Source organism: Salarias fasciatus, chromosome 23, assembly GCF_902148845.1.
Source record: "Salarias fasciatus chromosome 23, fSalaFa1.1, whole genome shotgun sequence".
Lineage (NCBI taxonomy): Eukaryota > Metazoa > Chordata > Actinopteri > Blenniiformes > Blenniidae > Salarias > Salarias fasciatus.
Genome location: NC_043766.1, coordinates 14,757,964 through 14,809,892, shown reverse-complemented (window position 1 = coordinate 14,809,892; position 51,929 = coordinate 14,757,964). Strand labels below are relative to the sequence as shown.

The window sequence follows — 51,929 nt, the reverse complement described above, 5'->3', positions numbered from 1 at the left end:
TGGCGTTTGCCTTCAGACGTCTGGGACCACCTGTGTTATAATACCCAGTTCCAGTTAAATAACAGAACAACTGTTTGGTCTGTTATTTGTTTATTCGACAGGAACACTAATGAACATTATTGTATGCTGAGTTGAAAAAAGTTAAGTTGGATTGATAGTCTGCTGGTCGAAAGTTGTCCTAAAAATAGAATACAAAGACCAAAATTTAAATTATAAATTGCAAATGCCACATATTTTTCCTCAGGAAAACATAACTTTAAACATGCAATACATTGACTTGGGATACATAAAATGAAAAGATAATGAATACAGTGGGATCTTATGGAGGGAAATGCAGGCTGAAAAAAATGAAGTTGAGCTGCATTGTTGGACCCTGAAAATACAAAAATAGACTCAGCATGTAAAATAAATGGTAACATTAGCAGTAAAATCACAATAAGACATGAATGCTGGTATGACAGACTAGATAGTTGTAGAAAAAGGTAACAGGCAGCAGGATCCTGTATAATTAATCTTTATAGTTATGCCTTTATTTATTAAATAATGTGTTTTTCTTTATTATTGTGCTACTTGTTTATGTTTTCCAATAGTTTTTTTTTTTTTTTACTTGAATACTATGTATCCAGCAGTATATATTGAACAAAATCTTCTTCTCGGTCAGGATTCCTCTGCTTTTTTGACATTGTTGTGTCGAGTCTAACAGAAATCTGGGTGAAAGGTTGCTCCCGTGCGCAGCTTCATGTGTTGATGTCATGGGGATTTCATTAGCAGCTGTTATTTACAACCCAAAGGTTGATTCTCCCTTCATTCACTTTCATCACCGACCTTTTACCCAAATCCACACCCCTCCACCCTCCTCTCGCAGCATCTTTATCCTGACGGCCCCCCTCGCTTCGGGACCTTTTTTTTTTCCTTTTTTCTTTTTAACAATCTCTAGTTTGCACTTTAGCCTAGAAAGAAGTGTTGTTTCCTGGAGGCGTTGTTCCTCTGATCAAAGAGAACAACACAGGCGCGGGCATGTGAGCTAAAGTATGACTTTGTGTTGACTGTCTGAGGCTTTTCATGCTTTTATGACAGCGTTAATTAAACTTAATGGCTCCTGTAAAACTCTGTGTGTTTACATTGATATTCAAAATATTAGAAAATTGAACTTTGAGGATCATCTAGTTGGGTGAAAAGTTGAAAGATATAGTGAAGCAATTTATTAAATAAATAAACTATCTGCATCACCTTTTTTTGTTGTTATTTTTGTGATGATGATTAAGGTTAAAATCGTCTCTACTTCCACATGCTGAGTTTTAATCAAACCTCATTCATGCTTGCAAAAAAAGAATCCTACTGACTTGAGTGATTAATTAATTTCCTAAGAAACAGCAACAACAACAACAAGTGGTGAATGATTTATTTGAGTCAGTCAACTTTTTCTTCGCGTATCATGGTCGATGTACAATGATCAACCCTGCTGAGCCAAGAGCCAAAGGAACAATTGTCAGTCAGAGAGGGAATAGACTCGGTCAAGCTGTTACTCATTATTTGTTCAGTTCACCCCCAAAAAATTTAAGACAAAGCTGTAATCAAACTGCTTGTTGAGATGAAACCGATTTGTCCAACATGTAACACTGTATGCTTTGACATCTTAACGATATTGGTGATTTGACTGGTTAAGTCCTGTTTGGTTGACATTTGACAGCTTTTTCCCCCCACCCCTTAAAATCAAATATTTACTTTTTTCTTTGCGCTGACCTCAATCCCACATTTTCTTGGATGAAATCCTGCAGTGGTTCACTCCTTCTCCATGTTGTCCTTTAAAGACAGACTTTGTCTTTCTAGTCAAACATTTGATCACTTTCTTCTTTTCGTTTGTTAACTGTAGACATCAGAGATGGAGCTACCTGTTAGCACAAAAATAATAAAATGACAGCCCCAATGGTGAGGGAGCTGGAAACATTTGTTTACTTTTAAACTGAGAAACACGGACATGAGGTGAGACTAGAGGTGAATTATATAACATTATATAAAAAAAAAAATGACTGAAATTGCACTGACTCACTTTGCATTTTTCTTTCATTCCATTATTTTTTGTTAACTGCAGCTCATTTTGTTGAGTAATCAATGTTGCTCAAGCTCTGACTTGGAAACTCAACAACCTTATAAAAGTCCAGTACAAGTTTCATGTTATTTTTACAATTCAAAATGAGCAGGAGGCCACAGTCGGCCTGCCGACCATAGGTTTGTACACCTCTGATCCAGGGGGCAACTATCTCAGGAAGGCAAAAGGCAGGAAGGAGCATCGAGTTGTTACAAGAGCTAGAATCTTATGCCTCTGTGAGGAATTTGCATTGCAGTCCTCACGCAGGGTATTTGCAATGGAAATTCTGATATTTCCTGAGACGTGTTTTGGCAGGTGAGGCCTTTATCTTTCAACATATGGTGTCAGGACAAGTTTTGCATTGGTAGAATCATGTCTATGTGTAGCGTCAGCTAGTTTGATTTGGTTTTACATTTCTTTGTCGTATCTGACAAGAGCACAGTTTTTCTTTCCGATTCGAGTTAATGTAATTTGTCTACCTAAAACTTGGTGGAGTGGGGCGCACTGAGTGAGGCCCTCCGAGAGCACTTTCACTCATTTATCTGTGCCTGATATTGATGATGAATTACATTTTTCACATGTCTTACCGGTGGTTCACCTTTCAGCTTTAAGTTCAAGTCCATGTGAAAACATTTGAGTTCAGCCAAACTTAGCTTTCCAGGACCTTCGACTGTGATCTTTGAGCACCACGTCTCTAAACCAATAATAGACTTTCATTTTTACTAGAACAGGGATCCGCCACCCAGCGCTCTGGAGCCACATGTGACTCAATGCTAATCTCACAAAATCATGCGTAAATAAATATCTTATCATTGCTTTGTTCCTCAGAAGACAAGCTCGGAAAGAGACTCCCTGCTTCACGTAACATCTGAGTTGCTTAACGCATTTTCTACTTAAGATCTGCCTCACCTGATCACTTCCTTCCACCGTAGGTGAGAAATACTGAGTTTTCAGCCACAACACAACCAAAAGCTTGGGGGAAAAAAAATGCCTGAGCAGGAAAATAAAAGGTTTTATTCAACATGGAAAGTCCGATTTGCTTTTACTATCAGAAGCAGGTGAAATCTGTAAAATTGTTTAAACAGCTTGAAATGGTTCCATAGTGTCAAACCACTAAAATGACTAAAACTGGCAAAAGAGTTAAAAACTGAAATAAAATAGGCTTAATTAACTCAATTTTCTGTGAAATGTGTTTTCAAATTGGTAGTGTGCAGGACTGTTCTCAGTTAAAAGGTTTATAGACACCTGACTAAGAGGGATAATTCCACTATGTCCTATGACTGTCTGATAGCCATTTTCAACGTTAATCTTCATAAACAAAGTTCTACATTCACTTGAAATTTGCCAGTTCTCAGTGCTTTAATGCAGACATACAAATATGTCCTCAACCTCTGCTCTATTTCTTAAAATAAAACTTGGATGACCTTTTTTTGTCCCTGCATTAGCCAGATATTAACCTCGGTTTCAGAACAGACGTGTATTTACTCATTGGTTCATTGCACTGTTCATCTCATTACTTAACGCTCTGCTTGGCCGTGACCCGCTCTGAAACAGGTCACGCTGCTCTTTTGCACGGCTCACCTTTCACCCAGAAACCAGCCGGAGCGCCTGAGGTTTGTCCAAACGAAGAGGAAATGCTCACATGTTCCTTGCAAATTACTCTGCTGTCAGCCACGATTACTTTACAGATCCGTTTATCACAGATTAATGTCATTTTATGTCATCAAAGTGACAAGCTTCTCTTGGCACTTTAAATGCTTAGGTACTTTTTTTTTTTTACTGTTTGAGAATCAGCCAGCGGTATTTCCTTAACGAAACGTAAATCTCCTGGTGCCTCTGGAAACGTGACTGGCACATCTTAAGGTGTCATATGTCGTCTCTCTAATCATGAACATCTGTGAAGAAAAAAACTAACCTTCGGACAAACACCTTTCTTGGCTTTTACTCAGAGCATGGCTGAACAACATCCGATTGTTCTAACTGTTCAAATTCTGAGATTTGTAATGTCTCTGTTTTATGCCAATATTAAAGCACACTTTTTTTTAATGTCCTCATATGCAGTGTTGTGTGTGTAACTCTAGTTTCCTCCCCTAATGCAAAACATGCATTTTTTTTTTCTTGTAAATTGGTGACTAAACTTGCCCTCTAGACAGGAATGTGAGTGTGTTTGCACTGTGATAGACAGTTCAGGGTGTATCCAGCCTTCACTACAGCTGAGTTCAGCCCCGGAGCTTACCGTCCTGAATAGCATGAAGCAGTATAAAGGATCGATAGATGAATGGATGAATGGATGGATATGCAGTTTGTGACAACTATTGAAAGCTACTAAATGATTTCTAACAAACTAGTGTTACTTAATACAGCAAACCATTCGGTGACTTATTGTGCTCCTGTATTGATTTGACTCGTCTCAGATTCACTTCACTTCTTTTTGATAATGATGTTGCAGCACACTTGGTTAAATGGATCATCTTCCAATCCAGAGTGTGGTGGTTTGATGCCCCATCTTGACACTTCAATACAGGGCCGCTGCAAGTCATTTGGGGGCCCCAAGCACAACTGCTGCTGGGGCCACCTTACAAAGCAGGAACCCTGTGTCAGTTTGATTAGTTTAGTCACGGCTGTTTTCTTGCTGTTTTTCTTGCTTTTAGTATGTCATACCAAACACACCTTGAAAAAAACAAAAATCTAATAGCTATTATAAACCATATGCATTCTGTGACGTTAGAGTTTCAGTTCCTGGATGAATGCTAAAATGACTGATTTTTACTGTTCTACTGCAGTTTTTATCCACAGTAGTGTTCACATTTCTACTTTCATACATAGCCTATTCAAGCAAGCATCAGCTATTTTCGTGCAAATCGTTTTTCTATAAATAACCATAAAAAAAATATATACTGTATATTTTTTAAATAATAGTTGATTCATTCAAGGGAACATGAGAGCTGTAAAGAGATCATTATATCTTGTCAATCTATATGACAAACATCCTGCAATGCACAGCAGCACAATAAACACACTTTATCTTTACAAGGCTCTCTTCATTGTTCTCTTGCCTGAGAAATCTTTGTGATGTCCATTTTTCTGAGGATGAGCATCAGACAGGTGATTAAATCTGTTTTGGATCTCACTTTAATTTGCAGAAGTCCAAGTTTTGAGACTGAGGCTCCCCACTGGCATACAGTAAAGTCAAATAGAGTCTCAATGTGAGGTCAACTTCTGGTAACACCGACTGTAGTGTGAGTCCTTATTCAGCAGTGACCCTGCTGAAGTGTTCTCTCTCATGAATTCTCTGAATTGTCCAATTTCATCCACTAAATCTTCACCTTTGAAAATGAGACCCTGGGTCTCAATGGGGCCCACCTAGTAATAATAATAATAATAATAATAATAATGATAATAATAATAATAATAATAAAAATAATAATTTTAAAAACATTCAGCTATAATTTTGTTCATTGCAATATGGAGCATTATCATATATAAATTATGTTTTCTCTTACAATGCACTTGGTGGTTTGGCAACATGCCAGTGTGTGGCTCAGGTCCATTCCTCAGACTCACTTAAAAGAGAGAAAGTGTGCTGGTGGCCATCAGCCGCACCGTTACTTTTTCTGGAGCTGGAGCTAAATACTGCTAGCGGCTAGCTTGCTCATATTCCGCCTCCACTGACGGTAATGAATGTAAACAAATAACAAATACACGTGACCACGAGAGCACCTGTTGATTGGACAAAAGTGACTAATCAAAACCAATCAGAGGGCCCCTCCACATGTTTTTTTTTTTTTTTTTTTTTGGGGGGGGGGGGGGGGGGGGGGGGGCAAGGTCAGGTGATGCATACATCGGCTGCATATGGATCTGTGATTTTGACTCTGTGTGGGTGGATGTAAAGCTGCGTTCACACCGCCAAATGCTTTCTGCGATTTTCTAAATACAATTGAAAACAAATGGAAATGCGTGTTCCAACGGCAACGAGACATGACACGTCGGACGAGGCACGTGTCAAGGCCTTTGTATGCTTCTCCGTCGCAGCGATGTAGAACCTACGCCATCTACGCAGTGCCCTACGCAGCCCCTACGCTAGGGGTTGACGCGCACCTCCCAAAAAGCCACGACGCGTGGCGATGTGTGGTGACGTGAACGTCGAGGGCTGTGATTGGTCCGCTTTCACGTTATTTATAGAATGAAGTAGAACAACATACTCACCCCCCAAATACTTTTCTGATCCGAACAGTGCTTCGGGAGAAATTTAGATCCAAAATCGACGGCTAGCAGACGGGGCATGGATAATGATGCCGCTCCTAAAACTGCTTTAATCATCCAAAAACTCATTAGTTTCACCAATATTTCACCATGGTCCGCTCACGCCACGCCTCCATGACAGCCCGGTGTCGCGAGATATGTCATATATGCAGATATATGTTCGGTAAGTGCACGCGTGTCTAGATATCTATGTCTATAGATCTATGTCTAGGTAAGCTGGAGCTACGGAAGCCGCCTTGTTGTTGTGACTGCCGACTGCGAAACAAAGACACCGCCACGCCTGCCTAGTGGCTTGGCGGTGAAATTACAAAGGAGGGCGTTCCCTTGACGCAGAAGCAAGATATACTCAGTGACGGCGTAGGGACGCTTCGGGGCGTTGACGCGTCGGCGGTGCGATTTTGCGACGCATCGCGATTTTGCGTCCGATGCTGAAGTTGGGAAATCTGAACTTTCGATGCGTCGCAATTTTGTGGCAAACCAATCAGAGAGCGTGTCTATGGTGATGTAAGTCAGGGAGCGGGGACCGGTGAAAGCGACACTCATCCTGGCGCAGCTCCTGGAGCTAACGGTGAAACTCACCAAACTCCGACCGTCTGTGAATATTATCGTGTACCCAGGCACTGTATACTGTCCGCTGACGGCGTCGTTGTCTGGCTTTATTAAGCAAATAAAGTCAAACCACTCACTCAACAGGGTTAGCCATGATGCTAAGCTAACACAGTAAAAGGCCGGAAGTCCCGCGTTCCCACCACAGGCGCGTCGCATCAAAACGTTCAGCGTCGGACCTCAAAAATTGATGCGCGTTCAACTTCTCGCGTTGACGAGATTTTCGACGCAAAGTCGCGTTCGGTGTGAGCGCGGCTTGACGCAATAAAAATTATGTTTACAAGTAGATAGTGTACTATCAGGAGTGTTTGTGTGAATGATCGATGATTATAAAAGTTCAGCTGAAGCCACGTTAGTTAGTTAGTTAGTTAGTTAGTAAGAAAAAGATCTATCGTCTTGAATTTTTGAACTTAACTCTAAACATGCAAAGAACACCGAACAAATCGTTTAAACCTGAGCTGACATTTTGAAGGATAATGCTGATGAAAGATATTGTGGATACAGACTGATATTAATGTTACTTCATAAACACTGCATAAAAAAACAAAACAAGAAAGCTTTGGTGACAACCATAATTTACAACACAAACCACAGGCTGTAAAGCATGCAACCCTGCACCGCAAGTATCCTGTTTCTGTCCTTGAATACCTTACGGCTAATGCAAATGTGTTTACGACTACATCCTGGTGGCCCCATGTGGACTCTCCTTGAGGGCCACAGTAAAGAAAACATGTTTTGCTGCCAACGTGTTTGGACTTTGATGCATGCTCTAAGCTGATGGACAAGTATCCTCCCATCTCCATCCTGTCAGAACCATTTGCTGCTTGGAGAGGAAACGATTGTGCAAGTTATTGTTCTGATAAAGAGTGCCTAGTGTTTGGCTGGTGGCTTTGTTTTTCCCCTCTGGGGGCAGTTAATGACTACAAAGATTATGTGAAACATTGCCCCCTTAGAAGTCTCTTTAAATCGTGCAACATAAGTGAGCTGAGATAACATATCAAAGACACAACAACAATAGGTGCAAATTTCACCTGTGAGCAGATAACAGCTGGGCAGTCAAACCTGGTCAACATGCAGTGTTCAGCTTTTGATCTGAAGTAGACACTAAAAATTGTATTTATTGTTATTGAATAACCCTAACATAATTTTTTTGAACTGTGCTAGAAAATGTGAGGAATTCAGTGCAGTTGAATTAAAACCCTAAAATGAACAACTGCAAGTTCATACGTTTTGATGATTACATGTTGATTTTTTTAGACCTGCAGCAGGTTGTTTTGTTATGCTTTCGAAATAACTAATCATAAACAAATTGCACTTGTTTTTTCTGTCCATCCATTGAGAATAATATCTTGACACTTTGATGCAAACGTAGACATTTAGCAATATGATTTACTCCTTCATGTGGGATAAACCCTGAACCCTTTATTTATTTATCTGTTTGACTTGTGTTGTGGTTACCGCTCTTGTCTCAAAAAAAATGGTTCAGTTTAAAGCTTTGAACTTTGTGGCTGTCAGACAGTTTGCATGTTCTCTTATGTGCTTGTTTGTGTTTATTCTAGTTTCATCCTGCAATCCGAAGATTACCATCCAGTGCAAATGAACTTATAGACTGATCTCAGTTTTTTATGGAATTTGAGGAAAAGTGATAGTGATAGTTAATAATGACTGAAATAATTTAATTCAATTCAATTCAGTTCAATTCAGCTTCTTGACACTTTCACAGAGAAAGCCCAACAGATCCACACGAGCAAACATAAGTGACCGTGGAAAGATAGAAATGATCATAGCCACACATAAATCACCTTGAAATGTGTACATTTAAATATTTAATGTATTTCACCATTACTTATGTCCCCTCAGACTACACTAATGTGATCTCTCTTTCTACAAAGCATCATGAAGTTGATCACAAATCTCTTTTTGAAAGTGTTTCAGAGTGAATCATTCTTATATTTCTCATTAGTGCTCATGTAAGATCTTTGGTAATGTAACGCCATAGCGGCATTATAGCCAGAGACTATTTGCACGTCTCATCCCAATGATCTTTTCTGGAGGTGCATAATTCTGGTTTCTTGTACATTACCATAGAATGAGTACTATCAGTTGTGTAATAATTCTCATTGCTACTACAATTTAAACAAAAGATACTTCAATGGCAAAAAAAATAAATAAATAAATAAAAATGTTCAGTTGATGCTACCAAGGAGAGGGAGCTCCTTTTCTTTGAGGTGGGAGTTAGAGGATGAGGGAGTTTGTGCCTGTTGGGTCTGACGGTTCGAAGTGAGTCTGACCTGTAGGGTCAGAGTTGGGGCCGACCAGAAGAAAATAGAAGAAGCTGTAAAATGCTCTTTCTTCTGCCAAACAACAGCAGACTTTCTGTATCTGTATGGGTCATCAGACTCTGCAGCTCCTCTGGCTTTACAGGTGGAGGCATCAGTGGGAGACAGACAGTCTGATCACTGTGATCAGTTTGTTCCTACATTTCCAAACAAAGAACTTTCTAAAATGTCCTCATTTTTTCAATCTATTTCTACCTCTGTTTATAGTCCACCTTGTTTCATGGTTTGTTGCAGTGACTTCTAAAGTATAGCAGGGGGCGCCATTTAGCGGATGCACTTATTAAAACAGGAACAACTAGAGAATCAGATTAGCAAAGGTGAGACAAGAAGTTCACACAGTTTTCTGAAATTCTGTTCCCCAAAGAAAATTAATTATTAAAGCATAAAATTGAAATTATGTCTTTGCAATGTTCAACTGTGTTACAACATGAGGATGCTTAACATCATCACACACAGTAAGTCCAGTAATGGATACAACCCCCCAAAAAGAAAAAGAAAATCAAGTTGGAAAGTTCTTTTTTCCAAGCTACTATAGATGGAAGTCACCATCATCATAGGTCATCAAAACTAACCATTTCTAAAAATGACATGGTTGCATTAAACAGTATATAAGCACCACTTAAAGATTTGAAGTTCTAATGGCCCATATTCCATATACATACACGCAAAGCAGCAGTTCAACTTAAATGTCATGCAGATCTTAATCTGCTGGGTGGTGCAGTTTGACCTCTGAAAGGTTTAAACTGCTCTTCCTGTCAGGCCTGTGCCTGTCAGTGACGTTTACTCAGTGTCATGTTGCTCGTTAGTTCATTTACGCAGTCTCCTGTTGTTCATGCCGGGTCGCCATGACCTGTTTGTATTGTTCTCTGTGGTCACCGGAGGGTGCAGCCTTCCTGTCTGATGCTCGGCAGGGAGCATCTGGGAAGTCATTTGTGCTCACGTGGACAAACCAAGACTCACAGATGTTTCCTTTTTTTTCTGTTAATTAAAGGGAAGAAAAGGTGAGTCATTTCAAGTAACAAGGAATCTTGACAAGGATCTCTCATTATCTTTAAATCACAGGCCGTATCATAACAGGTGGAATTACGCCACAGTGGCATGAACATATGCTTCAGGTGATCAGATCACATGTGGCGATCCCTGACACACACTGTTTACACTTATCTTTAGGACTTTCCACATGTGATCAGGTCACCCAGAATGCATGTGAATGCAACTTGTGAATGGACCCGAAAGGCAATTCAAGTCATAAGGCTGAATGGCTACTTTAATGGGATCCGGCAATCAACCAAGTTAAATCTACCAATCAATCAGTCAATCAATCAATCAATCAGACTTCATTTGTATAGCACTTTTCAGATTACAGAGGAAACACAAAGTGCTAATATCATTTAAAAGATAAAAAATACAAAAATTCAATTTTATAAAAGTAAAAGATAAGATAAAAAGTCTAATGCAAGATAAGTAAAAAAAAATTGAGGCATTAGAAGAGAAAAATACATAATGAAATTGATATGATATAATGCCTAAAATCGTGAAATAGATTAAATTGTGTAACATTAACAAAATCTAAAGAACAGTAAAATAAACAGCAACAACATAAAATGGAAAGAATTTTAAAGGCCAATTAAGAGCCTGATTAAAAAGGTATTGTAGCCCCCCAGGTTCCCTGATCTGGTGTTTTTAGTTGCCGCATTGCATGCTGGGAGTTCATGAAAAACATAATCCAGCATGGAGCTGCTGAATTTATGCCACACTTCATGGGCTTTAACCAACATGCTTGACATATTTTTATGTCAAGCATGTTTTCTAACGCTTAATCCATATCATCCCAACCCAAATCTAAAGGAGTCCAATTGTAAATGTTTGATGTATATGTGGTAACAATCAGAAAATAAATCAATGAAAAGTTTTGTTACACTGTGAATAACAGCTTCTGGTCTGGAGTAAAATGTTTTGCTGGGAAGCAGATTGTTGCAGGGTATTGAGTTTATTTCAGGTATCACAGTCCAGCAATACAATCTGAAATGCAATGGTGCCCTCAGCTGCTGTATGAAGAGCAATACAGCTGATCTGTGTTCGTTTCTCTGGGATTAGTGCACAATTTCTAAAAACTTTCTTAGTAACCTCTTGCAAAAAAGAAAGAAAAGAAAAGGAAAACAGAAAAGATTAAAGACAAAAATAAACAGGTTAACAAACAGAAGAACAAACAAAAAAAAAACTAAATGACTTCGATTACATACATTTTTTTTCAGATATAGCATATTCATAATTGAACAAACCATAAATATATGGTACATGATGTAATGTTACATGTTAGTGGTATTTTCAAACAAATATATTTAAGTTCCACTCTCATTATTCATGATCACGGGACATTTCCATCACTTTGGCGCCATTTGACCATACCAGCCCACCAGCCCCAGCCCGTGACGCGACTGACGTCATGGCTGAAGGTCTGCTCTCTGATTGGAGGACAGAGCTGTCAATTACTGGCTGCACGCTCAGTACGTCGTCAAGCTGCCGTAGTTAAGCAGAGTACGCTCCAAACTGCCTTCTCTCACAAGTAACAGTCGTGTCTGGTGCAATTTGAACACTATTTTGTTTATATTCTACAGATGCATATATCATTTCATATTCATTTATTCTGCAACAAAAGTATATTGCCAACAATCCCTGTTTTTGTAAGCAGCATAAAGTAAATAGCACAAGCAGGTTTTGGATTTTAACCAAAGATTATCTTTAGATTATGAAGCTTCACAAATACTGCAACAAGATAGGATGAAATAAATTAAAATAATAATAATAATTGCTTGGACACCACACTGTGTGAAGTGTTTAATCATTAATGCATCAGGAAGACATAAAAGTGTATGCTTTTGACCTTTATGATGTCAAGTATATCCATCTGTTTTTTTTTTGTTTTTTTTTTTGACAAAATATGAATTAAAACCATCCCTCACCTTCTTCATCACTCCTACTGGCATTTATGCCATAAATATCAGAGTTTAAAAAGTGAATGGTATTTCAAACCAGAAAAAAAAAGTCATCAAAATTGTTAAAAAGTTCATCTGCCAACTGAACAAGAACAACATGTATACACAACAATTATACACCAGCATCAAAACAAGCAGACAAGATAGATTTGGAAAGAAAACAAAGGGGTCGTACATCCTGCTGCTGTACATTTGAAATGTTGGAAATCTGCTCAGTCACTTGAGGGTCTGGGTCGTTGGGGCTAAAGTTTATCTCAGCTGGCACAGCGTCAAGGCAGAGGTCAGCCTGGATCGCTCATTCAGAAGACTAACACACACACACTATTACATTTCATATAGTGACCAATCAGATAAGTAAAAACGTACATGAATGAATGAATGAATGAATGAATGAATACATAATGTGGTGGAAAAGTGCTTAGTGCTCTCACCTCACAGCGAGATGTTGTGGGTTCAAATAACAGCCAACCTTTCTGAGTGGAGTTTGCATGTTCTCCCTCAGTGTGCATGGGTTTCATCTGAGTACCCAAATTTCCATCCACAATCCAGAGACATGCAACTAAGATTAAATGGAGCTCTTAAGTTACCCCTAGGCATGAATGTGAGTTTGTGTAGTTGTGTGTCCCTGTGCTTGTCCTGTGACCTGGTGACCTGTCCAGGGTGGGTCCTGAACTCACAATAGTCAGCCGAGATTGCTCCAGCTTCCCGAGAGAACCATTTATTGGCACAAAGGATGATTTTCAATCACATCCGGTGCTTATTGATTCTTAGTCCAACACACTGCAAATGTAACCCCGAAATCCGTAGAACAAATAGTCTGACTATAGTGTATATTCAAATGCAACCTCTAAAGATTAGGTCCAGTTCTGATGGAGAGGTTGAGATATGCCTGCAGAGAGTTTATAAAGTACCTGTGGTACAAAACAGACCACATCTCATATTCTTCTGTCTTGAAACAATCCTAATCACACTTTATGATGAGATAAAACCTCTATGTCAATCAGGACTCCATGCCCTAAGATGGTGACTATACCCTATTTTATTTTTCTGATAATGCCCAAGTTCAGATAGCGTTATTATCAGGGAAGGAAAAAAAAAACTTTTACTGGGCTCAAATTAACTCCAACGTGGCATTTTTATTTTGAAACTTCTCGGCGGAAACACGTTTCCAATTTTCTGGTAGTCTCAGTGAGCTGCTGGAGACTGAGGGGCTGGAGGGAGAGAGTTTTCTTCTCCTCCCAAACTTTTCTTAACCAGCTGCGAAAGTAATGAAGATTCTCAGTGTGACTGGACGGAGAGAAGCCACAAGGTAAGAGGGCTGCGCCCCGGGTGGGTCGATACACACCGGGTGTCTGAGGATCAGCCAGACTCACAACTAACCTGGAGCCGTTTTATCAGAGCAGCCTCTCGCTGTCACGGTCTCTTATTGATCATGGGCTGATTATTTCTGCAGAAGGTCTTTAATTCGCTGTTGGCTGCAGCAAAAACAGGAGTACATCATTTCACAAACTTTTAGTGTCCTGCAGAAGTTAAAGGGAGTTGTCATTGTGTTTCAATGATGCAACCTATTCCAAATAATCAAATCTTATAGTACTTTTGGATCTTTTTGCAGACTGTGGTGTCTACAGGTTTATTTTATGCGATTGGGCCAGTCTGACTTTTAAACGTTTTTATTCTACTTTCTTAAAGTAGAATTTTCTCTTTCCCACATGCAACATGAAGAGAAATAACTTTATGTTTTTTTAAATTAAAATGTTGCTGGACAGATTTAACGCTGGTGTTTTGCTGTATGCCTGCTGGGTTGGCAGCTTTAATCAGGCTAAGTGATGCTTTTTAACCCTGACAGCTGATGCAGATGCTGCTGTGCTCTCCTGTGATTCTTGGAGTTTTTTTCTTCCATATCCATACCGTCAAAAACATATAGTTTAACCCTCATCTCCAAAAGTTTAGTTTTAAACGTATTGCTTTTCTGTTGTGTATATACGTATAATTTTCTTGATTTATTTAATTTTGTCAATGCTGCATGTCTTCTTGGACTGTGGTAATATTGTAAAAGTTCCTCTTAGGTATACAGGCACTTTGTGGTAAATTTAGATGGAGAAGGATAATCTCTTCGACTTACATTGTTGTGAGCGAAATTATTTCAGTCAATGGAAATCCCCTACTTCTATTGTCAGATGTGTAAAGCCCTCCGCCTCCCTCCGGGTTCCTAACTCCTTTTTATTCAACACACACTTTTAAAGCTAATTGCTTATAAAATCTAGTGACATGTTGATTAGCATTTTTAACAGCTGTGCTCAAAAATTTCCTTTTAATAAAAAAGTAGAAATGGACTCATGACCTGCTCACCGCATGAGGAAATAAAGCAGATCTCACTGGATCGTTTCTTACTTTACCTTCCAGGACACTTGTGAAATTCATGTCCCATAGCACCCTGACTGTGTGACAAGGATGAGGCTGCTTAATTGTTATCATGAGTTTGAGCTCCCCTTACTGTTTTGCTTCACATTTAAATACTTGAAAACCTTTTGCATGTGAGTGTGAGAGAGAGAGAGAGTGTCTGCTTTCAGTTTTATTGGCTTCATCAGTGTGAATCATTTGCATGGCCTGTGGCCACAGCTGCTGATGTTTGGCCCAAGCAGAGCGCTGCCCTGGTTTGTGTGAGCATGCTTTAATAAATACCGGTGAGATGATGAAACATTTCTTGGGAAGGTCTGTTTGTATTTATTCTCCCACTCAAATGTTTCTTGGCGGGAACCCTCTGCAGCAGTTTGATTGTTAGACAGTGAGATGATTGTCTGTCCTTTGAAGAGAATTGCTCGACAATCCGTCCATACCCTCCTAAACCAGACACTGGAGACGTGGGGCTAGAACAGCCAAACCGACTGGTCAAAGGATTTCAGGTTGCTCTGTGTTATGCTGTGGGTCAGTTGGTGGAGTCGATTGTATTCAAATTCCATTGTGAGCAGTCTGATCCCCATTTCGCCCTGCCATAGTGTCCCTGTTCCCGACAGGCAACTCCAAAGTTTCCTCTCGTGATGTGTGAGCAGTTTACAAGGCATCTGCTGTCATTTCTATGTGAAAGAATGTGACTGGAAATGCACTCTTTCATGCCACAAGTGCTTTTTTGACTCTGTTGAACTGACTGTGTTTCAGAAACTTACAGAATAGAATGGAAATATTTATTAATTTTATTAATCTAATCGGGGAAATCTTGAAATGAACTTTTTTTTGTTGTAATATGAAAGAGATGGTTGTTCGTTTATTATTTATACTACAACAGCCGTACCGCTCAGATCCATGGTTTTATATGAGAGCCTGCTTTATGTCTTTAATTCATCGTTACATTTATCTTAAAACCGTCTGATTTATTCAAAATAGCCTCTCTTCTACCCTGCATTAAGAACTTATTTACCATGGTGGTATGAAGAATTGCAGGAAAGCACGGCGGGTAGTCCGTTTCTCTTCTAAATGTAATTTTTACGCGCACGTTTATTTAATGTTTCCTCACCTGTAGTTTACTTTGCAGTGAGCTTACTTCACACATTGAGTTGCTGGTTAATGGTTAGTTAATGGAGATCCACATGGCAATGAAGTCTGCCCCTCTTAGTACAGGCTGATGTTGAAGTCGAGTCAGTGTTGGCTGTTCTGCCACTGAAGTAGTTCAAGATGTGCTGTGTAAGGAAAGTCCTTCTACCATTTGATATATGGCAGAGAATGTTCTGTCAGATTAACGTTGCTGATAACATTTCCATGCCATGTTGTTGTCTGTTAGTAAAGAAATGAACAGATAGTTTTGTTCTGGTGGCACTCCTGTTGAAGCTCACTCAGTAGAGATTTAGCTTCTTCCTGGTTTTGGTATTTGAGCAACTTTTTGGCCTAAGGGATATTGTTTGAAAGTGTCATATTCTAGGAAAGGAATTCATCTTGTAGCAGGTCCTGATTTAATATATAAATACTGTAACAGACTGTAGTCACATGTTGGCTCCACGCAGATTGTAAATAAGGTGTTTGAACTTGAAGTTCTTATGAAACATTTGTCCATTCACAGCTTGATGCAATGTGCTGTCCTGTGTGTGGGAAAGAAAAGGTCAATGCACACAAGTCACTTATGAAAAAGTGAACTAATCACAAGGAAGAGTTTCTCACAGCTATTATCTAATAAATGGTGACTGAACATTTGCTCATATGTTATGTGTTTCAGTGCTTCAGAAGTTTCAATGTGCTTTACGTGATCAGCTACTCTCACCAAATCCTGCACACAATCATATAAATTCAGATGGCTTCTTCAAAATAAAGGTGACTTGGAAACGGACACAAAGCCTCTTCATCAGCATATCGGTTCTACTTACTAAATGTCACTAAAAGTTATTTTTATTAACTTTCTTTCTTATTTTGATTAGTGTTTATTTCCATTAAACATTATTGGGATTGATTTTCACTGTTATCAGTCAGCTGTGACACATTGACACTCGCCAATAACAACCATCCACCAGACTGAACAGAATCCGTGCAGTGAGTTGTACTTTCTCTTTGGTGCCCTGAAAAGTCGAAATTAAAAATAGAAAACAGAGACGGAGAAAAAAAAATGCTTTGCAAATGGACTTTCTGACATGTCAGCATTTCTATCAGGATGCCTTGGATTGTGAGGTCCTCACACTGTGCTACACACAGCAGAAAATGATGAAGGATTCGGTTGAAATGTGAGGAGTGAAGCTCTTGTCAGTCATTGTTTCAATCGTAACTGTATGTTGGACATTTAAAATACAGAAACAAACACAACACTATTCCTCCTATATTTTAATATAGCCCTTGTACTTTTGATTCATGAAGCATTTTGACATTTTGCCAAACATTATAGTAAGGTGACTTTTTTTAACTCTAAGAAATGCCTTGATCAGTATGATGAACCATGAGATAAAATACTGCAGTGATTGTGAATCACAATCGACCATAAAATGCTTAAAAGGTTTTTTTCTTCTCCTTTAATGATCGGATACTCAATAACCACAGCAAGATAGATTCTAATATATCATGTTTCTGCTGCGATCTGTTTGCATCGTATAGAAACACTTTCTTTTTTCTTTTTTTTTTTTTTTCTTTTAACTTTTAGCTGCGTTTAATTTGCAGGGGTTGGAAATGTGTTAGCTTGGTTGGATTGTTAGGGGTATAATTGTGGGAACAAAGCAGGATAAACAGTGAGGATATAAGCTGAAGAAAAAGAGGAAATGTTTGAGGAATATCAGGATACGGTGGCCTGTGTGTTGACCTTCCTGTGAATCCTGACGTTAAACATGTAGTCAGCTGGTCTGTGTTGGTCTTTCCAGAGGTTACGTGCCAATGCTTCAAAAACAAAAAAAGAAATTCAATCATGTATTGAGGAGGTGAACAATGAGCTGGAAAAGAACTGACACAGTTGATGATCAGGAACTTCAGTGGAGAATTCTTCCTCGAATTGGTGTTAAGCTCTTAACCACCCTGAGCTCTCTCCGGGGAACCTGTGTTTCTGCAACTCAACCCTGGGGTTTGACTTACTGCCGCTACCTCAAAAATAGCTTGTCTGTAAGTTTAGTTAAAGGCATTAATGGGGTCACTGCAACAGCCTGATTCTCACCCAGAGGTTAGTCTTTATTATTAAACCTCACCTCCTCTGTTTATGCATTCAAGCACCTTGGAGCAGACGCAGAACAGCTGATTAAATTGGAACTGGATTGGTGTCCATGCCGCTGCTTGATAAAACACATGCCGTCATATTTTTAGCTTTATTACAAGTGCCTTTAATTTTAGCATGCGTGTGAGTTACTTGGTCCACTGAGGTGACATGATGCAGCAGGGGAAGAGACGGCCGGGCTTAACAGCGTCAGGACAGAAGTGAAAAATGAATCTATCGAGGCTGAAGAGGGTTTGCAAAAGAAGGTATGTACTTGGTCGTAACCGCACATGATAAATCACTTTGTCACTCCTGCGTCTCTACCTCTAGTGGCAAAGTTGTGGTTGTGATATTCTGAGTTGTAAAGATAGTTCAGATCAACATGTAAAAACCTTGCATTGCCTTCATTGATTATTTTTAAGATCCTGTCAAGCATTAGTTGTTAACTACTGATTGCATCAATAATAATGATTCCAGAGGTCAAATTAGAGATTCATATTATTGACATTTAAGACTGATGAAACTGTAAATATTATTCAGTTGAGTGTTATTTTACTTTTCCAGATGATATTAGAAAAATTACCTTGTTGCTTCACCAAAACCAAGCGGTTGATTGTCATATTTTAGTGTATTATCACACTGCATCCTGCAACATTGCTCGACGGAGCAGTAAGTGAGCCTGATGATGAGGGGAGCAAGCTTGAAACTGTAAACTCGCTGGTTCAAAACCTGCTGCTGATGTTTTGTTGAACAAAGTCCATAAAGTTGATTTGTGTCGTGAAGCGCACCAGAAAAGCACCACCAGACATCGTGTAACATCGCTGCGCGTTGGTAATAATGATTTATGATGCCAGAATGTGGAACGGTAAATAAAACATTTATAGCACATTTGTACCATTTGCAGCAGTCTGAACACTCACACACCTTTGGTGGCAGCTGCCATGCAGCCAATTCAGTTCAATTCAGCTTTATTTATTTATAAAGCTCCAAATACAGCAGTACACCTGATGACCGGCACTGGGTAAGATCAGGGATCAAACCACCAACACTGCTACTGGAAGTCAACGACCTGCTCTCCCGCCTTGGCCACAGTGACGGGTTTATTTTGACAAACACAACCAACTCACAAGATGTAATGAGAAAAATTTGATGAATTACCATTTTCTGTTTTTGTGCGTGACACCTGAAATTATAATATAATGTGTCAAAATGAATCATAGAGACTGATTTCCTTATTGTTTAAAAAAAAAAAAAGATAGAAAATATTCAGATAATGCAGAGGGTATATGTAAGTGGTAACTCACTAACTCTTCAGAGTGGAGTGCCAGCTTGTTTTTCTTTACTGTGAAGCAACAATTAGCTTAAAGTGCCGGCTTGAGTGGAACCTGATAGCAGGAGGCTTTCTACACAATTAGCGGGCGTCCAACCTTTAGAAGTGAAAATTAATACGTTGAGTTTTGTGCTACACTGAAGAGGAAGCGTTCGAAAGAAGTTTGGTTTTCCACACGTCGCTGTCTGATCTGTGTCCTCTGGATTGACAGGAAGCAAAGCCTTTAAAATTCACAGAAAGAGTTCAACAGAAGTGTATATAAATCCCCATGATAGTAAAACAGCAACCTTTTTAAAGTGAGAACATTATGTGTCTGTGTTTTTGAACCTTTGTAGATATTTACTGCAACCATGAGCTGTCCTGTTGCTCATGATCTTATTTGTCTCACTCAATTCATGATCATGAGTTATTTACTGGTGACTCTGGGACCAACCATGCACATGATATGTTAGAATTATATAATTGTTTTTAAGGAATTGGATTGTTTTGGAAACTCCTCAATGCAACTTTTTCTGCCTAATTCAGTCACGTCAAAAATTTATTTTTCAGCGGCGTCCAGTTTGACTCAAATTAACCCTGAACTCATTCTGGCATCATGTAAAGCCGCTGGGTGAACAAACACTCGGAGTCATGAGAAAGTCACATTTGATTTCAAACTCAATTATCCCGGAAGACGCATCATGAGGAGAAAAGATTTGATACATTTAATACAGCTTGTAATAACAACACCATGATGCAAGCATATTGGAAAACAGCGATTCTTTAAGACGATTAGATCACTATTGATAAAAGATTGATAATGAGTTGTCAAAGTTGCCTTCAAAGTTGTGCCTTTGGACGAGTCCGATGTCCCCGCCATTGTCCTTTATTTTTTAAAAGTCTCAGAGAAAATCAAAGAAAATTTCCTTTGTTGCACGCTCTATCTGAGTGCTTTGATATTTTTATCTTTGAGTTAGTAACTTGTGAAATTATATTTGTTGCAAACTCTGCTACATGCAAAAAGCATCAGCAATAAATGTTGCTTCTATCAGAGACTGTTTTCAGCTGCAGACATTTCACTGGAGATCGTACACTGCGTCTCCCGTTTCCAATTCCTCCACTGGCACAAAGTGAAATGGTCTCAAACGATAAGCACATTTTTCCTGTATTGACTCGTTGACTGCATAGATAAAGAGCGAAAGTAAGCCAGGTGGCAAAAGATCGTGTTTCAACAGTTAGCTAAATATGATCTATGAGAAGAGAGCTGAAAGTACTAATGAATCAATTGAACACTGCTGAAGTGTGGCGTAATGCAGTACTAGCCAGGTTTTATCGGGGAGCTTCCACATGTGAAAGTACACCGTGCAGCATCGGACCAGAAGCAGTGCATCTCTAGTACTTATTCAAAATCTAGTTAACATATTTCAGACATGCAGACTGACTCAAATTTTACTGAAACCTTACCATAAAAAGCTTTTGGAGGCACTAGAATGGTTAGAAATTGGCACTCTGTTAGTAAATGTAGTTGTAGTGAGGTCCTCCACTGTGTACAGGGCTGTAGAGTTAATTTGATTTTTACAAAATAACCAGATGTCAAATGTTCATGGTGGTAAAACCTCACTCATTAGATTCTGTTACTTGCAAAGTCAACAGGACAATGTATGAACTTCATAGTATTTCATGCTCACAAGGTGTTTTGTTGCGATCCTTTGAGGCACTTACCCTCTTATCTCTGCTCATTCAGATATCCTGCGTGAAAACCTACCAAAAATACTCCCATCAGCTGGAGTACGGGCCAGACAGGGTTGGGAAGCCCACCCCTCAGACTCTGTCATTTTATATAAACACCAAACAAACCGTAGACAACAAGAATACGACTGTATCCGGTAAAAGCATTGTGTTCAGAGGGAATCATTCAGGGCTTTTCAGTTGGTGAACTCTGTGGTGGAAGAAGTGTCAAAAAGATTCAGATTATCTACCAGAGACAAAATATTGACTGCTTTACGCTAACTTCTGTGATGCCACCACAAACTCCAGACCCTGCGTGCGTTCCCGGGATCCAACAATGAAGTTTTGTCCGGCAAAAAAACTGAGGGGGAATTGGGAGCGATCAATTCCGTTTCAGACTCCATACAGGAGCCTGGTTTCTTAAGTGTGGCAGCACAGAGGTCACCATTGTTAACAAGGTCTTAATGGAACGAATGCTGTGCTTCACACAGAGGTGTGTGTGGAAATGCACCCCTGCCCTGTGAAGTCACAAAACCCTATAAAAACTCCTAACAAGACTCTGAGGCTGCATGTTCTGTTTCCACTGCTACTACAGAGAATAAAGCAAACCTTTATACGCTATTCTAATCCTTTTAACATTCAACACTTCTCTGATATGTTTATTTGTCCTGATACGTTATTAAGCCTCATCTTTGCTGTATATATTGCATGGTCATTTATGGTTGTATTTATTTGTTTTTCCAGAATGATGCTTTATAAAGTAAAATATTGGAATTCAGTGGTGTTTCTCTTTCACCAGGTCCTCATTATAAATAGATTTTTGAGTTCATAGCTAATTCCTATTGCAAATATTATAGCAGGAGTGACTATAATGAACATACACAATCTGAATTACTAAAAAAAAAAATAAACCCAGCAACCTGTAGTACAGCTAGAAGAATCATTAATGAAGTATTTACAACACTCCCATGAATACATCCTCTTCAGTGTTGTCTTTAACTGTGTATTCCAGAGCAGAACTGTAATTTATGCTTTATAAAGTGAGACCTCTCCTTGCAGTTCTGTCAACTGGAAAATAGTCAGTTGGCGGTGTTGACATGCTCGCCTAAATTTCGTTATGCCAGGACACTTAAAATTGCCATTTAGTGTGGCTACAGGAGTGATGGAGGGGCCAAATCTGCGGCTATAACTGAATCACAGCATTATGAGAAACTGAATTAGAGCCCACAAACATGTATTTTCCCCAAGAGCAGCACCTCTGAGATGAAGGTGCATTTCTCAGGGGCTCCAGGAGACATTTCAAAGGCCTACGCACAACTTCTGCCTTGTCATTACCCCGACCCTCGCCATCAAAGAGATGCAAGACTAGTATAATTTAAACCAGTGAAGGAAATAACATGATAATGGACACACATTTCGGTTGTTTCTGGGCATGAAACAGCAGAGGCTGACATCTGGTCTTGTTCTGTAGTTACGAGAATTAAACATCTGGAGGCCGAAGCAGCTACTGCAGTGCAAGAGACAAATCAGGTCACAGTCTCCTCTAAAATACAAATCTGTGGACCAGATATCTGGGTCAGCTCGAAAAGACGCAAGAGATGCTATAAGCTTTTGTTTTCATTGTTTACTCAAAAACAAAACATACCAAAGTATTACATAAAAATGAAATGAGACAAACCTGAGTGGTTTTAAAGGAAATAAAATGGCTGATTATATTTGTGTCATTGACAAACTTCTGCAAAGCTTCAGATTTTCAAACTTGGGAGGCGAGCTCAGAGGAAATGGTAAATGGAATGTGTTGGAGTTGGAAATGGCTAAATGGGGAAAACTTAATTTATGAACGTTGCTTTGTTGCAGGGAGGGGCGCTCGGCAGTCTGCATGCACGTCGCTGCTGGGATACAAGCTGAATGCAATTCGGGACGCTTTGTGAGACGCATTCCTCATTATTCATCATTGTTAATGCAAATGTTTGTTTAGAAAAGTACATTTTCAGATTCTAATATTGCTAATTTCTTATTCCTTCTTTCCTTAAATACCTTGATGTGAACAAAAGCAGATTGTTTTAATCTGCATATCAGACTTTGGTAAAACTAGTGAACACGTATACCAGCTTTCTGAAGTGAAGATGTCCTGATATGGTGAGCGAGAAATGTAACCAAAAGCATTCAAGCGTGCATATCCGTGAAGTGGTGAATTAATCAGTCTGTACTTATTCCGGTACAGTGAGATGTTCTTGCTGGGGGGAACCTGTAGAGGCGAGACTCTGTGGTGTCATGTGTTTCATCATGACCAACTTCCACAGTGTGTTGAGCTTCACACTGAGGGCAGTTTGACAGGACAGTCACCAGCGTGAGATTTCTCTCACATGTCAAAACTCCCCACGTGTCGGACTTTGCCCCACGACTTTATTGAATTCACTTGATGACATTTTGAACGTGGACACAGTGTGGAGAAAACAGGGCGTCTGAGGAGGTTGATGGGACCGCTACGGAGAAAACAACGAGGCCTCTCAAAACTTCTCGAGAACAGCGTCACCACCAAACAGGCATAATGCCTCATTGTGGAGCCTGAATGTGGCTGATTGTGTTTGCTGGAGGTTCTGGAAGGAAGAGGGAGGGGCGGCAGGACGCATGTGATTTTTGAAGTCAACATGATTAGGATAAAATACTTTTTTGTGTGTATGTGTGTTTATGGCAAGATGCGAGCAATGAGACTTCAGTACGTGATTTACAGTGAGGGAAGGGACGACAGGAAATATGGCATCTGGTGGCGAAATCCTGTATGTGGAGGTGACAGCATGTCACACAAACACTTAAACTCTTGAGCACCCGCCAAATGTGCTAACACGTTAACTCAGTGTGATGCATCATGTGATGCGGTGTTGTTGTTGGCTTGTGTGTGTGTGTGTGTGTGTGTGTGTGTGTGTGTGTGTGTGTGTGTGTGTGTGTGTGTGTGTGTGTGCGTGTGTGCGTGTGTGCGTGTGTGCGTGTGTGTGTTCTGTTCCCAGTTTTTGCTTGTCTTTTGCTCGGGTGTTTTCCTACTGCCTACAGGAAGCAGCTTTCAGGACGGCTCGATGGGTTTCCTGGCAGGACCCTCCTCCCCTCTCAGTTCCTATTGGGAGACAATGGGAGGTCTCCTGCAGGGGCATGGAGAGAGGTGTGTGTATGTAGTGTGTGTGTGTGTGTGTGGTGTGTGTGTTGATAGAGGGAGGATTTATTAGGGGAGTAGTGGGCTTCCCTTCAGGAAACTGTAGATTTATCCCAGCAGCACAGAGGCCCTTGCGTGTGTTTGTGTGTGCGCAGCCCCAATGTCCTCACGAGAATAAAGACATGACAGAAAATTTCCTGCCTTTAAAAGGCAGATTAGCATGTGGTTTTAGATTGTGTATAAATGTGAGAATTGTAATTTGTGATGAGAAATTTTACTTGAGAAAAGACACTTGGAAACAACGGTCACCTCCTCTGGTTTCAGCAGCTCTTCTGTGGGTTTGAGATTCGTCACATAAACCTAATCTGCAGATAGATTTATTCAGGTTTTTACTGAGTTATAGATATTTAAATTACATTTTTCTTTGAGAACATTGATTTGTTCTTGTTGTCGACTTAAACAGTTCACTTCAGAGGCAGGACAGAAAACCTCAAGCAGTCACCTCAGAGTCAGTAGGGTCTTTGCTCTTTGACTGGTAATGAAGATCACATAGTGTGATAGAAAAAAAAACTCCTATTTTAACCAATTTACAGGACAGTGATAAAATTGTAAACACCTTTGTCAATGTTTACCAATTCAATGTTTTATGATTGTCTTCTTCCAACCTCTGCCAGCACCATTTATGATGTGCTCAAATGCTTGTTATCTACTGTTTATACTGTGCTCATCAAAAAACAGTTCTCATCAAATGATTTGATTGAAAACTTTTAGAGGTTCATTCACAGATAAATTCCTGACATTCTTTAAACCATTTTTAATGAAAGTGCCTGCTGGAAAGAGAACTGATTCTTGAATTGCTTTAAAATGTATTCATGGAAGTCTATATGCCAGTAATAACTGAAACAACTTTGAGTTAGTAACTGTTCAAGGGACTGGAAATGCACTGGGACTGGATGCAAGTGTGTGTGTGCATGTGCGCATTTAAACTTCTGAATGGGTTTTCTCATGCAAAACAGTGAGATTGTAGAAGTTGCTGTCAGAGAGAGGATGTAGGCTTTCAGTGCCTCCCCTCCTTGTCAGTTGGATCCCCTCTCTCCCTCTCCCTCTCCCTCTCTCTGTCTCTGTCTCTCTCTCTCTACTCGGGAAAAGGGTGGCGTTGGGGATGAGGTCACTGTTTTAAACATGGCCCTGAGCCTCCAACCAGCACAACATTTCCTCTGAACGCAGGACAAACCAGTGCTCTCTCCGTCGGGTCTGTGGGTCTGCACTGGGACGACAGGGCACTCCTTCACTCGTCGTCACATGTTCCTACTTGGTCAGAGGAGGAAACAAATGCATCATTAGATTGCTTTAGGTTTAGCATTTTTGGGGGAGACAATTTTGCTTTCAAAATGTTATTTTCATAGTTACATCAGTGCTCTGAGATCAGTTTGCTGTAAAATAACAACCATCCAACCATCCATCATGCACCATGTTGTCCTGTTCAGAGCCACGTGGTGAAAGAGGGGTAAACCCTGGACGGGTGGCCAGTCCTTCACTGGGAAAACACAGCAGCAGTACACTGACATTCACACCTACCGGCGAGTTAAAGCAACCAGTTACTCCACAGGCACTGTTTGGAGCTGAAAACAAAGCAGAGTGGACCCATTAGTCTCCACCATTGAAATGATTGATCTGGAGGTTAAGGAAACAAATATATATGGCCAGAGAGAACCACACTGAAATAAACAGCTTGGTTGACAGTGATAGCTATTTTGATGTTTAGTAAACTGGGTAAGTATGGCCTCAGTGTATTCACTGAGACTCATAGCACGATTGCTGTGTTTATATGAGATGAGATGAGATGAGTGCATGAACTCGTACAAATGAAGTATGTCTTTGAGTTTATGTTTATCGTGTTGATTATTATTGTTATTATTGTGGGATGCTTGAGGCATTTTAAATTTGGGGTGCCACAATCAGAACATTTCAGAGGAAGATTATCTCCCAAATGATCGCAATCATCTGCATAATTACATTTTTTTCATGATTGAATGCGACTAATAGTGCGCAGTTATGGTGCGTACTCAACCATCCGCTTGCAAGGCTCCTCTTTTCTCGTCAGCCCAAAAAACCAAAACGTATCGTCAGTGATGCTGTGGTATTTGGCTTTCTTACTTAATCATGACGTTACTGTCTGTAGATGGTCATCGAAATGTGGCCAGCTGAGTATTTGAAGATAGAATTCAAGATAAAAGCAGAGATGACATTAATTCTACATTCATGTGCCATGAAGTGACAGCAAAATACTGAGTGGGAGAATTCAATAGAGCACAAACATTTAAATTCACCCTGAACACAGTTACAGAAATCTGATATCTGTTTCATTCATCCAGTGGTGTTTATATACAATAATGAAAACCAGTTCTACTGATCTTAAAATCTGTCATCTGACAACACTGTTCATTTTATCTGTTATTACAACATTGAAGTGCGAAGATGTGGTCTGAGGAAACTGAAACAGAACAAATAGTTTTATTCTCTTTATTCATATTTATCCACACGGGAGCCTTTCTCGTCAGACTTTATTCGGCGCTGAACATAAGTGAAGGTACAAAAAGTCTTTATCGCAGACAGTCACAGAAACAGTGATTTAGTCAAAGATTCACATGAGTGTGTATTGAGATTGTGGGTGGAAGCCCGATTACAAAAAAAAAAACAAAAACAAAAAACAGTTAGGCTGAAGAGGAACATGTAATCTCTATAGAGAGGGATCCTCGTCCAGATGAAACAGTTCTACCACGCACCGCCAGTGCTACCACGCACCGCCAGTGCTACAGACCGCTTAACTTTCATGGCGTCTCTGGTTTCTCTTTTCAGGTTAACCAACTTCAAATGTGTCTTGACTGTAACTGATGGCACTGACACGTGCACATTTCTGTAGCTGCACGGGATCAGTCTGTGGTTGTTGTATTAGCGTGTGTGTGCGTGCGTGCACAGAAGTGGCTCTCAGCTGGTCAGGCGAGATGAAGAGAAAAGGAATGTAGCTTCTTCCTGCAGTCTGTAATTTGCTGTCATCAAATCAGTGAGAAAAACAGCAACGCTCAAGAGTAGCTGAAGTGTGTGCGTGTCTGCGTGTCTGCGTGTGTGCGTGCGTGGGTGTAAGGGGGACTTCAGTAAGGATGCAGTCATGTGAATTAAGTTGACAGAAAACAAAAAGAGGTGAGAAAAAACTAAGGGAGCTGATGTTGCTGGAGGACGTAAAAGAGGAAGGAATGGAGAAAATGAGAAGACAAACATGAAGTGATTAGGAGGAGAGGTCAAAAGTTCAGTTACGTTATGAAAATTACAGTTACTAAAGTAATCTAATTACTTATGACACTTTCTGAAGATCGGTGTCACCGTTGCTCTAAGTGTACCTGGTTCTGTTATCCAGTAGTGTCAAGCAAAATACACTGTTCCTGTGGACGGACATGGGAGAAAGCTTGCCGATAAAATCTTGAAAATGTGTAAACTGTCAGGTTGTGGACAAAATCAAGACTCAGGAATCTAACAGAAAAGAAGGAACTCTTTACCAATTTTTGATTTTATTTAGTATTGCTGCTGCACTAAGTATTTTATTCATGTCTACACAGAATAAGTTCTGATACTGATACAGTGTTGTTCGAGTTTAGTTTTGGACATAAACTTGAAACGAAGTCCCGTAATCTGCATCACATTTTTTTTTCTTCAACAGGTCATAGAGCCATTATTTCATATCAAATTTTAATCATTCCATTTTTAGTATCTTCACTTTATCATAGAGTCTTTCTGATGAATAAATGGGCTTCCAGCATGCAATTAAAAAAAAAAACCTTCATACACCTTTATATAGAATTTTCTTGAGAGCATTGTTGATTTTCTCTGAAACTGTGACGCTGACCAGAACTGCGACTTCTTACTTGATGCATGCACTGAAACTGTTGTGCTTTTGTGCAGCTCAATGAGCTGACAAGTAAAACATGTTTAAACCTGAAAGATGACACAACGATGGCACACCAAATTTGATTTTATTGTTGCTAAAACTTTGCTGAAATACAGTATTCTAGCATTGGAACAGCTGTCATCAACAACTTTGGACATGGTGAATTTTGTATCTGGAAAATAGATATGTGTTGGCAGCAGCACCTCGCCTGCCTGTCACTGAACATTTGATTGTCATGATGAAAGCATGGCACCTATGAACGCGTACATCTAAATCCATGTCAAATCAGAACTGCCACAAAACTTAAGTGCTCGTTTTGTGTGTCAGGGCGAATACTGTGCTGCAACTGAAAAGGCATGCAAGTAACAAGAAAACAAATGGGGAAAAAAGTAAAATATCACCAAAATGTAAGTGAATTTCAAATGAACACGAGAACCCAGCAATAGCAGGAAAGACTAAGATTTTTCCAAACTCTAGACAGGGGCGCAGAGCAATAACAGAAACTTTAATCTCAGCCAGGATTACATGTTACTAAGTTTGTCCAATAAACAAAATGGCAGAGAATCCCGAGACGTGTTTATAAGCCCTGTTTGTTTCAAAGCAAACACTGAAGTACTTATTTTAGGTTTGGAGGAGACCACATCTTTGAGAGGCTTTTGCATAGCTGGTGTCTGACAGGTCGGCTGAGCTGCAGCGTCACATTTACTGCGATCTGACCTTAGAGCAGAAGCCGGCTCGAAACATTGACGAGAAACAGTGCTGTGGCTGATAAAGAAGACACTGAGCAGAAACTGTTACCAGTCCGAGGAGAAGCTTTTCGCCTCCCCTTTCCCCCTGAAGTCATCATATATTCTAATTCATAAAATCATCCACAACAGTTCAGTCTCATTGGTGATAATTGCTCGTCTGTCTGGTTTATGTTGGGGGGTTTCTCTGCGACAGTAAAGTGTGTCTTCTGTAGTCTAACCTGACAGGTGATATGTGTGTATTATTGTGTGTGTGCGCGCACGCGTGTGTATGTTTATACGGTATCAGCAGCCAGTCAGTCGGCAGGACGACTGGCGTGTTTCAACAGCATGTGTGAGGAATGTGCTTTAGGCTGCTGAAAAGCACATGTGTGTTGTGAGAGTGTGTATGTTTGAAGCAAAATTAATGACTACAGGTAAGGTGTTTTTTGTAATTCAGAGAGCATATTTGACATATTGTGGTGCAGTGCACGCAGCTTTCAACACCACACCAAACCTATCTTTACATCAGAAACACTGCGGTAGACACACACCTCATTATCAACACTGGTGGTGTCGTATAAGAACTTTGTTTACATTTTCAGACTGGCTGCATTCACGCTTGCAACTTCTTCTCTTATCAGGTGATCTTATCCTGTAGATGTGACACCCTGGAGTATTTGTGATAAAATACTGTATGCCATATATTGATCTCTTGACCACAATATTTGAGACAAGAACAGGAAATAATTATGCAGTGTTTCAAAATGAATCTTACTTTGTTATGAAACGTATTTTAATAGAGTGAGAGCAAGTCTACTTGACAGGCGAGGGAAGGGTACAACCTGGACAGGTCACCAGTGAAACAGAACTAATTACTTATAAAATTTATGTTTATTTATCTGGAAAGTCAAGTGTTAGAGTAGATTGTGCTTTTAATGTGCATTACTTACTATGACCTCAATCAACTGGAATCAAGGTTGAGAAAAGTGCACTTATAGTGAAAGTAGTTTGGCGTACCGCATTGAATAACATGCTAAAGACTTGTGAATCTTTAGACTCACAAGACTTGTGACTCATGCTGAACAGGGTGTTTAAGAAATTAATAGAAAAAGAAAATAAAAAGAAAAACCACACAGAAGTGGCTTAAATTGGATAAAAAATGTGTTCTAATGATTCAACTTTCTCAGGCAGATCAGTGTTCTGCTCTTAAAAACAGACTCTGCTGGGGGTATAAACTCCAGCTTCACTGAAATTATTTTCTTCGTTATGGCTTTGTGATGTTTACAGGCTGTTCAACATCATTCTCACCTACATCAAACCATTCCAGGCTGGAACTGGATGTACCTTCATATGGTGTTTTTTCCTGTAACAGTGGACAGTGTGCCTCTGTACTGTGACGGTGGCTGTTTTTTGTAATCGTGTTTTCACTGCCTGATCGTCCTGGTGTTGCTCCTTCACAGGGCTGTGTGGAGCAGAGAGGAGGAAACCAGCCCGACGTCCCGCTGCATGAATTGCTCCCTGTGCTGCAGAGAGGTAAACATCTATTGGATGCTGTTTCAGAGTTACAGTCTGTCATGTTTAGGTTAATGTTTCCTTTTTTTCTGTGTTCTTGCTTTCTTGTCCCAGTAAACTACTCCACTTGCTGTGAAGAGTTCCTCCTAGCTGGTAGCTATTCCTGCAGCACAGGAAGCACTTTATATTTCCTGAAGAAGCACCCTGGTGGTTAGTCTCTTACTTTGTTTTACATGTAAATAAATTCATGTTCCACCTTAGGACACACACATCTGACTGCAATGGCAGCAAGTCTTTTTGTGTGCAGTATTTACTCTTTTTGTTTGTTTGTTTTTGTAGAATTGAATGAAGTGTCTTTAAAGGCGCAGCTGTTCTCTTCATTTGATTGTTGCTGACTTTGTTCTGAGGTGTTTTCCAATGACTTCACCGCACAACTGTGAATCATGTCAGTCCACACATCCTTCAACACCTCTGAGGAGAAGAAGAAAAACATGACATGCATGTAACCAAACCTCTATCTGTGGCTGTTGGGGATTCATCCTCTTTTGAATTCAGTCACAGGCGTCCGGGTCACATGTGTTGATGGGTCTTTCCTGGGGCCTCTCTGCTCTTGGAGAGCAACTTCAAGAAAGAAGCATTTATGTGTGCCACTAACATGAGAGCAGGGAGACCTTTGGGCAACTTCAGTGTTATCAAAAGCCATTTGTTGTTGTGAAAAGCTGTCTCCTGTTGAAAATATGCTCTTCTTCATGAAAGATCCTGACATTTGATGCTCAGACAAGCACCAGTTGGTGAAAACTGCCACACACAGCCTGCCGTTCACCACGTTAGTAATTATAGAATCGGTGTGTTTTTGTAGAGTGCTGTACAGTGTTGTTTTCCCCATTGGTCAAATAACATCCCTGACAAATGTATTTGTGTCTCTTTTTGTTTTCCTCAGCCAGGTGTTCATTTGTAGCCGTGTGAGTACGGAAACATTTGAAAAATGACTCAGTCCGTGCAAGTTAACCCGAAGCTGCCAGGTAAGAAACTTGAGAGAGACGTCACTTTTGTTCATTGACATTGTACTTTCTGCATGCATATTTGCAACGTGTAATTATTAGCCTCATAAATAGTGCCAGAAATTTACATTTGTTTGTCATTGGGAGGAGAGGTGATGATTAGCAGAAACGTTTATCAAGACCAGTTTTTGTGTTCTTAGTACAAAGCGACATCCAGATAGTCTAATACCTTGGATAATCCCAACATCTGTATTATTTGTTTCCACAAGTGTTTTCAGTAGTACAGTTTAAAATCATATAGTTTCCTCATATAACATAATTGTAGAGGACAATTCTCTCTTTTTTTTTTTTTTTTTTTCATCCGATGGGGGGTGTACACACACACTACCCTGTGATTACCACCTCTGGTCATAAATCTTGCACTTGGTTTCAACATGCAAGTAGTAGGGTTGTTGTGTTTATCTCACTGTGACATTTAGATGGTCCCAGGATATTTTTATACCAGGATGTTTTTGTTGCTTACTCTGTTAATGTGACAGAGATTTAAATTGGTGTCAACACATCATGCCTTTTTTCAACTATTTATTTGAATTAATATGCATCTCAGTGCTGAACAGTGATATGTTATTTGCAAACTGAGGGTTTTTTCTATCTGTTTACCTGAGAAACACGTTGCTCAATGTCCTGTCTTCTTTCCATCAGACCTCGGCTCTCCATTTCTTTACTCCAGCCAGGAGGAGGCCGAACAACCAGGCTCCTATTCAGTCCAGACCCCATACGGCTTCCAGCTAGATCTGGATTTTCTCAAATATGTGGAAGAGATAGAGAGTGGACACAACCTCCGCCGGGCTCCTGTTAGCTCGCGGCGTTCTGCGCGGGGGCTTAAACTCTCCCAGAGGAGCGCTGGTGGACGTACCAGTGGTTGGACTTCCACTGAGTCACTTGCATCACCAGCTAGTGAAGATGGCAGAGCTCCTCCGCCGCCTCCGCCACGAAACCGCCTTGGGTCAGCACCCTGTGAGGTACTTTCTCTTTCCCCTGTGACACTTGTCAACGTCCCTCCGCTTTCTGCAGGGGCAAAAGTTCCACCCCCTCCACCATTACGCAATCCAAGAGTTGAGCGGACCCTTCTGGAAACGAGCCGCCGGCTTCAGCAGGAGCAAACCCATCAGCATCAGAATGGAGGACGCTTTCAGCTTGCAGACCCTCCCAAACAGCACTTACTCTCTCCATCCACACAGGCTTTACCCAGTAGTTGGAGTAAACCCAGTCCCCAGACCTCTGGGCGCAGTACTCCAGCTGCCGGCACCGCAGTAACCCCAATCCCACCCAGCCAGCTGCAGACAGTTAGAGAGCAGATGGCCACGGCCTTGAAGCAGCTCAAAGAGATGGAGGAGAGAGTAAAGGGTGTTCCTGCACTCGAGAAAGAGGTGGCAAAGCTTCGAGCAGAGAAAGACATGCTTCTGTTGGCCCTGCAGGAAAAGAAAGTAGCCCTGGAGTTCGCACAGCAGAAGCAACAATCCACAGAGTCGTCTACTCAAACCACAGAGACCCAAACGGACCCGAGTCGACTGCCTTCGCCATCCTCTTCTAGCTACAAGGGCCTTGGAGAATCCGTTGAGCTGAAAAGGGTGACAAAGAAATCCGACGGAAAGGAAGAGAAAGCTCCAGATCAGTCCGCTGAAGTTACAGCAAACGCTCCGGATAAAGTCAGTGTTCCGAGGAAGTCGGTGGCTGTTGGCGACAATGTGCCCATGAACTCTGTTGTTTTCTATCACAGCCAAGGTGTTAAAGACGCCTCTGAGGGAACAGAGGTGACTGTTGGTGAAAAATGCATAGGAACAGATGGCCCACTGGTTCAAGAGGAGGGAGTACAAGCGACGGTTGAGACAGATGAAGCAGAGGTTTGGGTGATGGAGTCTCTGCTTGGGTTGACTACTGAAGCCCAGAGGGAGATAGACACCTTACAGGACACCATCAAATTCCAGCAGGAGTCTATTGCAGCTCTTGAGGATCGATTGAGTACTGCTGACAAAGACCTGGGAGTCCTTAAAGTCCAGGTGAAGGAGAAAACGTCTAAAGTCACGTTCGAACAGGGGGTCCTTGCCAAACCAGAAATGGCAAATGCTCAAATAGATGCAACGACGTCCTCATCGAAGCATGCTGCAGTAATGTGTTGTCCTGAGGTGATTCATGCATGTGTAGGTGGCGACCTGTCAGCAGATCAGGTTGATCAAAGCACCCAAACTGAGGCTGAAGCAGCGCCGACTCGGGCTGCTCCTGTTACAATGGTTTCCACTGGGTGCCAGTGTGAGAACGTGTGTGATGAAAAAACTGAGGAGCAGAAAGTGAGTGGGCCAAAGAGGAGGCAGCTGACCATCGCCGAGTACAAAGTTTCACCAGACGAAGAGGTGATCGGCACGGTTGAGAAACAAGATGCAGACCAAAGAGATGCGACTGCGGTCAGCAGCTCCAGGACAGGTGTGTACTGCGGGACTTCACGCCAGATTCTATTGATCTTTGGTCACATCTTCTATTGTATTTTCAAACAAACAATTTTTTTCCCCAAAGAAATTGCATTTCGTTTTTGTGAATTGAGGTCATATATAGGGGAATTCATGGTTAAAAATAGGTTGCATAAAATTGGAATTTTTTTTTTTTCATTGCTTCATAGTTCATTGGTAGAACAATCTCATCAGGAACAAAATCCACTTGTTTAACTGGAGCCATTTCTGCTCAGCTCCCTGTGCGCTGCACACGGAAGTCCACTGCTCCTAGTATGTGTAGCGTTTAACTCTGAATAGCATTGGTTAAATGCAAAAAAAAAAAAATTCCCCAACAAGATGAATAAAGCATTTATTTCAATTATACTCATAAAGCCACCAACTTTTCATTTACCTGAATTACATAAATATTTCCACTATAATGAATTTGCACCAGATGACCTAACATCGTTGCCATCATGTCCTGTGTGTGTGGTATGTGGCTTCGCTCTGTACTTTGACCTGTTTATCTGGCTACAGGTATGCTGAAATCAATCATGAAGCGGAAGGATGCGAGTAACTCTGGTGAGAACCGCACCTCTGGCAAGAAGAGCCTGCAGTTTGTTGGTATCCTAAATGGAGGGTGAGTAATGGTAACATGAAGCTTCATTTTATTTTTTACCTCGGTAAAGGCGACAGATAGTCTGGAGATTGCTGTTCACTCTTTGCCCTGGTCAGTGTTTGGGAAATAAGGAGCAAAAACTTCCTTCTGCCAGAGTCAACTGTGTAAAACTTTACTGGCGTTTCAGTCAATATTGGTTTCCTCCAGATATGAATCTACATCAAGTGAAGAAGAAGAGGAAGGAGACGAGGAGGAGGAGGAAGAAGAGGGGAGCTCATCGGGAGAAAGTGGGGATGGCGAGTGCTTGGACAGCACAGAGGAGGATGAAGCCGCTTTAGACGAAGAAACATCGGAGGAAGAACGAAACGTCAACCTGGATGAAAGTGACACAGATGAGGAAACGCTGAGAGACACAAATTTCTCGTCTGATGCTGTAAAAGAAAAGTAGGTTTTATTTTGTTTTGTTTTGATTGTTAAATGTTCTGGTAGCTCAAGGCTACAGAAATGAATCTATACTAGTTTTCTCTTTCCACTGTAGGCCTACAAAAGTTTTAAGTTTATGCTCAACCGCTAAATGAATTTCATCTTCTGTGTTTGGGTTTGTTGCAGGTTTGAGCTGAGCTCAAAAATGCGAGAAGCTTGCCTTATTTTGAAGAACCACCTGAACGACGACATCCAAACGCTGAAAAGTAAAGAAGTGGTAAGTTTTCACATTCATCCTTAAATCATTGTATCATTTTGTATCATTATTGAACTTGACCAGTTTATTGCAATGATGCAAAGTTCATTCCACGTAGGTCCAAAGGTCATTCCACGTAATTAGGATTATCTGTCTCCAAACAGATGAAAGTTTTCGGACTGTATTTCATACAGGAATATAATCGGGATTTTTTTTGGCCCCAGCAAATAGTGACTTGCAAACAATATTGATTAAAACCCAAGAATAAAAGAGGAAAAATACAATGGAAAGCCACTTTAAGCAAGCTTTCAATCTAAAAGGCCTTTCTTTAATATTTATGAAGTTGCATTTAACTGAGGTTGAAACTTTTCCTTATGTACAGTGTTAATTGACCGGATCTCCTCCCTTCTTCACCTCCAGCTCTCCAGCACACACACTGTTCAGCTCGAATGGTTTCGCATCTCCAGCGCTAAGATGGCTCAACCCTCTCGGGTCTCGGACTACCTGATGGCGTTCTCCGAGGTCTCGGCGATGCTGCTGGAGCATGTGGTCAACATGACCGATGGCAATGGCAACACCGCTCTTCACTACAGCGTCTCCCACTCCAACTTTGGTGTGGTTGGTCTGCTGCTCGACACAGGTGAGGAAACAGCAAAGCAAAACAGCACAGATTTATTCTCTGGAACTGCACCACAATGCTTTTATGATGTTTTTTTTTTCCCTGCTGTTTCATCCTGACAAGTAAGCAGTAAATCATGCTCGTTAATGAAAATTTCAGTTATTGTTAGAAAAGAAAACTCCTGGAAGACCGAAGTTGTCAGAGAAAATTGTCTCATTTTCCACAAAGATGAACAACAAGCAAAAGTGTTTGTTTCCTTCATGTGCATTTTCTTACATTTCAGCTAAGCAACACTCAAAAACAACTACATCAATATAATCCAGGTACTGCTAGCTGAAGAAGCATTGTTGTTTCCCTACAGGTGTGTGCTCCGTGGATAAGCAGAACAAAGCGGGCTACACGGCCATCATGTTGGCTGCGCTCTCAACTGTAAAGGAGGAGGAGGACATGGTGGTGGTCAAGAAGCTCTTCAGTCAGGGCAACGTCAATGCCAAAGCCAGTCAGGCAAGTTATCTGAAAGCCCACACAATGGAGGCACCTCTCATGTGTACAGTTTGTTCTTAAAGTTGTAACCACTCAGTGTGTTTCAGATGCCTGAGTGCCTGGTAAGAATGAGCTTGAAAAATTGATCTGAAACTTGTTACAGGTCTTTTTTTGTGTGTGTGTTGTAATCAAAGTTTATACTTCGTACTGTAACTCTTTAGGGTTAGACCAAATTTTAAATATTCAAATTTTTATCATTGCAAGAAACAAACAAACAAAACAAAATCACACAGCATGAAGTCCCTCCTGGTTTAATACGGAATTGTCTTCATGTAACACTAAAAGCATTCATGAATGAACTACTTTACCTGTTACTGTCCTCACATAAAATTTTTTCTATATAAATGTGACTGCTCAGTTAATAGAATGATGGTGTTGCTCTGAAATAAGCATTTTCTTTGTTGTAATGGCCACCAGAGACTTGGGAACTCTCACTCTTTGATTAGATTTAGGCATATGTGCAGTAAAAGGTGTGTCATTCATGAGAATCGTTTGACTTTTAAGTAGTTTTATCTCTTTGGTTGATCTGATCAGGTGGTGCAGTGTATGGGTTTGGACAAGAGCGCCTGACGTTCTCTCACACTGCCAAGTCATAGGACTGCAGTTATAGCATCACTGTCTATAAATGCAATTACTGGTGCTTGTTATTGTTGCTGCAGGGAATAAAACATGAGGCATTCCGTCCAATTTCAGGGTTAGGAATTTGAGTCATACTGTTTCCTGCAGTGTGTTTACTGTAGTTTTCAGACTGAGTTTGGTAGACGGTTGATGATTTTATTCTTGTTCAACTTTTTTTTTTTTTTAACTCGGCCTCATTTAACACGCAGCAATTACTGTGTCATTCATTGTATTTATTCAAGTTCATGCATTTCATCATTTGTACGTTTCCATGATGGAATTTAAAAAAGAAGTGCCTCTTGCTGTTAAGTACCTCTTACTTCTTGCATGCAGAGTTCGCTCTGTAGTTGATTATGCAAAGGAAAGTGAATTGCATTGTCTTGTGATCAGTTTACTGCCTGTTTGTGCGTAAATGTGGGTCTGATTTTTAATTTATAAAATATAGAAAATTGGGCGTTGTTTTTAAGAAACAGTGGTGTGAAAAGCCAGAGAAACAGGCTCATTGTAGGAAAATCACCACAGAACTGGTATATAAATGTATATTTAGGAAGCAAATGACTGCTTCTCAACATTTGAAATCTCAAGAAATTAATTCTCAAATGTCAGAGGATGTCTGTTCCACTTGTATTGACAAATCCCGATTCACCTAAGAATAGAAGTAAGACTGTGATAAGAAAAGTAAACACAATTTTAATCTCGATGAATCGATGAATGAATTCCCATTCCAGCCAGCACGTGCTCTCAGAAACTTGCATTGTTTTTAAGGGTCATGTAAATATCTTGAGATGCTAATCGCAGACATTTTTTCCATATCTCAATGAACTGTTGACCAAACATCCATTCATTCAGCTCCTTTACCACCTTATCAGCCTCAGGGCTGTAGGGTGCGGGAACTGATCCTAGCTGAGTGTGAAAGGTGAAGATCAAGGTCAGACAATCAGTCCTTCACCGGGCAGACAGTCTAAAACAATTGATTTTAAAAACAATCACACTTACAGAAACACCAGATTATGTTTTTCTTGTTTTTTTTTTTTTAGCAACAGGAGGGAACTGCATGCACAGGAAGAAAATTCAAAAGCCTGATTATTTCCCTGAATTATTAAAAGATGCATGGCCGTTGACAGATGATCTTGTGTGCATGTGTTTTACTCTGCAGGCTGGACAGACAGCATTGATGCTAGCTGTGAGCCACGGGCGGCAGGAGATGGTGCGGGCGCTGCTGGAGTGTGGGGCCGACGTCAATGTGCAGGACGACGAAGGATCCACGGCTCTGATGTGTGCCAGCGAGCACGGCCGAGCGGAGATCGTCAAACTGCTCCTGGAGCAGCCGGGGTGTGACATATCCATTGTGGATAACGTAAGATTTTTTTTTTTTTTTACAGTTTGGACTTAAAGTTACTTTCTGAACTTCAACAAGCAGCATACCTCACCTTTAGGCTTGTGCTAAGACTGATTCCTGGATGTGAGGGGCTTCTTGTCTGGTATTCGGTTTACCCTGAACTCAGGAAACTGCTCCTCATGGGAAATTCCCCCACGTAGTTTCTCTTTTTGTCACCTTTCCCACACAGACCGATAGCTTGGGTTCAGATTAGTCTCATCTGACTTTGCTTCTATTCAATGCTTTATATAGCGAAAGCTGTTACAGGGCTGTTGATAAGCCACAACCCTTCTGTTTAAAAAACATAGAGAAACTTCACCCAGCAAAAGAGCTCTGCTTACTTCTGACCCAGACACAGAATAGATTAGAGACCGTACTGTAAATAATCCAAGTTGTAAAATACATTGACAGCCAGATATTAATTGTTTGAATATATGCCTTAAGCCTGTGCTCCATAAGTGTGTATTATCAGCAGTGTTGTCACTTTCTTTGTAAAAATGTCACTATGAAACAAAGCACTTCCCATTTGCTGCTCCTTACACTCCAGCCTAAAGATTTTAAGTGATTTTACAGTGGCTTGGTCTGGATGCTTGAAGACAAGCCAGGCAGACAGATATTTGAGTGTTCACATCTGTGCCAGAATGAGTTGGCCATTTAGACAAGCGAACTCTTGGACTGTGTTTGAGCACAGCACAGCACAGCTGGACTGGGGGGAGGGGAGATTTGGGAAAGCCCCCCCTCCCATGCTTAAGACACAACTGAATAAAACCATAACCGAAAGGGCGAGGGCAGCCGTGCAGTGTGTGTACACAGTACAGTCCTGTTCAACCAGGTCTTTTTAATTTGACACTCGCACTACAATTACTCTGCACTATAAAACGCATCGTATGAGCCATTGTTTTAAGCACCAAGGTTTAATTCGAGTGTATTTTTAACCAGAATTAAAGAGTGAAACATATCAGAGCAGCAGAATTCAAATAGTATGCTCAGCATTTCTTTAGTCTCCGCTGCTCCATGAAAAATCTGCTGAACCAAATGTTTTGGAGTTCGGCCCTCATCACCCTGCCACAGTGAAAACCAGCTGCTTACTCAAGCTGTGGGAAAGACTGCAGAATAGGTTCTGAAGTATAGATTCTTAACACAGCCTTCACATTACTGTTTTACTTTGATATTGTTAAACAACACTACACTGTACCGATATCTATACAGTGGCAGAAACACTTTCCGCCGGCCTCCAACTTTGAATTATCTGTAGTTGATTTGCTAATCACAGACGCATAACAGCAGCTCAACCGAAAGGGAAACAGCCCAAATACAGCGGACGTTAAAACGGCAGGAAAGAGAAACAACCGTATGTAATGACAATCATGCGCTTCTTCTTCAGCTGTAAAACGAAGCTTTGTGTTCTCATTAGACAGCCTGCAGGTTTTTCAGGGTCAATGGATTGACTTCTACTCTCTGAACCTTCCTCTGTCTCTCCTTTGTTGTCTGCAGGATGGCAGCAATGCTCTGTCCATTGCACTGGAGGCAGCCCACAATGACACAGCTGTGCTGCTCTACGCCCATATGAACTACGCCAAGACCCAGACAGCTGCGGTGAGCCGGTTCTCCCACCACCACCAACTCTCTTCCAAAGATGTACACACACACACACACACACACACACACACACACACACACACACACACACACACACACACACACACACACACACACACACACTATCAACTAACTGCAAACCTAAAGATAATACCATATATGTGACGTGATTATAAAGTATAGATGATGTCTTTGAGCACTTTCGATGTGGTTCATTTGCCCTGAAGAGAGAAGAAGTATCAGCACAGGGATTTGGAGGAGTTTCTGTGTTTTTAGTTTTGTGTCTTCTGGTGGAATTGGCATGCAAGCTGGCTGAAGCTGGTCACACTCACAACATAACTGTACAGTGAGCAATGCTCCTTGTGTTTAATGTGGATAGGATTAGCTCTGAGGCAGCGCTCCAACATTCAGTTTGGGTGTGGGGACGCTCTGACCCAAGGTGCATTGCTGCCCCCGTGAGGTATTACTCAGCTGTGGTGTTTGAAAGCTGAACACCAACTCAGATCACTTTTGTTTTTTCATGTTGTTATAGAATAAAATGAAAATTGAATATAGTGTCACATCACATATACACTTAATTAAAAAAAAAACTTTATTTAAATTAGCAATTATCAATAGCTAATTTGATTATTTCCTGAAAACAAGCTAATGTATGTGTTCAGATGCTCATCATGTTAATTTTAACACAGTAATTGAATTCTTTGAATGTTAGCACGTATAATGTTGAGGCGTGTTGGACACATTCACTGCAGAGTCATTCCTCTTTAAACATTTGGTTATGTCCTCATGATGCTGTGCAGGGAAGTCCGAAGGTCCCCAGGAGCCCCACGAGCCCGCAGAAGCCCCGGCCAGCAGACTAACTCTGAATCGGTTTCTCTCTGGGACGGACGGCCCAGCAGTCGTACTGGGATCTGGGCAATACAAGCTCCACTGGAATTTATGTGAAAATATTATATATTTATATATTACCATATGTCCTGCATTTATAAGTGTCATTAATGAGAATGTTATTTTTCACCGAGAGTTGCGAGTGGTTGTGTCAAACAAGCTGTTAAAAGTGGAGGTCTCCAGGATTTTAGAGAACACCTCTCTTTTATTTCAGAACAAGATTGGAATGACAAGCTTTTTTTTTATCATCATGAGCAATAATTAGAAAATACACATATGTACATTACAATTCCAAATCAAAGCACCATAAAAAATCCAGTAAGTTTTCTGAACTGGTAAATCAACACCTTTGTTTCAGACATCAAATGATACAGCAGAACTGATGTGTGTGAATTATCCTTCTGTTTTCTACCCCCCTCATTAACTGATGTGTAAACCTTTTCATCTTCATAGATCGTACCAACCGTCTGTACATTGTATGTTTTAAAAAAAAAAAATATATATATATATAAATAAAGCATATTTACATACAGCTTGGTGGTTATTGACTTTTTTCCTGATGACCTTCATTTCCTCCATAATCATACTGATAGAAACGTTTGCATTCAGCGTGTGATGAACACGGACTCACTTAGTTTAGAATGGGCAGAATGAACAAAAGGATGGAAAAGCCATCATTTAAAGTTAATTCACAGGACCAGTATATCTGTTTTCATGTAATTATTTCCGGACAAATAGAGAAAAGTTCAAATATGAATAAACAAATATTTTCTTGTTTGTAAGCCAGCAGCATTTATATTATTTCTACATTGTATTTTGAATCCACAATATAAAAAATAAAGTAATAGTTTGGGAAATTTCATTAAAACGAACATAAAAAAACCCCTCAATTTCATTTTGAATGATACAGTCTGAAAAGAGTGAAATGTAGTTCTGCTAAAATATCACTGTTGTTCCCATGAGTGTCACACCTGTTTATCATCATGCAAATGGTGTAACTTCACAGTTTAATATATATATAGTGATGAAATGTTGCAATACTTTACAAAACAAATGCACATAAAGAAGGTATACATTTAAGACAAAACTTGAAAATAAGACTTTTTTGTTTTTCCAACTGGTGGAATAAAAAACTGGGGTCTGGGACTGTGCTGCTTATTTTCATAAAAAGATGCTCCAGCATGAACCTGTTTTTGGGATAGCAAGGGTGGTCCTGTGCACAATGAATAAGCTAATTTTAGAAAAAAAAAAATTGAATAATCTAACACAAGGTAAGGGAATCAGAACCCACACATAGGAAAAACAATAAAATCTCATCGACTAAAATGGAATGTAAAGCACAAAATATAAATACTAGTGTTGAGAAAACCTTAATAAAAAAGAGAAACCCCAAAAAACTAAAACTTCACAGTTTACAGATAAAACTGTGAGGTCAGAGAAGACATGGAAAATTAAATTGAGGTGAAATCTCACTGACGGAAGAAGAGGATAAAATACATATATTCAGCAAGAGTTGAAGAAAAGCTAAACTTGAAAGGTGAGTTTGAAAGTGTATGCTTGATTGTACTTCACACAAAAACATATTTTTATAGCTTCAATTCTGATGACAATTAATGCACAGGATGTACTGTTGAGGTTCATTTGAGTGACTCTGAACGCTTCAATGTAGTAAAGTTGAGAAAACCTTTTAACAGATTTTTAGTTAAAATTGTTATACTGTGCGCGTTGATAGCCATTCCTAATTCCTAGCTATCTAAAGGTGAAGGCGGGGTACACACTTCGCAGGCCGCCAGTCCATCACAGCATGAACAGAGATGCACTCACATTCACACTCAAGAGTAATTAGACTCACCAAACAACCTCAAATACATGTTTATGGACTGTACCTGAAAAAAAAAAGTCCATTTACACTCATGGGGGGATGTGTAAACTCCACCAAAAAAAGTCCTAACCCAAACTTCCAAATTCCTGCTATTAGACATAAGTGCTACCTAATACTACATGATTGTGTGACCTAATCCAATCCAATCCACTTTATTTATAAAGCACATTTTTAAAACAAATGTCTCCAAAGTGCTGCACAAGAGCAACAAAAAAAAAAGGCAAATACAAACAATAAAACCATAAAATGAATAAAACATGAAATAAAAACTTGAAATAATAATAAATAAGTTTAAAATAAATTAAAAGACAAAAATGGACCACACCACTCAAGCGGCATTAAAAGCCAGAGAATAAGAGTGGGCCTTAAGACGAGAGTTAAAACAGTCCACAGTGGGGGCTGTTCGGACGTGGTGGGGCAAAGCGTTCCAGAGTTTAGGACCAACCACAGCAAAGGCCCTGTCCTCTCTAGTTTTAAGTCTCGTCTTAGGCACCACGAGCTGGGACTGGCCCTCGGACCTCAGAGCACACGCTGGAGTGTAAATTTGGAGGCAGTCGGTGATGTATTGAGGGGCCAGTCCATTCAAAGCTTGAAAAACAAACAAAAGAATCTAACAGGGAGCTGGTGCAAAGAAGCTAAAACTGGGGTGATATGACACCGATAACATCAATATATAGTTAAAAAACAACAACAACAACAACGATACCTTTGATAATTGCGGAACTAGTGCTCTCAATCGCCTAAATTTCTTAATCAGATTTATTGCAGGGTTGCTGCAGATTAATTTTGATTGATCAAAATTAAGTTTAATTCATTCCTCATCTGATTGTGAATCTGAGTCAATTTGTGATAAACTGATCAGTACTCAAAATCACTTTGTATTCAAACCAAAAAACGGGGTACTGCAGAAAAGAAATGTTGCCACATATTCATAGTAATTGTCACCACATGGAAAACCAAAGCATGAGACTTGGTAGTATTTCAAATCTATCACAAGATCAGTGGAATGCTGCTCTGTAACCTCTGATAGACGATTTCAGTGTTTTCCGTCGTGCCCCACACCTTGTTTTTGCATAAACTTTAAGCCCAATCAAAGAGCAACACAAGTTATTTGGTTGTAATTTTCCCATACATGGGTGTCTTGAGGCTTTACTGATGTTGGAACCTCTAAACTTCACCAGGATATAAATACCAGAGGGTGCTCTTTATAAAACCACTCAAATCATTGTATCCTGCAGTGTTGTTCACTCAAAGTTAGCTAGAATGGAGAACCATGCTTTGGACATGAAAGAGTCGCTACTGAGTATCTTAGCATGTTCATCAAGTCAAAGCTCAATTTGTGCAAAGAGGAAAATGACGTAAAGGGAAATGCAGGGTCAAACAAGCTATCTTGCACTGGAAAATCCTCCACAGTCATTTTGAGTGAATTCCAGAGGATGTTGACAGAGAGAGACGTCTTCCTCCGTCACTGTGAACTGCCAAAGCAATGCAGTTCCTCACCAAAGGCTACAAAGAATTGAAAAGACCTAAGGTGGGTTTGAATCTCTGATAACACTTTTTATGCACCATAGTTCCTCAAAACTTTGGAATTTCACAAAGATAAATAACCAAAGTTCCATAGCAAAATGTACAGAAAAGATAACAACAACCACAATAGTTCTAAAGGGAATTTTTTTTTTGGTTCTTTTTTTCTTTGCATTATTGCTGTATTAATTTGTATAAACAGCACTGCCCCAAAGCCCATGCAATGACAGACTATTGCCTTTTATTCTGTAATACGAGATAATTTTTGTGATTTTCAAAGTAAGGCCTCAAAACCCACTAAAGCAGAAGAAAACTATTCCAAAGAGCAGCAGTAAGGATTAACCGAAGGCTGTACATGAGCTCCGGGTTTTTTGCAGCATACAAGACAGTCAACTTTTTTTTTTTTTTGGCAAGGTAATTTCACATTTCACATCTGAAGACATTATTACAGAAATAAAATAAATGATAGTAAGGGAAATAAAAATAATGTGGTAACACTTTACTTGAAGTACCTGGTATAACACATTATAAGTAGTTATAAACACTCATAAATTATCATAATGCTTTATAACCTACTATACAGCATAGGTTTTAGGTTTAGGGTTTGGGTTAGGTCCTGATGTTGTAATGCACTGTGATCCTTTATGAGTGTTTATAACTATAGTTATACAGTGCTACAATGTACTTATAATGTGTTATACAGGGGTGTTTCAAGTAAAGTGTTACGAATAATGTCAACAAAATTAAGTTTCTGATCTGTGTTCATCTGACAGGCTCACACAGCATTAGACCCCCTAACAAGAAGGTAGATGGTCTCATCAGCAAGCTAGCAAGGTAGGTACCATTAACGCACGCAGGCACACACACACACACACACACACACACACACACTTTTTTGCTTGTTTTGCTGTCTAATACAGCATAAAGACAGATTATTTTCAGTTTTTATGCTGCCGAGCAACTCAGCATTCTTTTAGTCTTGTTAGCTTTCTGACCCTTCGCCCTGCACCTACTGGGAAGTCCACGCTTGAACTTTGGGCATTTATTCTCATGATAAAAACTAAATAGCAAGATGTTTTAGTTGTATTTGTTCTCAGATGTTCCTTTGCTTTGGATAAAAGCTTCAATGCCTGAGGCCAAATGTAGTTTAAAAATGTTTGACATTTTACTATATCATCTCATTTGTTATATTTAGACAGAATCCACCCCTTTAGAATCATTGTGGTCTTTAACAAAAGTGCATCTGCACTAAAAATAAAGCTAATGATAAAATGCAAATCTGTTAGTTGTTTTTTTTTTTTTTTAATTCAGTGGGATCATTCATCTAAATGATTCAGTCTGTATAGATTTCTGCATGTGTATAGGTATTTATGCTGACAAATTTATAGCTTGACTTGCATGATAAAAATCAGATTTGCAAAAGAAAGCGTGTCACAGTTTATTCATCAGTACTAAGTAGGGCTCACTTTCACAGCACCGCTCTTCCAAGCAGTTTACATGTAATTAACATGACATTCATTTAATGCCTGAGTCAGCTTGACCATGGGAATATAGACTCAGCAGCTCAAGGTCACTGACCTTACAGAAAGATAAATACAACCAAATGCAAATTAATGGCATAATCTGTTTTAAATGTGATTTAAAATATGTAGCTATAATATGATAATATATAATAAGCAATGTGTTGCTCCACATATAAATTGTGGGACCTCTCTGGTTTAGTGTTTACCAGCATGTAATGTAGGTCAGAGGATCAGAAAGACGCAGCAATGTGTCTGTTTGTATGATTCTACAAATTCACTAGAGTATAACTGGGTGCACACACATAAGCGCACATACACACGATGCAATTTGTAAGAATCCAAAACAACCAACTAGATTGACCTTTCGCAACAATTTCACAAGTATCGTCACTGAGTATAAAATTTACATTTCTGAGAGACACGGTTTCTGAGATGTCGTGCAGATTATCTATCTGCATCAAACCGCTTCTGTAAATTATGAAACAACTGAGAGACATCACCCAAAATATAATTTCAAAGACACTGAAGACCTCAACAGCTCCAGTTTGTTATATCAAATCACTTAATATGTCAAAGCAATTTACTGTGAAATCCATATGTGAAAACGACTCAGAAATGCCGCCGTCTTCTCTGTGCTTCTCTGTGTTCATCTGAGATGGTCTGAGGCAAAATGCAAAACAGTTCTGCTGTCAGATGGATCAAACTGTGAAATTCTCGTTGGAAAACATGAGCATCATCACCAGCAGACCAAAGAGAAGAGGGGCCATCCGGCTTCTTATCAGCAGACGGTCCAAATGTCTGCGTTTCGTGTGATATGGGATGCATTGGTGCCTATTGAGCAGCTTTCTGGGAAGGATGATCAATTGTGGAAAGTAGAGTGAGGTTTTGGAAATCTTCTGAACTAGTCTCCTGACATCTGAGATGTTTATGATGGTTGCTAAAGAAAAAGGAAGAAAGGAAGGAAGCTACACAAAAGTGTTACATAGCAATGCCACCAGTTTTTTTTTTTTTTTTTTTTTTTTTTGCTGTGATCAAAAATAAAAAATGTCTAATTTTCAACATTTGGCATGCATGCTGTTTGGAACAAAATGTGTCTATTTGAGATTTGTAAATCAGTGCATTTTTGTTTTTTGGTTTTTTTTGTTGTTTTTTGACACATCCAACACAGCAGCCCTTGTCTTTTTTTGTTTTGTTTTGGTTTTTTTTTTTTTAGTTTTGAGGTTGCAGCAAGATGTTCAAGTAATACGTGCAAAGGCTTAAAAAATAAGATCCTGTAAAAGGCTGTCCGTCCTTCGTCTGTCACTAACTGGAGTCATGTGCTATATCACCTATATGCTTGTCTGATTCGTGCAGCCACAATAGTCTCCCAGTGTAAACTATATTAGAAGTCAACAATGAAATGTAAGTAGTTGATACAGAGCATGACGCTCTCAGCTGCTGTTTGTTTTGGAAATGGGTCGCTGGATGCTTGTGCTTGCAGGTGCATAAACATCCATGTAAAATCTGCCAAAAATGTGTAACACACAACATATTCCTGCAAAATATTTACAGTGGTGCTCAGATGTGACAGAATATCATCAAAATAATAAAATGCACAAAAAATGCGGGATACTGTGTAAAATTGCATAACAGCTGTAAAGACTAACCCAGACAGGTTGAAAAGAAAGATTGCCTTTTTTTGCTCACCAGTCACAGTTTATTAAATTTTAATGAAGGAATCTAGAACAGCTAGTATACAACATTAATTCCAGTTGTGTTTTTTCCCCTGCAAGCTGATCTTATCTAAACAAGATCAGGTCAAAAATGTCAGCATGTTAAGCTGTTTGTCTACATGTCCATCTATCAGGCGATGCATATAAATAAAAAAAGAAAAAAGAAAGAAAGAAAAACATTTTCAGAGACGATGAGTCTGTGTTTTCCTATTACTGTAACAGTCCTGGCTGTGATATCACACAGAGAGCAGGGTGGGTGGTGGGGGAGTGGGGGGTGTTGGGGCTGCTGTTTTGTCTACAGCACCGTAATATATTTTTTTTAACCTGTTACTTCCACACCACTTCTTTCATTATGCTGATCTGTGAAGTGGAACGTAACGCTGGAGGAGTTGAGAGGTCAAGGGCTCCTGCTGCCTAGATACATACAGTCTAATATTAGAACATTTCCTTGATTTGTTAGCAGCATCTCTGCTGACTGCTGAGCACATGGCAACAGCCTGACCAATAAGATTTCAGGAGACTGCTAAGCCCCTCGCTCTGTATAGCAACAGTGGCATCCTCCTCTTATTTATTTATATAGGAGTTTTTTTTTTTTTTTTTCCCACCGACTCATTCTCATGCTTCTTTCCCCCCACTGTGCAGCCACACTGTGCTCTCAAACTGTGAAAAAGAGTTACGGTGCAAGGTGTAGTGCTGCTCGTCTAGATTTCCCTTTCCTTTGCTTTTTCAAGCTGTAAAATCTGCATAGACTCAGAGCTTTTTGCCTTATTTAGATATGTCAATTTTTCTAGGTTTTTCTCAAGATTTCAACTGATAGATCAGAAGAGTTTTTTTTTCTTCTTCTTCTCATTGCATGACAATGTAAAACTGTGGGGGGGGGGGGAAATCTCGGAGAAGGACTGATTTTCATGAAGACGAGTCATGTTTTGGTGAAGAGGAGAGGAAATGCCCAGAGGATGGCAGCAAGAGAAACGGTGGCACTCAAAGGGGACGGACTACATCCAAGTCGAAAGGACCTTAAAAAGATGGAGGACAGCGGAAGGAGAGACTGTATGGGATAGGAGGAGCGGGGTTTGGAGGGGTGGAGGGACACAGAATGGCGTGAGGACCGAGGCCGGTGGTTGGTTTAATCTGAGCCACGTGTGCGTCCGGCAACGTCTCTTCCCCGCTTCATGGATGTCGATGAAACGTTGACTTCCCATGCTGGCCGGTCCCTTCTGTTTTGGCCCAGGTAGGTGCGTACTGTCCCGTACAGTTAAGTTGACTGATGATCTTCCATTTCTTTCAGGTCGTCTGGTCGCTGCCAGTACCAGGAGTTGCCATTTTGAAAGTTGTGTGCATGTTCAGTCCTCATATTGCTCTGTCATTCGAAGCTTAGGTACAGGATGATTGGGAAGCTTGAAGGCGTTGGGAAAACATGGCGTATATCAGCTGTTCGGTTTATTTTTTGTTTGGAACACCCTGTCATTTCATACTAAACTAAATAGGAAAAACCAAACTATTTTAACAGATTCAAGAGAGATCATATTCAGAAGACAGTCGAGATTGGTTCAGTACCTTCGAGATTATCTGATGGATGTTGAGTTGACCAATTCGATTGCGGTAGAGTCGGTGAAAGTATCTGACATTTTGAACCGGGCCATGTCGTACAACGCAACGTGCGTATTAGGACTTTCATGAAGTGGACTTTGTCCTCTAAAAATCTGTCTTTAATTTTTTTATTGAACGTAATGAAATTGACATTTTTTTTTTTTATTAAACATTTTCAGGAGCAACATTGCTTTTCTGGATTATGACCAAGACAAGCGTTACATTGCTTTCCGTCACAACTGCGTCATTTTTAACGACTCGTACTGTGATAATGCGACTTTAGGAAGGATCGCATTTATTGGCACACAGTTTCGACCGGACCCCGTCACAATGTACCATATACCAATGGCAGACCATGAGAGCACTGCAACTGCGTACCGCTCAAACTATTTTGTTGCGACGCCATTTTTAATGTAACACCATAAGTCTATATTATTTCACTATTCCGATAATTTAAATGATAACATATAGGGGTTTTTCGTTCTTGTTTTTTTTTTGTTTTTTTTAACAGAACCCCCCCTCCCCATTGTCTAAATGCTACAAAAATGGAAATGACCAAATTTGAATTCAAACATTATCAATGGATTTACACTTTTACATCTTTTTCAGCTGGTTGATACAAAAAAAGTAACGATGAAAAGAAGAACTTACTGTCCAGATCCAGGAAAAGAAATTCATACCATGTTTGTTAAACTAAAGTAGTTTTTTTTCTGTTTTAGGTTTTAGTTTCTCACAAATATGATTTTTTACATTTCGTTTTGAAACCTTAGTCATTTAAATAAGATTCATAAAGTCATGCTTGCAAACAAGAGAATCCTTCATTTTAAACAGTTTAGACAAATAAAAATGATTCATTTGGTTTTGATCTAATATCCACTGAGTGGTTGCCTTTTCTCAAATCCCTTTAACAAGATTCCATAGTGTAAAAAACACAACAGAATAATAAACCACTGACTAATCCCAGATGCCTCAGAGAGAAAGAAGCTTTTTTATGCACTATGTATGGCTCATGTGATATAACATATTATTTATTTCTTTAATTTATTGATTTTGACAAATTTCCAAACAGCTCTATAGCTCTGGATCATCATGTAGTTTTGAGTGTATTTGCTACTTTATTTATTATGGATTTCATGATGGGGTAAACAATTTTTGCGGCATAATAGTTTCACAAATTCTGATCTTTGCTTTTTCTTCGACCCAGTGGATTGATGCCGAGCTGCGGTGACATCTTTTTGATGAAATATCAATTCTTTTGGCTGATTTAGAAATACTTTTGCAAACTATCTGCCTTTACAAGCAGCTGTAAAATAAAACCCACTGTTGTGCAAACAGCAAAAAAACAACAACTGACAATTAATTTTGTCCTACTTGAGTTGGACTGTTTGAAAGCTGGTCATTCTGTCTAAACCGTTGTCTCACCACTTCACTGACACTGCATTTCAATTATTCAGTGTGGATTATGCACTAAGCAGCAAGATATCCTGTGAGCCTTCATCTCACTGATAGAGTAAATATTTTAAGTGGGCAGTACTGATAAAATGACTGGTTCTAGCATATGTGTTCGAGAAGTTGGGGCTTTGTCTCACAATGACTTTCATTGGTTTTCCCTCAACTTATGAATTAAACAGTATATATTCTCTCTCTCTCTTTCTCGGTCTCTATTAAGAGAGAGAGAGCGAGAGAGAGAGAGAGAGAGAGAGAGAGAGAGAGAGTGTGTGTGTGTGTGTGCAGTCAATCCCAGGTATTTAGCAACGTCTGATAATTTGCTGATTGAATATTTGTAACTTTAGGGAAACAATGATTTTAAGATGCGCACTCTTTCATTTTACTGTTTTAATTTTCCTACTTTGGTTTTTCAATTTCAAATGGAAACAATGTTTTTTTCAGCCTGTATTAATACTGAATGGAAATAAAATTAAAAAAAAACCCTATCTCTAACTTTATCGAATTCTCAGCAGGTCACAAACGCTCAAAGTAATAAAAATATAATTGCTGCTACATCAGACATCTGGAAGATTTAGGGGCAGAAAAAAACAGCCTCAAAAATGACTGATCAGTGCCACGCTGCTGCTGTTACTGAAGACATGACAGCTGTTCAGTGATGCTGATCTGACTGATCTTCAACTGGATGCTTTTGGAACTTCTTTACATTGTGCTTTTTCTGCTCTAGGTTTCCTATTATGAGGTGACGCATGGACTCAGGAAGAAATCAAGCAGCCTGTCGGCCTCAACAAATAACCTCAACGTGTGTATCAGCGGGCCAGGAGGACGCTCAAACTGTGACGGTTCGCTTCAACGAAATAACTCTCCCTAGACAAGTCACAGCAAAGCAAAACCGTGGTTAAGCTGACGTCCTACCTGGTAAAATAAAGCGAAAACTTTGGATCTTCTGGCAATGCCCTTGCTTTGCTATAAATGTTTACAATGGAGGTTGAAGATGAGACTCGCGCTCCATCGCTACAACACTGGACAGCCATGAATTCTGCACCTCTATCCCCGCTACTGTCCTCAGCCATGAGTGTGACTGTGAGCTGATAGTATGTGATCAGCTCCATCCCGTTGCTTCTACTCCTCAATAAAACCTCGCTGGACTTTTCAGTCAATGTTGTGAAAATGGCAGCAGATCGTTCTCAGCTCCGGATAGAGGATAACCAGCTCCAGCCAGCTGATTTACCAACGTCATCGCTCGCATCCCTCCATCTTAGGGATGAAGCTGTTGTCACCAACGAGAACAGCAACCATATGGGAAATAATCCTGAGCTCTGTCCCTCATTTCCTGTAATGATGCCATCACTGCTAAACCAATCACAAACGCAGGCAGACATGTCCATGGCTAGCATTGTTACAGCTGTACCAGCAGATCAAGGTAAGGCTGTTAATTTGACAATCTCATTAATTCAGTTTGTTTTTTGCTTTTTTTTTGGGTGTGTGTGAAAATGGTGGTAAATAATCCC

The 51,929-nt window shown here is 40.0% G+C and overlaps 2 protein-coding genes across 9 annotated transcripts in view; both read left to right on the top strand.

Annotated features, from left to right (window-relative positions):
* Window positions 1-13,470: 13,470 nt before the first annotated feature.
* On the top strand, window positions 13,471-41,263 carry kank3 (KN motif and ankyrin repeat domains 3). Of its 7 annotated transcripts, XM_030082904.1 has the most exons (14): window positions 13,497-13,602; window positions 22,838-22,907; window positions 30,260-30,332; window positions 30,426-30,521; window positions 31,252-31,333; window positions 32,015-33,793; window positions 34,336-34,438; window positions 34,625-34,861; window positions 35,027-35,117; window positions 35,517-35,736; window positions 36,077-36,219; window positions 38,033-38,233; window positions 39,749-39,850; window positions 40,654-41,263. In XM_030082904.1, exons 5-14 carry the CDS (start codon window positions 31,297-31,299, stop codon window positions 40,711-40,713), a joined length of 2,973 nt encoding a protein of 990 aa, XP_029938764.1. In that variant the 5' UTR covers window positions 13,497-13,602; window positions 22,838-22,907; window positions 30,260-30,332; window positions 30,426-30,521; window positions 31,252-31,296; the 3' UTR covers window positions 40,714-41,263. The 7 variants fall into 7 exon arrangements, with proteins under 7 accessions (XP_029938766.1, XP_029938767.1, XP_029938763.1 ...); XM_030082906.1 differs by lacking the exon at window positions 22,838-22,907 and having other exon boundaries at window positions 13,471-13,602; window positions 30,426-30,518; XM_030082907.1 differs by lacking the exon at window positions 22,838-22,907 and having other exon boundaries at window positions 13,471-13,602; window positions 31,256-31,333.
* A 10,066-nt stretch (window positions 41,264-51,329) lies between these two features.
* The window catches only part of LOC115381484 (phosphatidylinositol 3-kinase regulatory subunit gamma-like), a 10,667-nt gene continuing 10,067 nt past the window's right edge, over window positions 51,330-51,929 (top strand). For both annotated transcript variants that reach the window (XM_030082912.1, XM_030082911.1), the window contains exon 1: window positions 51,330-51,841. In XM_030082912.1, the coding sequence (XP_029938772.1) occupies window positions 51,589-51,841 (253 nt within the window). In that variant the 5' untranslated portion in view covers window positions 51,330-51,588. The remainder of the gene's footprint in view (window positions 51,842-51,929) is intronic.

Bases quoted from the DNA above. Each gene is read 5' to 3' on its own strand.
- kank3 (XM_030082910.1), top strand. From the start codon at position 31,297: ATGACTCAGTCCGTGCAAGTTAACCCGAAGCTGCCAG. The intron at 31,334-32,014 runs GTAAGAAACTTG...TCTTTCCATCAG, and splicing joins AGTTAACCCGAAGCTGCCAG to ACCTCGGCTCTCCATTTCTT. The intron at 33,794-34,335 runs GTGTGTACTGCG...ATCTGGCTACAG, and splicing joins GGTCAGCAGCTCCAGGACAG to GTATGCTGAAATCAATCATG.